Genomic DNA, 60,948 nt, shown 5'->3' with positions numbered 1-60,948 from the left:
GTTTATTTTTCTCTGTTACCATTTCCACTACTTTAGTTCATTTCAGACTTAACTTTTTTACTTTGACTTCAATTTTTACCAGTATGTGAGAGTGCGTTTGCCACATCTGTGTGAATGTTACTCCCCCCTACCCAAAACCGATTAGAATGTATTAGAAGGCATTATGTTCGTCTTTTTGTTTCCTTGGGGTTTAAATTGGGCTTTGGCACTTAACACACTTTGCGAGTTGAGCATGTGAGGGAGGGAGGGAGGGAGGGATATTTTCGCTGGCGCCCTCCCTCAGCTCGCGCTCAGTCCGCCAGCTCCTTTTCTCCCACATTCAAACATGGCGAAAGTCTTGCCGGCCACTCCGCCGCCTTCACCTCCATCCTGCTCACCTTCAGCTAAACAAGCGCCGTCACCACCGCCGCCGCCATCTTCACCGTCCTCCTCTTCATCTCCGGCACAGTGATGACCAGGGAGGATGGAGAAGTTGTCGGCGAGCCTGTCGGAGATCTCCTGGAGCCCGCTCGCGCTGCCGTTGGACGCAGTGGTCAGCAAGTTCCGTCTGCCCACTCTGGTCCGCCTGGCCCACGGTAAGAGACATTCCCGCCTCACGTCCACACAGGTGCTCCTTCGTTGGAAACAGCTGTTAGACAAACATGTCACTTTTGGGTTCCTCATAGCGTCTTTTGACGACCTTTGGCTAACTTCGACCCTTGCTCCTCGTTCAGTGAGAAGAAAGCAGAACAATTCCAAGTGTTGAAATTAGGAAAACCTAATACAATTCTTCTACTAAACCACTAAACTGTTTATATGTTGACTTTGAAAAACTACACAGGTTAAACGTAATGTTTTAAGTATCTGGGTTTTAATTGCATCAAGGTTGCGAAAGTGTTCCGAGTATTCCGGTAGAGACCTACAAAATAAAAGTAATATTTAATAACCGTTTTATATTAATTGGTTTTATTTGGTTTCTTGTTTTGCTGTAATATAATGTATATTTATTGTAACATCCTTATAAATATAGTATAAATTGGTGTCAACCAGACGCTCTAAAAGTAAATCCATTTCCGTCTCTAACGTCATTCACCTTTGCTATTTGACGTGTAGCCAAAGTAAGGATTATTGGCTTCTTCTAGTTAATCTTAAACGAGCGATTTGTACAGGATGCGTATGAAAGTCGCCACAATGTTCGTTGTAATGTGTCACTCGTTGCCAAAGCGAATGTGTCGCCTGCAGAGCGGGGGGCTTGACTTTGAGAACGAGCGGTGTGGGTGTTCAGTCCAAGTTGTTCTGGTCTCGAGCTGCCCGGAAAAGCCACAAAGTGTCTGTTGTGCTGCTAAAGTGCCGCTCAATTCTTTTCATATGCAAATGATGCAACGTGTCGGTGGATGCGCTGAATACTAAGGACAGCGAAGGGAAAGTCTTCAGTTTTGCGCCCTCATGGGTGTCACGCTCCATCGAAATTGACGTCTGCGCACCTTGCGTCGGCTGCGCGCATCCACGATCCTGGCTGCACTCCCTCAGATGTCTGCCACACAGCACAAATGCTAGTAAATTGTATACATATATTCGTATTTGCACAACATTTTACTAGCATTTTTTCACCACATGAGGTCTTAAGGTGATGGCTTTTGACAAATTACCATAAAACGCAGATCATCAATTATGCATTTGATAAAAAGAAGACTTGCAGGCAGACTTGCTAGCCACTGTTCCACTGTCTAAATGATCACATACTGTACACCACTCACAAAAAGTTCAGGTTATTTGGCTTTCGGGTGCAATTTCAGGATGAACCGAAAATGCGCTACAACGTTTGGCCTATACAGGTGAACATAAATTGACTCGCTCGAAACCATGTGTATCAAACTCAGGCTTTGTATACAGCTGATTAGTATATAGCAAATGCGCCACTATTATTACAAGTCCCAGAATGCTTTGCTCGTGTGTTGGCCCATCACTCTAGACCGGCGAGCGCCCTTCCCTTTCTGCTGCAGTCGTTAGCAACTATGCTACCCGTCTCTTCGAGCAACTTTACAATTTTCCCTTCCCCAAAATGGACAAACGAAAGATGGAAAACAGTTTCCCAAGACAGGTGGGAGGCACATTATCTGTTCACTAAAGTAAAAGACAGACCAGTTTGTCATGTGCGGCGCAACGTGGCTGTAACAAAGAATATAACATAATTGAATAGTTTGTTTTTGAATGCCCTTTGTCAACTCCTAGGCAGAGACTTAATAGTTTGAAGTTTGGACTTTTATTGAAGGACATTATTTTTTGGGGTTGTTTCGTTGTTGGCCTTTGAAAAAAAGATTTGAATCAAAAAGAAAAAGATAGTGGATAAATAGAAGAATTCATGTTATCTATATAAATACAAAACAAAAATAAATTCAAAACAACAAACAAATACCAGTCACTGATGGTGTAGTGGTACACTCGCCTGACTTTGGTGCAGGCAGCGTGGGTTCAGTTCCCACTCAGTGACGGTGTGAATGTGAGTGCGAATGGTTGTCCGTGTCTATATGTGCCCTGCGACTGACTGGCGACCAGTGCAGGGTGTAGTCCGCCTTTCGCCCGAAGTCAGCTGGGATAGGCTCCAGCACCCCGCGACCCTAACCAGGATAAGCGGTGTTGAAAATGAAAAAAAAACAAATACCACTGATGTCTTTTAATCACAAATTAGATTTCTCGTTTATAATATTAAAGTTAGTTTATTCCAGGTTCAGTGTTTAATCAAAATTTAAGTTTGTTGTCATATGATAAACTAACATTTCTGCACAGAAGGGAAACATGTACATCGCAGTGATTTTTCATTAAATATTGAGTTTGGCCCAAGACGTTGTCCCAATTTTTTATTTTAGCCCACCGTGAATTTGAGTTTGACACCCCTCTCTAAACTTTTAAATACATGTTAAAACATTCAACATACTGTTGAATGTTTCAGTACTTTTTTGCACAAGTTGCTTTTATCTAACAGCAAACATCACATCAGGTGTGGTTGAGCCATGAATCGACCAATTTTCATGGTTCCAATAGAAGTGCTATTTAAACAGTCCTTCTCAACAGGCTCTTCATATTTTCACATCATGACACCAAGACGAAATCTAACAATTGCGCAACAGCCGCTCACCATTTCAAGGCTTCAAAACAGAATAGCCTGAGAGGGAGGTGGCCACTAAGGTTAGAGTACCGTCGGCAGGCTGCAACAGAAATACAAAGAGATTGGAAGAGTCACAGAAAGGTAAAAAAGTGGACTTCCTGTCATGTATGGGGAGTAGCCGGATCCAAGAGCAGGCAGAGGCAGATGTAAAATGATGAACGGTTTATTGAGGAAAGGTAACGGCGGCAGTCCTAGGTGGGTTGGCAGGCGGTGGCGTGGGCAGGCGGCTGGCTTGGCGGCAGGAATGATGTGGATCAGTAACACGGGGGGGGAAACACTGAGAACAAGGAGACACGGGAGTCAAAAAAGGTGTGACTTACGTGAGGTCAATGGGCCGTGGTACCGCTGGAAGTAACTGCAATACGTTGGCGGGGATTTCCTGGAACAGGCAGGCTTATATACCGGTGGCGATGAGGCTGATTGGAGACAGGTGCAGGGGAGGGTGGGGGGGGGGGGGGGGGGGGGGGGGGGGAGCGCCCTCCCGGCTCCAATAATGGAACTGCGGGGCAGTATATGACACTTCCCTGGAAATTTGTGAATTTTGATGCTCATCTCCTTGTTAAAGAGCAACAAGTTGTGTGAACAGTGAATAGATGGACGTGCATTCAAAAGATTACAGACTGTCGAATTAAATTAATCTATAACGGTTATAGTGCATTTTATGTTCATCCTGCAATTTCACCCGAAAGCTTAATAACCCACCCTGGACATGCTGTACGTAGACATGTGTACCACTTTCCTCAGTTGCAATACATTTTTCTTTCTGGTTTTGCAGTCATCATCTCTTTCTTCCTCTTTGTCATCACTGCTACCCTTCTGTAGTGCACTCACACACACAAAAAAAACCAACACAAAAAGCAAAGCGAATGTATTTATATAGCGCACTTCATACGCAAGGTAACGCAATGTGATTTACATGATTAAAAAGTTTTTTTTAAAAAAACAGCTTATAAACATTTAAAACAGAGAAAAATAAAAATGCAAATAAACCAGCATACAGTGCAAGAAAGATCATTTAAAAGTGGAAACACTCTAAAAAGCTCACTCTTAACCTAGACTTAGAAACATTCACACTTGGCGCTGATGTCAAATCTGTTGGCAACTTCTTCCTTTTGTGTACAGCATAATAGCTAAATGCTGCTTCACTGTGTTTGCTTTGGACTCTGGGCTCCACTATTTGACCTGAGTCTGTAGATCTCAGAGCTCTACTAGGTTTATATTCCATTAGCATTTCTTTAATGCATTCAGGACCTAAACCATTTAGTGATTTATAGACCAGCAGCAGAACTTTAAAATCTATTCTAAAGCTGAACGGGAGCTAGTGTACAGACTTTAGAATTGGAGTTACATGCTCCGATCTCTTTGCTCTGGTCAGAACCTGAGCTACACTATTCTGAATGAGTTGTAGTTGTTTAATAAAACACACACACACAAACACACACAAAACCCAAAAAGAAAAATACACTTGTGGAAGAACTCCCTTATTAAAAAGTATTGCTATCTTTGCTTGGATATATTCTGTTTTATGAAAGTAAAAAAATAAAAATAAACACTGTAATCAGTGTCTCATTGTTTATACTGTATCTTTAGACCTGCACAATTTTGTGTGTGAGAATGCGTGAGTGTGACTGAATTGAACCACTGTTGTGCTTTTTTGCACAATGCAATCTTGTTGCGTTACATGATGGCTGTGTGTGAGTTTATGGACTGTTTAATAGTTGGTAGCCAGCTACGTTGCATGATTTAGCGGTTTTGAGCCGTCACTGGCGGTGGTAATTATCGCCAATCATTTCTGAATGTATGTGTTTTGTGTTGCAGAGTGTATTTTAGTGTTTTACATTTCTGGACTTCTTATTGTGACCTCAGAACTAATCCATTTATGTTTTCTGTTTTCTGTGTTTCTCAGGTGAATGCGTTGAGGGTCTGTCAGAGGACGATGTGGTTCTGCTCCACTCCTGTCGTCAGTGGACCACAGTGACGGCTCATAGCTTAGAAGAAGGCCATTATGTCATTGGGCCCAAGATTGACATCCCTCTACAATACCAAGGTGAGAGGATACTGCACCCACACGCATAGACACACGCATGCAAACACACACACTCACAGACACACCTACATGGTTAGCAGTCTTCCGTCTTCCGTTCGTGCCGTCCAGTGGCCATTTCTAAAGTGGACGATATGGGCAGCCGCCCGGGGCGGCACACTGCGAGGGGCGACACCTGAAAGTGCGTGGCCTTGTCCGAAAAGTTGCCGTCAACTCTTTTCAAGATGTAATTGAAAACCAAATGCTATGCAAATGGCTGAAATATCTTTCATAGATTAATGGCCAAAACATTACGTTCACATGCAAAAGCTCTTAACTTCATGAACCTCAGTGTGATGAGCGGCAATTTCTGCAATCGGCAGAGTGTGCTTTGGAAAGCACGCGACATTTGACAGGTGACCAGTCCAATGTGTACCCTGCATCTCACCCAAAGTCAGATGGTCAGTTTTCCTTGCCTCCGCTTATGGGGGGTTCCGTTGGGTTTCTGTAATGTGTGAGGAACATCTTTCTAATCCAGCTCTATTATGTAAATTATATCGAGATAATGTCTGTTCTAAATTGGCTTTATACGAGAAGAATTGACTAGACTTTGTGATTGGTGGATGTAATCAAACTGATTTTACACAGCTTCAGTGTTGGATCATTAGATTGTGCAGGTGTACCTAATAAATTGTCCTGTGAGAGAAAGCATTAAACGCCAATAGACATAAATCATCTTACAAAAAAGTGAGTACACCCCTCACATATTTGTAAATATTTTATTAGGGTTAAGGTTAGTGTGCCTTAGTGAACTTCCAGTGACCAGTATGAGAGAGTTTGAGAGTGATAATACAGCATCTTACACACCTGCTTGCCATTTACACCTAAGAGCTTGTAACACGAATGAGTCACATGACACCGAGGAGTGAAAATAACTAATTAGACACATTGTGGACATTTTCATTTAGGGGTGTACTCACTTTTGTTGCCAGCAGGTTCGACATAAATGGCTGTGTGTTGAGTTATTTTGAGGGGACAGTACATTTTCCCTGTTATACAAGCTGTATGCTGACTGCTTTATGATTGAAGCAAAGTGACATTTCTTAAGTGTTGTTGTTTAGACATAATGAAAAAATGTGGGCCATGTACTCACCTTTGTGAGATACTGCATTCCAGACAGTCTCACTCGTCACCTTCTGTCAGGACACAACAAACCGACACTGGTCGTTTCCCCTCACTCCAGTTCATTGACTGCATGCAATGCTGGACGTGTCTAGTCAGTATGACCTCACCGAAGCTCATCCCCGCAATCCCATTCTTCCGACTGGCGGACCAGTCATTTTATTCACCGTGTAACTGGAGCTTTATGCCTCCGCTTCATTGCTTCCTCTCACGATGGCGCGCTGATGTCACCTCACACTACTATCGCCTCCCTGGCTCCTTTTTGGAAGAATGAGAGAACGTTTGGGGTCGAGTGAAGGAAGACAATTGCACTCTGAGATAGGCACTTGACTGGCTTTATTGACAGATAAAAGGACCAAGCCAAGGATACAATACTGTTGTACAAAAGAGATTTCACTGTTTCAAAGTAGAGTACATTGACACATTTCTTTGGTAAAACTGAGGAGGCTACATTCAGTTGAATTGTGTCGCAACAAGAAATGCAGCAGAAGTCATTTTAGTTGAAATCTTTTTTTTTTTTTCTTCACATTTCACATCAAACGCCTTCACATTTCTCATCGTGCCAACATTCAGGTTAAGACTATGTCATGGGGCAAAAGTACATTTTTTGTTGATTATGATATAAATGAGGGAATGGGTGATGCTAATGGTGCATTGGTCATTAATCTTTACAAATTCAGAGCAACTGCTTCATCTTTTGGAAAGGCTCACAATTTTGTGGCCAGCTCATTAAGTTATGATGAGTTTGAGTTCCAGTTCATATGAGGCGTGAACTGTGGAACACTGAAATTGTGTTTTCTGAAAGAGCTTCCTTGTATTGTTTCAGAGTAGGTTTTGAAACGTACTGCAGTATGCATGTCTTTGTCTATATATGTATTATTTAAAGCAAAATGCACTTCAAACACCGTGCAATTTAAATGCATGATTAATTTTTGACTAACTTCCAAACATGGCAGGTAACTGCAGGCTGAATCACAAACCACTGGCAGTGATGAGCTAATGTCTGTGTGATGACTTCATCCAGGAAGTCCGAATACGCTTAGGAGGAGAGCAATATAGGTTTCCCCCTGGAGATGCACAACAGGATGCTCTCTCTCTCTCTCTCTCTCTCTCTCTCTCTCTCTCTCTCTCTCTCTCTCACTGTCTCTCTCTCTCTCTCTCTCCCTCTCTCTCTCCCTCCCTCTCTCTCTCTCTCTCTCTCTCTCTCTCTCTCTCTCCCTCCCCCTCTCCCCGCCTTCTCAAATGATGACCGAGCTTTAGAGGGCAGAAAAGCTGAATGATCCCTTGTCATGAATGGGTCTCTGAAAGTCAGTGGCGCCTGAGCCATTCCTGGCCCCAACGTTTTTTGCGATTCGGAAAAAAATGGATTAGTGGCACCTCATTCATTGTTACCGTTACAAAACAAAGGCAATATTATCAGAATCAGAATCCTCTTTATTTGCCAAGTATGTAAAAAATACAAGGAATGTGTCTCCAGGTAGTTGGACCTGCAATAGTACGACAATAGACAGCCATTTTGACAAAAAAAAAAAACTTTTGAGACACAAAACCTAAAAACACACTACAGAGAGTCACTGAGCAATAAAAGGTTAGCGGTAATATGGTAATGCTGGTAGAATTACAGTTGTGCAAATGGTGCAGAGTCCTCTAACAATGGATTCACTATAAGTGCATTGAAGCTTACTATGACGTCCCAATGTCATGATTTGTATGGCAATATCTATGTACCAGCGGTATACTATAGCAAAATATGATAGCAAAACATGATGAAATATATATACATAATCAAACAATGTGTTTGTTGCATTACATTGGGACAGCATGTGGAAGACCACCAACATGGTGACCTAATGACAAATGTGCACAATCCAGATAAGGGAATTTTCTATTTTAAGAAAGTCTATAATTTTAAAGCTAAAGAGTCAATGTTCTTTTATGTGTTCAAAAGTGTAACTATGAGTCCGAACCTTTCAAAAACTCAGACAAACTAATAGATTGCACCACAAGGTGGGGCTTCAAGGTCATATTTGGTAAAAATACAGTATGTCATGTTTGAGACTATGGCACAATGGCACATTATCAGAGAGAGCCAATCATGAGCGTCGGCGTTAGAAGGAGGAAGAGATATGGCAAAAAATAAATCCAAGCTTTTGCAGCCATTTTTCAAATACAACTAAATATAAATATAAAAATATATATTTGAAAAATATATAAAGATTTCCAAAAGCAACTGTAATTTTAATGACATATTTTCTCCCAGTATTGTAATGGATTACAATTACATACATTTTGTAATTAAATTACATCATCTTGTTACATGCAATTAGTTACTCCCTAACACTAGTAGCGGTACACTCTCCTGACTTCAGCGCATGGAGTGTGGGTTCAGTGACGGTGTAAATGTGAGTGTGAATGGTTGTCTGTCATGGTCTTATGTTTTATAATCCCTCGGCAATGTTATAAATCACATAGAGAGCACACGGCGTTGATGATTCACTGTATTCACAACTGAAATAAAATCCTAACTATGCAGTAGCGCAGCGGAATTTCTCTTGTATCTGTTCACGTCATACGACTGGTATTTGTAGCGGTCTTAATTGCATAGGTGTCTCATCTTTAAGCTCGTTGTCACATTTGCGCCCTCATTTCCAGCCAGTCCTCCTACTTCTAACGTGTTTTGTTCATGTGGAATTCCCTCTTGTCACTTCAAACCCATGTTCAGTCCTTCAATTTTCATCCGGCGAAGGGGGTGTTGGGAAGCACCACTTCGGTTATATTGTTCTGTCTTGTCTTATCCTGGGAGCTGCTTGGCTTGAAAGTTGGCTGGGGATTGTGGGGGGTGAACGCAGGGAAGAATGAAGGAGGGACTTGCTGGTGAAGAAGATCTTGGAGTTTGGTATTCTGCTCTGCCTCTCAGAGAAAAATGAATTCTCATCTCTCGATCACACAAGAAATAGAAGGACCTTTGGGGGTTCTCGGGATTCAATACATGCACACAGCATTCAAATTAAGCTGTACGTGAACCAGTAAGAAGGCAATAGCATCTTAAAATGTTCTTCACGGGTAACTTGCCGCCACTTGTATTAACTCAAAAGTAGTAGCAATCAAACAAAAACAAACAGCGTTACTCGTCTGCAACGCTGCCTGCTTCCCATCACTGAGTTGGGAAAGATTTACAGACGAAGGAGGGGATGAGGAAGTGAAAGAAAGGCAGAGGGTTGTGTGTGTGTGCGTGAGTGTGTAAGTGTCTCCATGGTGATGTGTCTCTGCTCTGCGTGAGAATGGGGGTCCTTTACAGGTCGCCATGACGACCACGTCGGCTGTTGATTGGCTCGAGAGCTGGTGCCAGGTCATAGGTCGCGGAGGTGTCTTTGTGCTCCTGTCATCCAAATCTTTGTGTGCAGCAGATGTGTTTTTGTAAGAAGAATGTTGGCAGTCAAAGGGGACACAAAACACTTCTTACGTTCTTTTCTAATCTTTTTTTTACCCTTTATCGCCTCAATATTGTATGTCAATAATACCTGCAAGGAAATGCCCGTAACCCTACTTTCCCTCTTAATGTTGCTCTTGTTCCCTCCACAGGAAAGTTCAAATTGTTGGATGAAGACAGAGACATCAGGGATCCCGTCCAGTGTTTCTCCAGTGTGGAGGAGGTTGCTGGAGTGTTCCCCGATCGAGTCTTTGTCATGGAAACAATCACTTTCAGCGTCAAGGTTCATTCCCCATTGCTCCTCTATAGGAATGAGCAGACCTTTAACTACAGTTTCGACATTATGTACACTCACTGGCCAAAACATTTGGCACGTATGCACCATCGCAGAGCTGAAAAATGTTTGTCTTAACTAGAATGGCTTTCAATAAAGCACAGACCTGTGCCAAAGCGAACAGTTCTTAACCTGATCAGCACCTCATTAGATTGTGCAGGTGTAGCTAATGAAGGAGCTGGTGACTGTATATACATAAGTAGTAAGTAAGAATGAAGTCCACTTGCGTTGTTAAAATGTCCTTCATTCACATATGTCATGCATGTGTGCAATTGCACAGGTGGTTTCAGGGGAGTTCAGCGAGGACAGTGAGCCCTACAGCTTCACTCTGCAGGCTGGAGATGAGCTGTCACTCATGGGGAAGGCCGAGCTTCTGTGTGCCACGCCTACGAAGGAAAAGACGGGACTGAGTGCACTGTTGAGGCGCCTGGGAAAGACTCCCCGAAGTAAGAAATGATCATATTAACACACCAGACACTTTTTTTTGGATGCAGTTTGCAGTGGCGTCGAACCAAATTGGAGATATTTGTAATATGTTGTCCTCTCATGTAGCTAAATAAGATACAGTAATCAAAATATTAGACTGATCTCAGTACTATGCAGTGAAGTTCGACATTCTCAAATTTACAAATGAGTGGCTGAAAATATGAGTAGGATGATTGTAAAATGAAATACAACCCCTTACGTGGTGCACACACATACCGATTTTCACCATCTTAACCGATTTTAAAATGATTTAAAAATTTTACTCGAGACGACACAGCACACCACACACATAACACAATATTTCCGTCAACACATGCAAGACTCCTTCCCCAAACCAGATTTCTGTTTAAGTACCATGACTGACCTGAGATCGGCCGCACTGTGTCCCACAGGGCATCTGTACTGCTGGAAAATACAAATAAGAAAAAGTAGTAGAAGAACAAAATAATCTTCCCTGTCGGGTAAAAATCCAAATTTAGTCACTTTTGTATTTTTTCTGTAAGTCCCCACGCGGGCATTTTACTTTTATATATATATATATATTGAACATATAGCTTAACTTTAACGATACTATATTTAATAACTAAAATTGCATTTTCTTTTTTTTTTTCTTTCTTTAAAAATAATGGTTTCAGAGATGCGAGGATTCTGCCGAACAATGAGGAAATCGAAAAATCGAACCTAATTTTTTTTTAGCAAATTCCAGTGTAACCTCTAAAGTCTAAAAACCCGCACATCTGGACTGGGGCACATCATTTTTATGTCGGGGAGGACCTAAGTTTAGCCTGGGTTGTTAAGGAGAGTCTTCGTCACGTGTGTGTATATATACACGAACTTAGGGGGCATTTTTTTTTTCTAAATCAAATCATCTGTAATCCATTTATTTTTAAGGGTAATTTAAGACGAGTTTGAAATGATGCTTAATATGTTTGGGATCATTTTTATGCGGTATATTTACATTTTAAACTATTAATATAGACAATCTTGAATGCTATTCACGGTCTGTATACAAACACTCAACACAACCAGTTGCTCCTCGATTTGTGTACGGCAACAGCACAAGCTTCAGGTTGCTTCCGGATTGGTGATTGTTCACGTCATTGGGTAATGATTGGTAGGCCTATAAGTGTACCCTGCTTAAATTTCAGATTGCATCTAATGACTTTTTGCTTTTCATTGTGCAAAGGTAAAATGCCCTGCCTAGTGTGTATGAACCATCGCACCAATCAGAGCGTCAGTTTGCCTTTTGCCTGCCGCGGACGCTTTTGCACTCGCTCCCCTTTGGAGCAAGGCATGCTGGGAGGGGAGCATACGGTACGCAGCATCATCGAGAGGGTCCGCCTCCCCGTCAACGTGTTCGTGCCGTCACGCCCACCGCGAAACCTCTATGACCGCCACGCGGTCCGAGAAGGCCACCGCTTCAAGCTGCTCAACATCGTCAGCAAGACGGTAGTACTTTGTATGGTACTTCGCCGACAGGAAGTGTCGCCCTCCCACTTCCTACTGCTCCGCAGCATGCCCCGGTTCAACGTGGCCGATGCCTCCGTGCACACGGCAGCCCTGGAGAGCCTGCTTTTGCGATACGCCTTCGACCCTGACGCCTACTCTCGAGCTGTGAGAGAAACTCGTCCCGAGTTGGAATGTATGACGGAGGAGTGTGTGAGCCCGCGACGCTCGCGCATGTGTGTGTCGGCGGAGGAGTCATTGGTGCCGGCCCTGCAACAGCTGTCAATGTGCAGCTACGGGGGCGGGGTCTCGGACAGCCTATCGCAGCGTTGCAGGGACTCTCTAGGGGTCCAGCTAGAGGAGGGACCAGGTGAGGAAAGGGAGTACATGACTCCTGAGTGGACCGAGACAGAAATGAGGACCACTGAGGAGATTCCTTATGAGGAACTTTGGACCAATCATAATGCAGACGGCTTGGGAAAGGAACCAAACCTCATTTCCTTCCATTCATCCTCATCACTGGAGGGGTCCCTGGGTACCGTGGTGACAACAGTGGCTGCTCCGCCGCCCGTACCTCCAAAATCTGATGCTGTGAGTTCCGCCCCCCCACACATCCAGTTGTTTAAGGCAGCACCCGCTTTTTAAGAGCGAGGATGCCGCTCATTAATTATTTGCGATTTTGAACCTCACTTACACAAACAAACGCTTCCTGGAAAGATTGCCGTACAGTCAAAGCACATAAATGTCCACAATATTTTAAATACTGACGCACAGTGATGTTTCTATATCCGCACCAACTACTTACTTCCATAGTAGGAAACTCCAGTGCAATGAATCCCTGGTTATCATGGGGGATATGTTCCAGACCCACCTAGGAAGAAAATATTTTTTAACCCCTCCTACACCCTTAAACACATTTAAACTTATTCAAACACACCTAAACTACAAAGCATGCTTGCTTCATGCTGTTCATTCGTCACTCCCAGTTGAAACACAAACAATAAACATTATATATGTAAACACCAAAATCTTCAACCCAATGGTGTACAGTAATTTCATGAAAGTCTGCTAGCTAAATGCTAATTTTACAGAATAATGCGAAACATCATAGACAGGCTAAAGGAAATTAGCATAGCTGTTTCGTGATTATTAACCCTCCAACAACTGCTACTTTAACAAACACAGAGCAGTAACACAAACAGAGCATACAATAATAATAACATATAATCTCTCTGCTCTGTGGGAATCACTATTACTAGAGTATAGTTGGGGACCTTCTCTGTCTCTTCTTCTTGCTGTTAATTATGCTACATCTTTGCCAGTAGACCTCAGTGCTGCACTGAAGGTGAGTAACTCTAAATTGACACTTGCCTGTGTTGTGTACGATAAAAACATCATGAAATGATTGCCTAAGTCTGCAATATAGCCAACGCTGAACTGCGATATAGCGGGGGTTCACTGTAGTCTCTCTTACTGTCTGATGTGCTTTTCGACTTCAATTACTTTTTCAACCCTAATGCTCTAAAGCACACAAACACCAACGGGTTGATGCAGTTCAATATAGAAATGACTACATTAACAAAACCGCTGACATTTTTCTTGTTTTACTGTTAACTTTACAAATATTAGGCTTGTTTTTTTCAATTTAAATTATACACTTTCAATTGGGCGGCACAGTGGACGACTGGTTAGAGCGTCAGCCTCACAGTTCTGAGGACCCGGGTTCAATCCCCGGCCCCGCCTGTGTGGAGTTTGCATGTTCTCCCCGTGCCTGCGTGGGTTTTCTCCGGGCACTCCGGTTTCCTCCCACATCCCAAAAACATGCATTAATTGGAGACTCTAAATTGCCCGTAGGTGTGACTGTGAGTGCAAATTGTCGTTTGTTTGTATGTGCTCTGCGATTGGCTGGCAACCAGTTCAGGGTGTACCCCGCCTCCTGCCCGATGACAGCTGGGATAGGCTCCAGCACGCCCGCGACCCTAGTGAGGAGAAGCGGCTCAGAAAATGGATGGACACTTTCAATTGTGGTCGGTAGATGTATGACAAGAGAATTGAAATTGCATGTGGGAGCTCATTTCGCCGTCTGATTTATAGCCTAACTCACAGTGTTCCTCATTCCCTGATATTTAGTCTTCCAAACCTTATGTGGATGCGTGTGAGTGCACGTGTGTGTGAATGCGAGCACGCATGTGTGTGGAAAGAGCATTGTTGTTAAGAATTTGGTTGAAAGTGTAAAGGTCACCCTAGTTTGACATTTGCCAACCAGAACATAGGGCAACATTACACACACAGACACAGAAACACACACTGCTGCTCCTGTGGTTCTCATTTTCCTCTGTGTGTGTGTGTGTGTGTGTGCGTGCGTGCATGTGTGAGTCTGTAGGTGAGAGAGGAGTGTCGCTATTTGATTGCACCTCCAGTTCCTCCTCGCGGCACGAAATTGGGCTACATCACCAGTCCGGCCCCCAGCCCTCCTGTCCCCCCTCGCTTCGCCAAGGCCTCCACCTCCCCCAGACCTAATCTTTCCTTCTACTCCTCAGGACTGCAGGACAGGTACAGTTAACTTTCCTTTGTAATTATTGTAGACCTTTTCAATAAATAGTAACAAATCATCACCATCATTTAAAAAAAAAAAAAAAAAAAAAAAAAAACCCTATAAGGTAGCTATGTGACATATATACTATTTGGCCCATTATATAAGCCCAAAGGTGTTTTAAATATTTATTATTTTTGTACGGGCATTTATGTGTTAATTCTCACTAAAATGTAATGGTGATATCATTGCAAAAATATTTAAGACTGAGTCATTGAAAACTGAAACCAGGCAGATATTTGATAATGGTATTGTAGATGGATTTCTGGCCCATTGTGCTGAGATTCACCGGCTAATCTTTATCTTCTACTCAAAAGCTGTGCTGATCTCAAATCCGAAGCGATATAAGGACGACATCTACAGGGATCTGTTAGTCATTACTGCGGTTTACACACCGGAATTTCACAGAGAAGCTGGCTGAGACCATCTTCCATACTGGGTACGGAAAGTATTCAGACCCCTTGAATTTTTCTCTTTATTTATATTGCAGCCATTTGCTAAAATCATTTAAGTTCATTTTTTTCCACAATAATGTACACACAGGATCCCATATTGACAGGGGGAAAAAGGAATTGTTGAAATGTTGTTGTTTTTTTGCAGATTTATTAAAAAAGAAAAACTGAAATATCACACAGCCATACGTATTCAGACCCTTTGCTCAGTATTTGGTTGAAGCACCCTTTTGAGCTAATACAGCCAGGAGTCTTTTTTGGGAATGACGCAACAAGTTTTTCACACCTGGATTTGGGGATTCCATTCCTCCTTGCAGATCCTCTCCAGTTCTGTCAGGTTGGATGGTGAACGTTGGTGGGCAGCCATTTTCAGGTCTTTCCAGAGGTGCTCAATTGGGTTTAAGTCAGGGCTCTGGCTGAGCCATTCAAAAACAGTCACGGAGTTGTTCTGAAGCCACTCCTTCGGTATTTTAGCTGTGTGCTTAGGGTACATTTTGAAGGGGAACCTTTGGCCCAGTCTGAGGTTCTGAGCACTCTAGAGAAGGTTTTCATCCAGGATATCCCTGTACTTGACCGCATTCATCTTTCCTTCGATTGCAACCAGACGTCCTGTCCCTGCAGCTGAAAAACACCCCCACTGCATGATGTTGCCACCACCATGCTTCACTGTTGGGACTGTATTGGACAGGTGATGAGCCGTGCCTGATTTTCTCCACAAATACCACTTTGAATTAAGGCCAAAAAGTTCTATCTTGGTCTCATAAGAACAGAAAATCTTATTTCTCACCAACTTGGAGTCCTTCAGGTGTTTTTTAGCAAACACCATGCGGGCTTTCATGTGTCTTGCACTGAGGAGAGGCTTCCGTCGGGCCACTCTGCCATAAAGCCCCGACTGATGGAGGGCTGCAGTGATGGTTGACTTTCTAGAACTTTCTCCCATCGCCCGACTGCATCTCTGGAACTCAGCCTCAGTGATCTTTGGGTTCTTCTTTACCTCTCTCACCAAGGCTCTTCTCCCCCAACTGCTCAGTTTGGCTGGACGGCCAGCTCTAGGAAGGGTTCTGGTTGTCCCAAACGTCTTCCATTTCAGGATTATGGAGGCTAACCTTGGCTAGATCTGTGCCTTGCCACAATTCTGTCTCTGAGCTCTTCAGGCAGTTCCTTTGACCTCATTATTCTCATTTGCTCTAACATGCACTGTGAGCTGTAAGGTCTGGTGTGTGGCTTTCCTAATTAAGTCCAATCAGTATAATCAAACACAGCTGCACTCCAATGAAAGTGGAGAACCATCCCAAGGATAATCAGAAGAAATGGACAGCACCCGATTTAAATATGAGTGTCACAGCAAAGGGTCTGAATACTTATGGCTGTGTGAGATTTCAGTTTTTCTTTTTTAATAAATCAGCAAAAATTTCAACTATTATGTATTTTTCTGTCAATATGGGGTGCTGTGTGTACATTAACGAGAGAAAAAAATAACTTAAATGATTTTAACAAATGGCTGCAATATAACCGATTGAAAAATTTAAGATGGTCTGAAAACTTTCCGTACCCACTTTACCGGTTGAAAAATGTGCTTGATGTCGACATAATGTACGTTGGTGGCAATAAACGAATGGATTCCAGTCGACAAATCTAAACATCCACGGCAGTGAATCAGTTAATTATGATACTGTACATATGCCTATGGCTGGATTGTCACCAAAATGTAATGGTAACGTCGTCGTATAAACATGAAGTAAATGTACAGTAGACAGTTAGATATATGACATGACATTAATTATTTTCTCATTAATTCTCATTATAAAAGAAAGGGGTTTGTCTTTTTTATCCAGTATTTATGATGTTGCATGGCGGCACGGTGGACGACTGGTTAGAGCGTCAGCCTCACAGTTCTGAGGACCCGGGTTCAATCCCCGGCCCCGCCTGTGTGGAGTTTGCATGTTCTCCCCGTGCCTGCGTGGGTTTTCTCCAGGCACTCCGGTTTCCTCCCACATCCCCAAAACATGCATTAATTGGTGACTCGAAATTGCCCGTAGGTGTGACTGTGAGTGCGAATGGTTGTTTGTTTGTATGTGCCCTGCGATTGGCTGGCGACCAGTTCAGGGTGTACCCCGCCTCCTGCCCGATGACAGCTGGGATAGGCTCCAGAACGCCCGCGACCCTAGTGAGGAGAAGCGGCTCAGAAAATGGATGGATGGATGATGTTGCATGATGTAACATATTTGTAAAAGGTAATAGGAACATCCTTGGAAAAAATAACTCCAAATTTAAATCTTTTAAGCAATTATTGTTTTGATTCATGCTGACTGATAGTGTTTGCTAATGTTGAATTCTTCTTCTGGGTTCTAGCTGCTCGCACTCTCCAGATGCTTCCCTCTACTGTTACCCGTGCTCCTGGGCCGACTGCCGCGCCCCCAAACCAACCAATCCTGAGCCAGTCCCGACCATCCCGGTCGACATTGCAGCCAACCCTCAGACGGCACAAACCACCTGGGCCGAGCCGTGGGTGGACTCCTTCACCGCCGGGCCTCGACTGAGACCGCCGCCCCCTCAGAGTCGCTTCGCACCCTTCGGTGCTTTGAACCCTTTCAACCGCCAGTCCCCTTGCCCGTCACCGGAGCTCGCGGACAGTCCCGAATCCTCTAGAGGGGCAGAGGGAGGCGGGATGACCACGGGGGCGATTGAAGACTCGGCCCCACCTGCCGACCCGACCTGGCGTCCTCCCGCTGACTTGTCTGCTCTGTCGCTGGAGGAGGTGTCGGCCTGTCTGCGCTTTATCGGCCTGTCGGAGGCTGCGGTCTCTGTATTCCAGAGGGAGCGAATCGATGGCAGCCTCTTGGTTCAGCTGACCGAGGACATCCTGTCACATGACTTTCACCTGAGCCGACTCCATGTCACCAAGATAACACAGTTCATACAAGGATGGAGGCCCAAAATCTAACACACACACACACACAATTTCCTCTCAACGAATCCATGCCACTATGACTGTTACTCCAGTGGAGGATTCCAACAAGTGGTACCTTATGGATCAGTTTGATACGCTTAATAACTTTTCACAATAAAAACATACAAATTGCATATCAACCTGAACCAAACTGTAGCAGTAACTGTAACTGAAGCAGGGTGAGAATGTGCCTTCTTAGCCATCCTAAATGTGCCTTCCACTGTAACCAAGTGTGTAACCAACTCTGCATCCGATACATCACTGGCTTTTACATCCAGACTCCTTTCCTATCTGCATCCCAGACTGGGACTGGATTACTAACAAATGCCATGACATACTAAAGATATTATGTTGTGTCTTTGGCACAGCTTCAGTTAGATACGCTCAACGCCACAAGATGGCCCGTGCTGAGGTGTTTGTAGCACAAAAAATGCTGGCCTTGCTTAAAGAATATTTAAAATCCTACGGGATATATTGGAGCCTTCCATGTACAATGCTGGTAACAAAGGAAATATCTTGACCACAGTAGAGGATTAGGATGCCATGTAAGTGGCCAAAAGTAATTTTGCAGCCTCCTTTTCAGCTAATTAGAAAACTCCCAAACAACTTAAAGAGGTTTTGTGGCCTTTAACTGTCTGCTGAAAGATAATTAGAAGCCATCTGCAATCCATAAATCAATACCTTTGCAACATTCTTGTTTCTGTTACAGGAGACAATGGCGCTTTTTTTTAACATTCCCTCTTTGGATAACACAAACTGTTGTTCTGTTTAATCATGTGTGAATTTTGGCTGCCTTAAAAAGTATAGTTTCTAAAATGTACCTCAGATCACTTTGAAATGCTTGATTTAGCATAAGTAATAAATTAAATCATGCTTGGTTATACTATACATTCACATTCTGGTTTCATTTCATCAGGAAACAATGTAATGAAGTATTGAACATGTTTTTGTCTTTGAATGTTGTTTTAAGATTGTTGTTAATAATGCAGTTACATCAGAATCAGCTTTATTGGCCAAGTATGTACATTTTGTGTTAGTTTCAAGTAAATTTTCTGCCCTTTTTGCTAATTAAAGTCACAATTCGGTCTCATTCGGAATAGAAGGAGTGTACAAACATGTACAAGGCAAAATAAAAAGTGCCCAAGTCTTCTAATACGGTACGTTTACTTGAACATAACTGCAATGTCAAAGGTAAACAAACTTCTAAACAATGACATATTACATATTATCATGAACTCTAAAAGCATGAATTAAAAATGCTTTCATGCTCTTCGACTTGGGCATTGTACTTCAAAATGAATAATTCAATCATTTCTAGTAAAGTACAAAGCAGCTCCGCCTCAAATATGCCCATACATAATTCAAAGTTATTTGAACTTTTATCTTTGATCAGGCCATTATTTCTATTTTTACACAGAGCCAACGCTGACTTGTCAAAATTCACAGTTCCTTAATTTTCTATAGGTGTTTTTGTCTACCGGTATATGTGCGTTGGAATTACCTCTCATCCAAAGTCAGCTGGGATGGGTTGGAGTTACCACCTGATGAGGACATGCGCTACAGAAAACGGATGCATGGATATCCAAAGGCTCGTTATCATGTTAGCTATCGGAACAAAAACGAAAAAAAACAGCAAAGTTCTCTTCAGTACAGTCTCATTCGGTTTCATGTTGACTGGTTGTGTTACTAAACTGTATCAGAATAATCATGGCCATATTAATGTATAGCTTGGAAAAAACAAAAAAGTTCCAGGCTTTAAATGACTGTATTGACTAACGTGCACAGAAGCTACTAGTTTACATTACTTGGACACTTAATTAGGTACACCTGCATAGTTTAATGCAATCCAATCCAGGTGTTTGCAGTATTTTGTTTACCTACATAAAATGGGCAAAATATCAAATTGTTCTCAGGAGGATGGAAAGAAGTTGTATTCCCATAAAACTACAACCACAGGAATAAATATACAGTACTTTTAAAATGAAAATAAAATTATTCTCATACACTTGACTGGATTTTCATTAGAAACCTAATGCACTAAATGCTGTGGCTACTGAGGGTATAAGCTGACCTCACTAGTGTCACATTTACTGTAGGCTCCATTTGACCTTAGAAGAACTCCTTCAGAAGCATTATTGTCCCAGTCTGACTCGGCAAAACGTTAATGACTAAAAATGCTCACAAAAAGCGAGAAAAAGCTAACTCAATGTGTTAAGCACAAAATACAATCTAGCAACAATGTATATATATCGTTCAAGAATTGTGAACTTCACAACAAAAGTGATGTTATTAAATAAGAAGATGGGGTAACATTTTGAGAAAACCCTTGCTTCTCAAGGTTAATTTCCATCTTATAAAAGATGTGGATTCAGTCCAAGAGACACTTATTGACCCAGCTGACCCACATTTATGGAGATGGATGGTTATTTGCATCAATTGTGGAACTTCTTGCTGGAGTCTTTAGCGTGGTCCAGTAAGAGCTGGCACGGTGTGAACTGATTTCCATACACTTCCTCAAAGCGCTTCATGGTGCTGACAAGACGCTCTGCGCTGAATGAGTCCACAAACCTGAATGGACCTTTATGAACACGAGAAAAAATGAGCCCTCAGAACTCATTTTCAGTGGTTCAAATATAAGAAAACTGGTCACTTGTAGACTATGAGCGTTGGATATGCTAACATATTATTCTAACTCATTTCTTTGGACAAATATGTGAATGTGTGTTTGTGAGACATACCGCCAAGGCAGGGAGGAAAGCCAAGTCCAAACACAGCCCCAATGTCTCCCTCTACTGGATTCGTCAGGATCCCCTCCTGGAGGCACAACACGGCCTCGTTGACAAAGCGAGACACAAGCCGGTACTGGATGTCAGAGTCCGATGAACTGCAACAAAAAAAGAAAACAAGGTGACTTTTAGAGAATGCTGAGAGACCTGCTAAATAAATATACATCACAGGATGTCCCCTTACACTGTGGGAGGGGCAGAGAGTTTGTATTTCTTGAGAATTGCTTCAGCATCGGAATTCACTGTCTTGGCTTTTTTCCCTTTTCCGTAGATGAAACAGCCTTTTCCCGATTTACGACCTACGGAAGAGAATAAATACATTCATTGTAAGCACACAAAACACTGCAAATAAGCATTGTCACATTGTCAAAATGATTTTTAAAGCTCTCTGTCAAATTGGTAGTTCATTCATGGCTTCAAGTAGGACAGAGAGCCATACTGAAAAGGGGGGGGAATTGTAATAGCAAAATCACATGAATAACTATTTGGAGGGCACATTTTTAATACTGTGAGAAAGTAAATGTCAAAATTTCCACACAAATAAACACAAGTCTAAACCAAGCAGTCGATGTTGTTTTCCAGAGACCCGCCATAGTCATCGGGAAATATTCAATATATTTGTTAAAAACCCTTCTAGTTAATGATGCAATAAGAAGCAATACGCAATACAATATGCTCAGCATGGAAAAAAATGCTTCTCACATACCTGGATTCTTGCTTTACAGATCATACAACATGTACAATAATGTTATTCATAATAATTCAAATTTGTATTCTCATTTTTTTTCCCTTATAAAACTTGTTGCAAATTTATTTTATAAACATTAGGACTGTTTTATTGTAATATCAAATACCTTTTTAAATTGTTTAACTATCAATGTGACCCTAAAAACTCCATCATGCAAATGGAAAGAAATGAAATGAAATGTGCTAAGTGGAAATGAGAATGCAAAAGCAACAATGTACCAAGTAAGAGGAAAAATGAGTTTATATCACAACTCAAGTTAGTGTCATGTGTGTTAACAGTTTCATACAAAAAAAAAAAAAGAACATTTAAAGTTATTGTGGCGACTCTACAGGCATGGTGTATATGAGGCAGCTTGGATCGACTGAAGCTCACCAGTGAGCTTATTGGGAAAAAGCGCTTTCGAAAATGGATAAATTAAAATGTTACCTTTAAAGCCTTTCTCGACCATGCTTTTAAGAAACTCCACATTTCCGCCTCCAAAGCGAGAACCAAAAGCTTTTCCCAGATCCTACAATCAAATACAAATATGTTAAACACTATTATCCATAACAATAAGTCTCTTCCAATTGCGAGTGAGTGTGGACTTTCACTAAATGTTAGGTTTAAATCACATGACTCTGGCATTAAATGCCTCATGAATGGACAGTACCTCGGCCACATGAGCTGCCACATCAATACCGACTTCATCAGCCAGTGTCGCCGCGCCGACGGGAAAGCCAAAGCTGGTTGTCAAGTTGTCAAGTTTCTTTGGACCCACACCCTCCTGTGTTAGATACACATAAAGGTCACTGTTGAGTAGATACTTCAGTATATGAGGAGGAAAAGTACTGATTGTGTCTAATGATATTGTGGTCACCAGATCTATTGAAAATCTTTTGTTACCTGAAGCACCCTGACAGCTTCTGCCAGCATGGGAGCCAAGCAGCGAGTGGTGTAAAAACCAGGACCATCCTGTATTTTAAGTGGGTAGCATTAGCAAGGAGAAAGATAAACACAAACATCTAACGCAAGAGTTTTACACATGCTTTTCACATTGTTGACACGACTATGACCATCCCACCCACACAGTGGAAAAACATGTATTTTACCGCTTGGATTGGAGAGGAGCTTCTCTTACCCCGACGACAATGACAATCTTGCCCTGTTTGAGGCCCACGCTCAAAGCTGAGGCCAACGTGTCCTTGGATGTTTCATCAGTGGTGATGATCTCCAGCAGCTGCATCTTGTCCACTGGAGAGAAGTAGTGCATGCCAATCACCTGTGCATCACAGAATCACATGAATGATAGCAGCAAAAATAATATATTTACACATTTAAGCACACCTCGCCCACACGTTCAAGGCACCCTGTGCCAAATCTAGCAAAGCAGCCCCAGAATATAATTACAGTGTTCTTTTCTTTCTTTTCTTTGGGCCCCTTTTGTGAAAGAGAGAAAACCCCACAATCGTCACAAGAACATTGTCCCAGAAACATTGTGGCTTGTCAACAGACATTTCAGCTTCAAGTTATTTCAGTGATATTTTTTTCCCGCTTTTTAACAGAAGGGTGCCAACAATTTTGCCTGTGCCATGTTTACCAAGAAAAGCCATTTTCAATAGTTTGTTTTTATAAGATGATCCTGTTGGACCACGCAAATAAAACAAGGCCTGATTTCCATTGGTTAACTTCCAGTACATTTTTCAAAATGCATTAATGTAGAATGTAAGAAAAAGGAAAATCAATTGTGGAAACTGTTGATAACCTTATAATTGGAACAGGTTTTGTCAAACAACACTAATGGCACATATAGCGTATCATACACAATTGGAGGATGCCCAGTGGGATACAATGTGGTACACATTTCTCAATGGATTGGTTGTCATTTGATATGCAAGTCCCGGTCGTCATGCCATTGTCAGTCTGTGTATATGTCGAGTATGTGATGACAGACAGCGTGTTCTCACTTTGTCAGGCCGTTTGCTTGCAGCTGCAATATCCTTAATGGGGAGTGCTGAAGTGTTGGAGGCAAACACGCAGTGAGGAGGGATCACCTGTACACAGACAGGAGGAAAAAAACAGACCGAAAGAACTAGTACAGTACAGAGAGAAGTACACAGACTGAAAAACTAGCAGGGGGAAATTCAATACTTTGGATTGGTGTGATCAGAAAGTACTCACGGCTTCCATCTCCTTGAGAACTTTGTGTTTAACGTCGATATCCTCAAACACGGCTTCGATCACCATGTCGGCAGACGAGAAGCCTGTGAAGTCGAGCTGGGCTGAGAGGTTGGACAGCGTTGTGTCACGCTCAAATGAGGACAGTGCTCTCTTCTTCACCTTCATGTTCAGACTGACGATAAAATCATACTGAGCTTAATCCCCCTCCTTTTATGATTTGTCCTTGCTGGGTGCAGATTCATAAGAACATATAAAATGTGTGCAAATATTACCCTTTGTAGACCTGTTCTTCTCCTCTGCTGATGCCCTCAACCGTGGTGTCCTTCAGTATGGTTTTGAGTCCTTTGTCTATGGATACCTGAGCAATACCTGCACCCATTAGCCCTGCACCCAGGATTGCAAGAGTCCTGGCAGACGGAGCATAGGCAAAACATTTGAGGCCAATCTGCGCTTAAAAGATTCAATAGATAGATACTGGAGATCCAAAGTGGAATCGAATATACTGTCTTGACAAAAATAACAATTGTCACACTGGACTGCAAAGACCACTTGACAGTGTCAATCAAAATGGAGCATTACTGTCTTTGTAAAGGCAAAATATTTGATACACCTCATTAGATGAATGAAGTGGGGAGTGTACTGTATGGCCCTCACTTGACTTCTTTCTCTGGGGTCCCAAATCGGTTCTTCTTACAAGCCACTTGGCCGTGGTAAAGCCCAATCAAGGCTTTGCACTCTGATGTCACAGCCAGTTTCCCAAAGTTCTGTGTAAGAGGCAAACGTAGACAAGAGTAGTTTATAATAGAATCTTAAAGAGGTTCTCAAGGTCTTTACGGTCTGCCTTCAGAAACTAGGCTCCTCTCCAATGGAAACATTTTGAATCTCTCTCCCCAGGGAGGCAGACACTCCCTTTATATTTAAGAGGACTTGCCTTTTTGATACATTTATATTTGGGACTGACTGTTATGGGCCTAGACTGCTAAGGGATGTCCCATAATGCAATAAGCTCCTCTCCTTCCATCCATCCCTTTGGATTTATTTCAACATCATAACTTTATCTTCTCCCTACTGTAGTATTTTACTTTTTCGTCTCCCCTCTCCAAAATATTGTGGCTATGTGTAGGATTATTAACATTCTTATCATACAAACTCCATTGGGCTTTCTGTTGTTGCCACACTCTATCGCTAACCTTATTACTTTGCCCAAAAATTTCATTCGTGAGATCATAAAGACAGCAAACATACCTCAGCTTCAGCCAGATAACCTGCTTCTCCTCCTTGCTCCACACCAGTCTTGATGGACTACTCGTTTTTAGGGTGACACACAAATGCGTGCGCGCGCGCACACACACACACACACACACTGGATAAGTCCTGTGCTTTCATACTACTGCTGATGGCCTCATTCTGCATTGACTACCTCAATGATTTTGACTGGCGCGGGGTAGAGTCCTTTAGTTTGTTTCTGAACCTTGTCCCTGACAGTCTTGTAGATCTTCTTCTTCACTGGACCGAGACCCATCACTGTGTCCTGTAGCTCTGCACACACATATAATCCAAGTACTACTTCTGTTCTTCCTCTGTACATTTTCAGTAGTTAGCTGAATCAGTCTGGCTGTATAGCGTTAAATTAAGCACGTTTACGTTTTCATGAGATTTGGGCTGGCAGTGTGTCACTTACTTTGCATGAGACTTTTCTCCTTTGAAGTGGAAACCGTCTTATTGGCGATACCCTTAGCCACGCCTACTGCCACTTCCTCCAAGTAGTCAATCGTTCTCTCCTCTGCTGGCTTCAAACCAGGACCTGGAGTAATTTGGACACAGTCAGGCAGAGTCATGACCATGTCATACTGTACCTTGATAAAGCAAGAATAACACCATAGCAAAAATGCCTGGAATAGTTCTAGAAACTAGGGAATTTTGGACACTTTCCATTACATTAATGAGAATTGATTATTGAATTACAATACTGTACATATAAATGTTTTGCCATAAAGTCTGGTTGTTTTAATCAATGTTACGGTGCAAGATGTATTCAACCATGAAGTTCCCTGATATACACTAATCTGCATTCTCCTTTTTCCACATTTTGCCTGTTAATTCCATAGCTTCTTTTTACGCACATAAATTCTTCAACTTTGAAAATCCCTGCAATTTTGAAACCCTAATCTTCAATGCAAAGAGCATTTACTGATCTTAAACAGAACAAGATCATTGTCTAAATAACCAAGAATCGGATGATGTTCTAAGATAAATGGACATTATTAAGTTGTAGAGGGAAAGAACAAATGATGCAGAAATGTGTGGTATTATGAATGGAATAGAAGCAACCTATAAATACGCTTAATGGAAATATAAACTTTTGATGGCATTTATTGCTGTTGATATACTGTAGATGTAGCCAGCGTGTCTGATCAAATGTAGCAGTGTAAAAATGTCATGCAGGGCACATACCCAGAGGGTCCACAAGCTGGTGCACTAGGCCCATCTTCTTAGCTTTATCAGCAGGGATATTCCTGCCTGTCAGCATCATGTCAAATGCTCCAGGCAGACCCACCTCCACACACACAAACACACACACATTTCACATCTTCTCAACTAATATGCCCCTTGAGTGGCTTGACCTTAAAATACTCTTGTGTAATTCAGTCACAACTCGCACAGCAATGTGGCAGAGTTTATGAGCCTTCAGTGACGACTGATTATAATGAGTGTATGTATGTGTACCATTTGGGGTAGTCTCTGGGTGCCACCCGCTCCAGGCAGCAGACCGAGCATGACCTCTGGTGTGCCCAGTATTGTCTTACGACTTTTGGTGGCGATTCGATACTGGCAGGATATGGCGAACTACGCAAAATTCACAAAAGGTGGATTTAGCAGGTTCACCTTAAGCAGATATTTCCAATTCATTCTGGCTATTTTAGACACACACATGCGTGTGCGCACGCACGCACACACACACACACACACACTCACATACCTCAAGGCCTCCACCCAAACATGAGCCGTTGATGGCAGCAACAATCGGGATAGGAGACTTCTCAATCTTCTCGAACATCTTCTGACCTTCCTGAGAGAGACGTGTGAGCTCCTCACTGCTCTTACAGGCTTGGATCATACTGAAAAGAAAGGAAACGAGACACAAAGTGGAATCTCTTAAGACAAATGCCTGTGAAATTGATTCTTTTTTTTTTTTTTTTTTTTTTTAACAGGTTTAGGTTAGGATAGAGCAATATGCTCTGCACCGCCACACAAAACTCCCATTAGCAAAAACATTGTATGTGCGATACATAAAATATGCATCTATGTCCGCACACGTCCACGGTATCTTATCATATTTAAGGTACATTGTTTCATGTTTTTTTGTTTTGTTTTATAGTATAGAGGACCCCATGAATAGTCGCAGTTCGGCACCACTGAGTCACCTATTTGCGGATTTGAATTACATTTTTTCATTTGTTTTTTTATTTTTTGTGGGTGGAACCAACCACCCCAAACACTTATTGGCAGTTTATCCCCGCTTATTCAAGAATTTTGGGGGTTTTAAAAGATTATTTTTTTTTCAATGGAATTATAATGACCGTCAATTGTCCCCGCATTTTTGCTATTCGCGGTCCGGCCGGGTCCCTATCCCCCGTGAATAGCAGGGGTCCACTGTTATATTTGTAGATTTCTTGCATAGCAGCAGCATCATTTGTTTTGAAAGTTAAGACTTACTGTTTTATTGTTTCTACGTCTTAAAGGAGATGGTATTTGTGTTTGGCATTGTCTGCTGCACAGACCACGCTACATCAATTGACAAGTGTAATTCAGCATCTTTTGCTGATGGAGTGTTTCCTCCACGAGTGACAATACAATCGATGCTTTGATGAGTGTTTGCTTTTTTCTCTACACTCGACAAGTTTGACCCAAAAACTAATTATTTCTATTTCCACTATGTCCTAAGGCAAAAAAAAAAATCTAATTCAAACAATGAGAGGTGGACCAGCATCCTGTAACCCACTGTGTTATTTACTTCGATTGAATCAATCTTTTCTGTCGTGAGACTATTCCTCACACGTACTATGGAAAGCTACAAGTGTGAAAGTGCAGCTTACTTGATATCTGCCCCAGCGATAAAGCAGCCAGGCTTGCTTGAGATAAGGACAGCACTTTTCACAGCTCCATTCGACCAGATTTCACTCATCACTTCTGTCAGCTCAGACTGCATCTGCAGAGACAGTGTGTTCACCTGCAAAAACACATGAATTATCACGTCATGTGTATGTCACTGACAGACGGAGTCGGGCAAAACAAGATCATCACAATCCCTGTGGCGTGTGTCTCATTCGTAAACACAGACTCACCTTGGATGCTGGATCGTTGAGTCTGATAACCGCAACATCGTCCTTGAGCTCGTAGCTGACGTGCGTTCGAGCTTGATGGCGAAAACAGCAAAATAGATTAGGGGATTGTTAGACATATGGCGACCCGTTTTAATTATTAGTGTCTCCAACTTTAACAACTGTCCCATGAGGATGGAGGCATCACAAATGTTCTCTAACAATGTCCTTTCAAAATAAAAAAGTGGGTAGCAGGAAGTGGGAGGGAGTTAAAAGAAACCCAAAGCAAAAAGTTCTGTCCATATTGGACCATCGATCTGATAGTTACCTGCCAGCGATGAAGACACAGAGATGCACCGTCGTGCGTGGCCTGAGAAACAAGAGACAGATTATAAACTTTGATCCATATTGCCCATATTGTGTGTCACTACTGAACGCTTTTCTTGTATTTTTTGACCAATGACCTAATTTGAGAGTACAAACTGGCTCCAGTATTATATTTTGTATTATATTATATATCAAACTTATGCATGTTTATACTTTTTTCTATTTTTAATTTTATTTTTACATTTTCCTATTTATTTATTCATTTTTAGTGATGTTCTATACCACTTTTGTCCGACCAATACCAGTGTGAGTATTCACTTTGAGTACTCACTGATACCGATACCACCAGTACTTTTGTTACATACAATTTCAATTTTCATAATGACAGATAATTGTCGACAAAGACCGTTCCTTCTTTCTGACGCACATGATGATTCGATGTAGCGCCAAATACTGGTGAGGAGAACTTACTCAGTCTTTTTATTTTTGTCTTGAGCTTTTATCTCTCATTTTTCTTTTGTACTTTTCACATGCTGCCGCTTTAGACTTTTATCTTGTATTTTTATGCCTCTACGGGTCCATAATATATATATGTCATATTTGTCAAAGACACAGCTTTTAGAGACTACAGCACCACCATGCGTAGCCTCTAATTATTGTTGCGCTGATCGAGGTGAAGGTTCACCTCGGGTCTATCAATGAAATTGTGACATTGAGCATATTATGAAATGCTCGGATGATCTGCATTTGAACTAGTAGAATATTATGTGTGTTTGTGTCACGTACCTGACAAAAGGAGGTATTTTCTGGGAACAAACCTTGAGAAAAAACTGACAGGAAGAGTAGCAGCCATGTCTAACCGAAACTGGAAACCGAGAAAAGACAGTCGGGCAGTAGAGGGCGCAATAGATTTTGGAGAGTCGAATAAGATAAGGACCATGAATCAGGAAAGTATCTCCTTAACATGAACATTACTTGATCAAAAGTATAAATAATTTTAGGGAACATTATAAACATATGCATATTTTATAATATGGTTTTCAGCCGAAAAAAATCCTGAAACAAAATAAATAAAATGTAAACTGTCGTTTCAAACGGTACATATGTTCTGGCATATTTTTGGTCAGCTAACATAGACTTGGGTCCTCGATACTGCAAGCGAGTTTTGTAGTCCAGCTGCGTTGCTGTGTACGGCCAAGCCTTTGACGGGGAAGCGGTGTTTGCAACAAATACTTGAAATACTGTACAGGTAAAAAAAAAAAACGGCCGCATTTTTTTGTTAAAGTGACTGAATATAGAAAGTATTTCGAGCATGCTGAGATTTCACAAACATATATTTGAATCATGAATTTGGCGATGAAACAGGGCAGGGCTGCCAGTAAGCTAACAGTCCCGTTCTCAGTACAGTGATACAGAATGAATTGTTACAAATTGTGTGTTTGGGATCCAATTGCGTTTTATTGAAATAGATGCACAGTTCAACCTTGAAATACTTTTGACCCCGTTTCGGACTTGACGTTCTCAAGCTAGCAAATGTAGGTGAAGGGTCATAGACGGAGTGAGGAGGGTTGGGCTAACTGGGTGACCGCCAGTGAAATGTCTTCACAAGGAGTATGTTATATTATATACGACGCCTGCATTTCAGTCAATCCATGTTTGTGTTACTCGGGCTCACCAGGTAGAATGGGCCGAGAAGTGACTCTCGATGTTGTCACATGAAAAAAAAAAAAAAAAATACACGTCAGATGGGTTAGCTACTCGGAAGCAGCAAAGATATGGAATTATAAAGTTGTACGTTTGCTAATTATACTTATTTAATCAAATTATCTTTATAAAACGGCAAACTAAAACAACATTGGTACAACTTAATAGTTGTGTCGTATGGTAGCAAAGGGGAGTACATACGTTATCAAGTTATTTTAAAATGTATGCCTGCAGCTAAACTTTTTTATAGTCGATATAATCTGGTGTTATTCAGGATGGTAATTTAAGAGTTTTATTTGTGATTTTCTCTTGTAAACTAAGTTCCAAGATTTTTTTTGTGAGTATTGGAATGATTTTAACAAACAATAAATCACATATTACTGTCTTCTGCTCTAAATAAACTAATAGACTCTAAATGGAGATAATGAAGTTAAAAGAAAAACACTCTCAGGCTCCAGACTAACCTGTTAGAATAGATTAATTTTCATTGTTTATTGTCACTACACGTCACAAGTACAAGGCAATAAAATTGAGATTGCAGCTAGCCAAAAGTGTATAAGCAGTAATTAAAGGGCATGTACAGGGTGTAAGGCATGAGCTCATGATATATATATATATATATATATATATATATATATATATATATATATATATATATATATATACACACACACACACACACACACACACACACACACACACACACACACACACATGAGTGCCTACTTTTACAGACATGTACAGGCTATAACAATCACACACACACACACCCAGAATTTATCATACGTCTTTGTGTCCATCAAGGGGAAATTCAGCTCCCGCTCCAATGTATACTTTGTGTTGCACACCGCACATAGAACCAGATCTCACACTTGCAGGCAGGCAAGGAGTGATTCAGAGAAAAAGGTGCACAAAGAGTGATGCATGCATGCTAGCATATGTTTTTAAAAAGGCAGCGGGAGCAAAACTGAGTTGAGTTGTACTTTATTGAAGTATTTAACAATGTGCTCACATAATTTTTTGGTTTTTTTTAATCAAACCTCATCCACAAATCCATCAAAGTCCTCATCTTCTTTATCCGAAATGAACAGTTGGGGAAGTTCTCCATCAAACATGCCGGGTTCCCTCTCGTACTTGTCAGAGTCAGTCTCGTTGCCGGGGGGCTGTTCAGCAATGATGCCGGCTTTCGCAAAAACTCGGACAACAGTCAAAGCAGATTCCTTAGCTCAGGCATCCACAATCCATCCATCCATTGGTGGCGTAACTCACCCGGCGCTTCGTCTTCTTGACTTGGCGAAGCTCGTTTTCCTGCTTCCTCCACTTGCGAACCATGGATTCGTTGATCTTGAATTCTCTCGCGGCTGCTCGATTCCTATGTTCCTCCGCGTAACTGATAGCTTGCAGTTTAAACTGTGCTTCGTAAGCGCCATTTTTGGGGGTCCTTAGCCAAACCGATGTTGTCTTGCACAATACACATACCGGCGCTATATACCTACGGGGGGGCGTGCCTTTAGCGTCCGCTTTCACGTGCACCATTCCCCCTTTAATGATGTGCTACCCATGCCTTTTACTGCACTGAAATATCACACATTCCTTCCTTTGCAGAACATGATGGCTTCTATGCTGCTGAAGTCATTGCAGAGCTCCCCTGTCAGCCCCTCGTGGGCTGTGCGTTTTGGTAGGCCATCACCATCTCATCTAAATACTTACGGTCCCAAATACATCACAGGGGTTTAGTCACAATTTCGAGAGATATCCTTATCAAATGTTATGGTGCATATTTTGTTTTGAAGTTTTTTTTAAAGATAACTAGTGATGATGATGAATATATTTGTTTCAGCCGCACGATCCCTTAGCACGACAACTCAGCTACAGACTCAAGGTACTGACTCACACTGTTTTCATGAACACAAGTATGAGGCTAATGAGTATGCTGATCTGTAGTTGTTTGTTTTCCAGCTCAGACAAAAATCAAGAAGACACTGGCCCGTCCTGGCGTGAAGAACATAGTACTGGTCGAAGGAGTACGAACCCCCTTCCTATTGTCTGGAACTACGTACGGCTCCTACTCTTAATTGTTTATATTCCTGTTTATTTTACAGCATTTGTTCATGGAAGCTAGTCCATTTTTTTTTAAATTACAGTTAAAATGTGGCAGATGTGGTTTAGTAGCGTGATTTTGATTTTCCTCTGTTTATAGCTATGCTGACCTGATGCCTCATGACTTGGCCAGAGCAGCTCTACAGTAAGTATCTGTCCTATGATAGCTACTATTCGTACATTATAAAAATATTTTTATAGACAGTAAATTTTATGGTGGCCTTTCAGGTAACCACAATGTGCTAACTAATTGAAAAACAATGTTGAAGATGATTGTAACTTAGCTCACTACTATTTCTGTTACTGTCATGTAATCATTGTATTCAGGGTAGTATTGTTGTTGTTGTTTTTTTTTTTTTTTGTAGAGGTCTTCTGCACAAAACAGGCCTACCTAAAGATGCTGTGGACTACATCATCTATGGAACAGTCATTCAGGAGGTTAAGACAAGCAATGTAGCAAGAGAGGTATTAAAACATGCGTTTAAACAAAAATGTAAAGGGCTGGGCCTGGATTGCTGATGAGCATCATGCTTCACTATGTTCTCAGGCAGCGCTGGGTGCAGGCTTCTCTGACAAGATCCCTGCTCACACAGTCACTATGGCCTGCATCTCCTCCAACCAGGCCATGACCTCAGGTATGTCTTAGCCCCTTTGACCGCTTCCTTTTACCTTGTGCCATTCCATGTTGCCATATTTTAATCGCTAACCCTACAATGTAATTTTTTAAGTCTGGCAAAGTGCTGCTATTACTACGATTTTTGTTTTCTTTTTTTCTTCTTCTTTCTTTCTTTCCACAAAAAGCAACGATGTGGCTGAAGTTTGCTTGTTAAATTGAGACAGAAGCATATGTTTTTTGCCTTGAGTACATAAAACTTTCTGCTTTATGAAAAACATTTAATTTTTTTTGTTTATATCACAAAACCCAAATCTAATATGTGGACCTGCCCTGTAACCTAAAATAACACAGTATAATGCATTGTCATATAATTATAAATGAATGATGAAGAAAACAGATATTAATTTCTTTCAATAATTTGCGAAAGACTGGTTAATAGCATATTACCTTCTCTTTTTAAGAATTGTGGATTAACCGGTCTTCCAAAAATCTTCAATTGGTCTTTAATATGACTTCAAAGAAGTGTATAAACCATGTAATAGGTTTGGACATTTACTATTAACATCCATCCATCAATGTCAAAGCTTAAATTGGTCTTTAATTTTACTTCAAATACGTGTATAAACCATGTAATAAGTGTGGGCATTTACTATTAACATCCATCCATCTATCAATGTCAGAACAAATTCAAGCAAAATTAACAAATTGCACTTGCTCACTTGTGTAATAGGCCTCAGCATATTTAAGTGTCTTAACTTCAAATCAAATAAATACACTCAGTTCTGTTGCATTTCTCTGTCTGACTTACGTTTCTCTTTTCCATCTTTATAGCCGTTGGCCTTATTGCTGCCGGCCAGTGTGATGCCGTCGTGGCAGGTGGGGTCGAGTTCATGTCTGACGTTCCTATCCGTCACAGCCGCAAGATGAGGAAGACTATGCTTTCACTCAACAAGGCAAAGACCCTCGGCCAGAGGCTCAGTTTGATTGGGAGCATCAGGTTGGCACACCTCTCACCAGAAGTACGTATTCACAGTATGAGTTGTAAACATATCAGATGTTTGCAGGGATGCCCGAAATAACACCCATTATAATGCTGCACCATTGCTGTATGTGTCTGAAGCTTCCAGCTGTAGCCGAGTTCTCCACAGCCGAAACAATGGGCCACAGTGCTGACCGCCTGGCTGCTGCATTTGGGGTTTCCAGAGTGGAGCAGGATGAGTTTGCTCTGCGATCGCACAGTTTTGCTAAAAAGGCCCAGGAAGCAGGTTTGCTGCAGGATGTCATCTCCTTTAAAGTGCCAGGTAATTATTTTATCACACACGTAATGTATTTAAATGTCACTAGTTATGAAAGAATGGTATACCGGGAACGCCCAACCTTTTGCGGTTTGCTGTTCACAAATTCACTTTGTTTTCTGTGGAACCTATCCTTAGCTAGTTGCGGAAAAACCCACCTATTCGCGAACTTTTGTGCATTGTCTGAGAACGCCTCGGGAGAGGGAAGTCTGGGCTTCCCTGCTGAGGCTGCTGCCCCCGCGACCTGACCTCAGATAAGCAGAGGAAAATGAATGAATGAATGTCTGTAACACGCTAAAATGCCACAAGAGGAACAAAGTATTGCTGGATTGATACAGCTCAACTTAGAGACAAAGATATTTGTATATTTAGGAGGAGCTAAGTTTAGCCTGGGTTGTTTGAGGAAGTTACAGAGTCTTTGACATGTGTATGTACAGTATAGTGGCTATCGAAGTCGATTAAAAAAAAAAAATGAAATCTTTTAGATAGGGGAAATAAAAATAAACAACTGAAAATATGGCAGGCTGCCAAGGGGTGGACAGCAACATTGAAGGATAGCTGCAGGAATTTCTGGCAAGTACCGGCTGTTTAGTCCTTGTGATAACTATCTGCCATCTACCTCACACAGGCTATGGGTTACTGGCGCAAAATGGAGGCCTTACATCGGAAAACCTCCAAGCATGGCTACATTTTGCAAAAACACACTTTAAATCTCCAAAACGCATGTGGGGAAAGTGTATCACGGTCCCCTGAAACCAAGGTTGAACTTTTTGGTCACAATTTCAAATGTTATATTTGGCGCAACGCAACACCACTCATCTTGAAAAAAACAATGCACTTACTCGAAAGAATGGTGGTGGCAGAATAATGCTTTGGGGCTGTTTTTCTTCAGCTTGAATTGGGGCTTGAGTCAAGATGAAGGGAGTGATAAACCGTTCCAAAATACCAGTCAGTGTTGGTACAAAACCTCCAGGCTTCTGCACGAAACATGAAGAGGTACTTCATCTTTGAGCATGATAATGACCCAAAGTACACATCCAAATCAACAGAAGAAATGTTTTACCAGAAGAAAGATTAAGGTTTTGGAAAATTAGAGTTCTGGCCTGAATGTGATCGAGCATCTGTGGGGTGATCTAATTCTGCTATCTGATAGATTTGGTACATTTTTACAAAGAATATGCAAATATTGCCACATCAAGATGTGCCACACTGATAGACTCCTACCAAAAAAGACTGAGTGCTGTAATAAAAGTCACAGATTGGAATTATATTCATCTGTTTTGGAGTCTTGGTTTATTGTATATTTACAATTTAAGATATTAGTAGAGGCAGTTGTAAATATTTTGGCCGGGGGACGTCAATTACTCACCTTGTGAATAGCGGGGTTTACTGTACTCTGGTAAACACACTTGTTTGGAAGGAGCATGTATTTATTTTTTTCATGATAAATTCATACACACTGGTCAAGAAGCTGATTATTTTGAGCACACATTTACTTGGAATAAGTTCAAATAACTAGAGCTTGAAGTCATTGTAACTGCACAAAAGAGACTAGGACCATAATGTAAGAGGAGCCATACACAACAAAAAAGTTTTAGTCTACTGTAAATATCGCTGATGTAATGATCTAAAGAAAAAGTTAGTAATTACTCAGTAATTCTGGATCTTATCTATTATCTATCTCGATGATTGTCCATTTTTATCTTGTTTTTTTTAGGCCGTGATATTGTTTCCAAGGACAACGGCATCCGTCCATCCTCCAAGGAGCAGATGGCCAAACTGAAACCAGCCTTTGTTAAACCTCACGGCACTGTCACTGCCGCCAACTCCTCCTTCTTGGTAAATAAGGCCCATGCACACATGCGGAGAGAGAGAGAGAGAGAGAGAGACACACACACACATACATGCAGAGCGAGGGAAGCGCAGCAGGGACTGTTAACCTTTGCAGCTCTCTCTGGTCCTGTGATGTTTTCTTACCAACTTGTGTTCCGCTTGTTTGTGCTTTTAGACTGACGGTGCCTCTGCTGTGCTCATCATGTCTGAAGAGAAAGCTCTGGCAATGGGCTACAAGCCTAAAGCCTACCTGAGGTAACTGTGCCTCCTGTTTGTTTAATGGCACAGGCTCTGTTTCACCCCCAATAACGTTTTATTTATGCTTCTTTATGTTCTTCATGGCAGAGACTTTGTCTACGTGTCCCAGGACCCCAAAGATCAGCTGCTTCTGGGGTGAGTCTCTCATGTTTTCATTACTGTACTTGCTGTTCCTTACACTGATGTTTGTTATATTATTGTTTATATACATAATCCTTTACAATAAGCTCGTTTACCTGATTTTAGGTGACAATTATTCTGCTTTGACCCTTTCAGGCCAACGTATGCTACACCCAAAGCCTTAGAACGTGCTGGCTTGACCATGAATGACATTGACGTGTTTGAGTTCCATGAGGCGTTTGCGGTAAGTTATCGGAAGCCATTTGGGGAAAGGTTTATTCAAGAGTTTTGTGGCTAGTGTAGTATTTATTGGGTGCTGTGAAATAAACCAGATAGAAAGGGATTTGTCTGAGTAATTGTGTAACCTACTATGCATCTAAATGTTTACAGAATTTCAGTGGTTGAAGTACACATTTGATGCAGCTATAATGTCACTCCAAGTGCTATGGTAGACCATAGACCTTACAGGGGGTCCTCAGTTTACAATGGAGCTCCTCCTAGACGGGGACGTAACTTCTGAATGCGCCATAGTCTATCACTAACCTATGCTAATGCCGTGGTAAAGTTATAATTACCTTATGTGTTTGTATGAAAAACATTCTAGTCCAAATATAAGGTAAATGCAGTAACTCGGCATGCCTTCTTGTGCTGCGTGATGTATTCTTATGCCATTGCGCAAACTAGTTCATTGTCCATCATTCTTAACCTAATATGTTAGGACAATCATAAAACAAGGACCCCTGTACCATGATTCCTAATCAAGTAAAATGGTATTACTGTAATTTCTCGTGGATAATGCGCACCCCCAAAGTTGACCTCAAAATTCTGGAAAACCCTTGTGCCTATGTACAATGCATGATTTTGCTTCTGCCCATATGATCAAAACATGAAGTATTTTTTCAAAAGAATTATTCTGAAGTTAAGCACTTTATTTGAACATGTAATTCTTTTTCATTTACTTGCTCTGATTTTGAAATTCACAGCCTTACTGTTATATAATAATGAGAAAACACACAGTTGTGCTCATATGTTTGATTACCCAGGCAGAATTTGTAAGATGGGTACAATTCTTTAAAGAAAACATGAAAGGCTAGGCAAAACACATTTATTTTTGTTTTATTGGGATTCAAGTTAAACTGTCAAGCATTTCACAAAAGAATAATCATTAAAAAAACATAACCATAAATACATTAATGATGGTTGTTGTTCAGTCATATTTAAAAATAAATAAATTATAATAATGTAAACTTATGAGCACAACTGTACATACAGTACATGCAGACATACATACTATATTGGAATGAAAGTGTAGGCTACACTTTTTTCATAACCGCTGGGTGCCGGCATATGAGAATGAAAGTGTACACCTTTCTCATAACCTCTAGGTGGCGGTGACGTTGGAATGAAAGTGTACAGCCTTTTCATAACCACTAGATGGCGGCATACATCTATAATAATGTTGAAGCTTGTTTAATTTTTCCCTATACCTATGTATAATGCGCACTATTGACCTTTGAAACATTTTTGGGGGGGGGGGGGGAATGCACGTTATACATGAGAAATTACGGTAAGTATTAATTATCACCTTGGTGACATGTTTTGTTAGAATAGAAATTTCTTTGAGAATTGTCATTTCTAGTTTGTTCTATTCTCCTTTCGCCCTCATTCTCACTTCCTGCTTCACTGAGCATTTTGTATCATTTGAAATCAATGTTTTGTATTTGGTATCTATGGTAATGCATTTGATGGCATATATCTTTTTGATTCCAGGGTCAGATTATGGCAAATCTGAAGGCTATGGACTCTGATTGGTTTGCCCAGACATACATGGGCAGAAAATCAAAAGTAAACCTACTTTGTTTTTGGTAGTCTTAATCTGTCACTATAAATTTTCTAACTCCAATCTATATAACCTTCCACATAGGTGGGTACTCCCCCCATGGAGAAGTTCAATAACTGGGGAGGCTCTCTGTCCTTGGGTCATCCATTCGGTGCCACTGGTTGCAGACTGGTCACCATGGTTGCACACAGACTGCAGAAAGAAGGAGGACAGTATGGACTTGTCGCAGCATGTGCTGCTGGAGGACAGGTGAGTCTTGGCTAATGACCATGTTCAGAAACTTCACATTTCTGTTGTATTAATATTTCTCCGGACACACTTCTGTTTTACAGGGTCACGCCATGGTGATTGAAGCCTACCCCAAGTAAAGCTTGTGATGAAACTGATGATGTTGGTTAGCGATGGAAATTTACAAGACCGACAAACACTCATACACGTACAGTACTTACAGCCCGATTGTATATATTTGCACCGCTTTGCCTTGATTAGACAGGAGTCAATCTAGAGTGCATGTCAGCCTTGTGAAAAATGGCTGTTAATCTATAGCAGTGAAATGTTGAGGAATGTCACCTGTTGGTTTTAGGGAATGGCAGGGGCATGGTGTCAGCACTTTCTCTGATGTATCATGACAAAGTTAAAGCCTTCAGATGAGCAAAGGTTATGGCATTCTTTATACTGTTAGAATGTTGTTTCTTACAAACTGTTGGAATTAAATGATGTGATGATACAGAATGGATGTTTTTTTTTGTTGTTGTTGTTTTTTAACTATTGCTGCCCACTTATGTTACAATCACTGACTTGTAGAAATGTCACGTTACTGTCTGTTAATACTGTACATTAGAAGACAGAATTGATGTAATTATAGAATTAGCCTAATGTTGCCGGCAAAGGGTGGAATCGCTGTACCTCCAAAACATCCCTTTTCAGGAAAAAGGGAAAAAAATATATATATTTTTTTTTTGAGCCATTAACAATGAATCGTCAAAGAGAGCAAGCCGTTTTCAACACTTTAGATTGGTCAATTTGTAAAAAATAACAGACCAAATTGGGTACTGACCAATAGTAAAGATTTTTGAAAAAATATGTACAATTCCTTTAGAAATCTGGGGGGGGACTTAAAAGCATTTTTTACACTTTTATTATAACAACCCTCCATATTTTGTTTCAACAAATGAAAAGAACGTAATGAAAGTAGAAGGCAGAAAAGTTGCATTTGAAATTAAGTCCATTGTGACACTAAACTAGCGTACTGATTCTTGTTGAGAAATTAGTATGTAAAATGAAAGAAGCTTGAAGGTGCTAACGTTACAGTATTGCAATATTTACAAAGGAGTTTATTTTCAAGAAATTATTTCCAAATGTCTTCAAAATTCTGCTTTCTTCGTTTGCTTTGGTTCGTTTCGAACAGTACGGCAGCTGGATGAGGTGGCTAACTAGTTGGTTAAGGAAATAATTACTTTTGCACAAGCTGTCCATTTTTTATTTTATTTTTTCCCCCCCTCATAAAGCTTGTCCTCATTGGGGTTACTGTTAACTGGAGCCTGTCCCAGCTGATTATGGATCACTCATATGGTGGTGTAAAGTTGTACAAGTCAAGCCCCTTCCATTGCTTTAAGCAGTCAAATACAGCCATGAGATCATTTTCTTGATCATGTGGAAAATGCACATAGGATCAAATAAATTCGGAATGATCAACAATAGATGGTGCCAATTTTACAAATTTTGGGGTATTTCCTACTACAATACAATACAATGCAAATATGCCTGCGTTTAATTTTATCTTTATGCAGCTAATGCTGCTGGTCATGTTTTATTCAACAGGAAGCTATCGCGAATGAAAAGGAGATCAAAATATGGAAGCAAACATAATTTTGGGGGTGTTTATTCAAAGTCAGATTTGAGAATGTGTATTGCCTTCTTTTGGGGGACATTTGCATGCAGGCCCCTGCACCAAGACCTGTCAGCTCCGACTGCAAAATTAATTGACAGTGAATATTGCTGTCTGCCTCTTGACTACATGACTGATGTTAATGAGGTGGGGAAAATGGATGCTCCTTTCTGGTGATGTTTAAACAACATGAATATGGAAACTCGGGGGCGCGAATGGCATGTGACTTAAAAAGTTGACTTTTTAGAGAAGATATTTGGGGTGGAAAGCTGAGTGAGCTGCAGCTGATGGCTGCGTTTACATCAACGTTTCCTCGCTGTTTACCTCACCCGCCAGGGAGTCTGCACAGCACAACACACCTCGGGTTGGAGGAGCCTTGTTAACATAACTTCAGACAGACACTCCCGTTTAAAATGTATTGAAAGATTTAATTCTTCCAGTTGAAGCCAGGCTATAGACTCGAGAGTCGATTATGCAGCTGCGCCTGTCACCGGCTGCAGGCGCGGGGAATAAAACCAATGTATTACCACCAAGGCAAAACGCCGCTCAAATGTAAATAGCGGGGAGAGAGACAGGTGAGGTTTTGTGTTTTTTTAAAGCTTGGAAAAAAGAAAAAAAAAAAACGCCTCAACCCTGCGAGACATCGGAGACACGCAGACACGCGTCGACATGGCGGGCCTCCTCACTGCCTCAGCGGGCCTTTGATCACGCACAACCTTTTATGCGGGATGACTGGCGGAGGCACCCGTTGCTGTCACTACAAATCTACACGTCTACTTGGGCGAGGAGGCGGGGCTGCTGCGGGACGTGCATGGAAGAGTGCGACGTGGAGCGGGGGGGGGTCTTCAGTCTGCGGGCGCTCTTTCATCGCGTCCTCTGTCACGCACGCGCACAACTGCTCAAGTGTGTTGGGGTGGCGCGTGCCACTTGCTTAGAGTCTCGTTTCTCACCACACGCACGCGCATACTTTGATAAGACGCTAACGCAGGATACAGTGTCAGTGTCGGGGGCGTAGCTAGTCATCTGGGGGCCAGGGCAAACCCAGCCATGGGTTTTCTCCACATCCACATATAGTCTAATGCCTTTTTTTCCCTTTTTTTCTTTCTTAAATACTGTATAGTTAAATTTTGACAAAAAGTGAGTATGTCATTTAGGCCACTTTGCCCTGCTTTGGAAATATGTTATGACAACTTAAGTTACTAGACAGCAAAAACTGAATTGTTAAAATTTCAGGGTTACATTTTTGGGAGATTTTTATTTTTTATTTTTTAATACCTCCCCGACTGTAATTCAAAACTTTTTGGAGTTTAAAGCTTTCCAGAGTAGGGCTTATTTCATAAAGTTAATTTAAGTTAAGTTAAGTTAAGATTAACTCTGCAGTAATGTAATTTATTAAGATCACCTATGTCTCCAGTTTGAGAGAGACGAGTCGGCACCATTTTCCTCCTGTATTTCCAAACGGTAAGTGAAATAAAGTTCAAACTTACTAAAATAATTATGAATCGATGCTGTGAACTTCAATATGTACAATGAGAGCTATATGTATCGTAAAAAGCCATGTTTGTTGCCAGTAAGCAATAACAAATGTGTCCATATGTGTAGCTAGCTGCTAGTAAGCTAGCAAGGTATGGTAAAATTAGACTTGCTAGCTAAGCGTTAGTTACCAAAGTAGTAGTAGTAGTAGTAGTAGTGGTGAGTAAAAACCTATTTTAAACTTAATATTTAAGTGCATACCTGTTTGCCTTGCAGGCTAACAGTTGAAAGCAGCTTCCATTCACTTCTGTTACTTGAGGCAATAACAAAAATGTAAGAAAAAATATGATGAGGCACTTTTTTAAGCGCAAAATTCTGTACAGTGTTAAAAAAAACATACATGCTATCAAGTTGTGTAAATGTCATCAAGCAACTATCTTTGTTCTTTTAAAAATGAAAGTGATCACAGATAAAAGTTGTGGGGGGGAAATGATAATATAATATGTATGTATGCATGTATATATATGATAATATATGGGAAAATAATGTAATATATTGCGGCGAACATTTTCAATATATTGCGGCGGACAAGTCCAACCAGCCGGAGCTTTTTCAGGAACATTTCTTTGACATTCAGAGCAACACAACACAGGCTTTCTCAGGCTTTCTCGAATGGAGGGTAAAGACAGTTGAATGGCACTCCAAAACTGCATCAAAATCCCAGAACAGAGGGGTGCTTAAAGAAGGGCTTACATCATCAAGAACATTTGGTTCCATATGGGACCAGCATTCAAGAGATGACTGGATGGAGACGTCTCCTCTTCACCACACTACTGACTGTGACTAGTCTACTAGAAGATGAGGAAACATTCATCTATTATCAAACTAACCTTTTATACATGATGAGTTTTTACTTCCGCCTGTTTTTATGGTTACTGAAGAAAGCTTGCTGTTTTTGAAAAAAATGCATTTTCCATCCATCCATTTTCTGGACCGCTTATCCTCACTAAGGTCACGGGCATGCTGGAGCCTATCCCAGCTACCTTCGGCCGAGAGGCGGATTAACCCCTGAACTGGTCACCACCCCATCACAGGGCACTTTTAAACAAACAACCAGTCTCACTCACGTTCACACCTACGGGCAATTTTGAGTCTTCAATTAACCTACCATGCATGTTTTTGGAATGTGGGAGGAAACCGGAGTGCCAGAAGAATTCCCATGCATGCACAGGGAGAACATGGCGGGGCCGAGATTTGAACCCTGGTCCTCAGAACTGTGAGGCAGACCCCCAGTCGGTCACCGTGCCGCCAAAATGCATTTTACTCCTAATATTAACATGTTAGAAAGCACATTTCAAACTGAAAGCAATGTCCGGCTTTGCTAAATCAAAGAAAGGCATTGAAGCAACCTATATGGCGTTTTGTGCTCATTTTTACTGAAAAAAACTTTTTCCCGTGGACTGAGGCTTCGTGCTGGCATCTAGGCCGTTTTCAAGCGCCTCATTGTCACAGTGTGGAAAAGCCCCACGACGACCTGGTGGGATATATTTAAGCCACTAGAGGCTTTGAGCGGATATATTTTCAGCTCAAACGTAGTTACATGTAGGCATAAGAAAGACGCTAGACGAAGTAGCATCCATTTTTGCAGGTCAGAGAAGTGGTATTTGACTGACAGTTGACAGTGGAGCGCAGCGGAGTTTGATTTCAACGCATTCAACGGACAGGCCCAGTGTTCGAGAGCAGACACGAGGGCTTGACTTTTCATGATTTTGAAGCCTAATTTTATAGACTTGGGGATTTTTTCAATCATTCAAATTTGGCAGGGTAGTCAACAACGCTCTTCTCTGTGGTGTGTCAAATTTAGAAGACATAATTTTTACCTTACAAGGACTTTAAAATCCTTCTTCAGGATTATTATCTGACACATTGATGCTCAAATGTTGTCACGCCGGGACCCGCATTTTCCAAATGTCGCTAACTTTATTAGATGTTGTTAAGATCAATGAAGAGAATGTGCTGCTCAAAAATAGCCTTCAAGAACAAGCAGTGGTCTGTAGGTTTTAAGAAACCAGTACACTGACTCAGTGGTTTTGTGTGGGTTGCTCGTGCCAAGTATGTGTGCTCTAATCCAGGAATATATAAATAATAAAACGTTGGGTTGAATTTTAGAGGGGGCTCACTTCCCTATTTCATGTTAGGCATACTTTAAATTGCATTGAGTACATTAATAAAATAAGAATTCTTCATACTGAAACTATAATTCCTTGAATGAATATTGGATTATGCTTCTTGCCACCAAATTACAGGCTTTTCACATGGGAAAACTCTAGTCGATCATATCAAAATCACCCTAATTAGCCAGAATGCTCTAGCGTCTATCGATGGGTAATCACATCCATCATTAAATTATCCCTCATAACGAGTTTGCCTTTTATAATTGCCAAATCTTTTTTTGTCCCTCAAAAGACACTTCGCAATGATACAGCAGCCGTGTCCAATGTGCGACATTGACAACTCTCACAACTCTGTACAGTACAGTACAGTAATGCTCCATTGCAGTCTTTTACAAGCAGGCACAGCAAAGCAGATCAACACAATTGCTTAGCTTATTTTTGCTGGTCACTTGTTGCTTTGTGAAGTTCAAAGGGCTAAATGAAAAAAGCATTTCAATATCTTTGGAAATCTTTTTAATATACAGTAGCTCTTGTATTGGATTCCATCCGCTTGTTGTATACAGTATAGACCACCAAATTGTTTGTTCTTTAAGTCCTTCTGCCTGTTCTTTACAGGTTGCCTCCAACATGATGAAGCCATTTCAGGCTTTTTTGTGTTTTGTTTTTAAATGTGATGCGTCCGAGTTGTTTGACTGTTTGTACCGTTTTACCACTTGGCCCCATTCCAAGCAGACTCAAATGATAAAAATTTGGGTGGGGGGGGGCGGGGGGGTGACTGGGGGATGACTGCATCTTTACCCCTTTAAATTAGCCAAATGTAAAGTAGTTTGGAATGTAGTTCAGCAAACAAATGTACAAACTACGGTATATTCTTTTGCCATCACATTGAAAATATACTGTCCACAATATCAATAATTCGAAACGTGACCAAGCAACATTTACACAAATTTCATGTTTCTTTTGTTGTTTTCTTGGTCTTAGAACACTTCAAGCAGATCCCTAATCCTAAACACGCTTTGAATTATACCACAGCACATCCTGCAATGTGCGCGCCAGCAAGTATGACTCCCGAAAGTCTGAACGTGTGAAACAGGCACTTGCCTTCCAAACAGGACAGCCAGTGCACAGAGCTGAGGTAAACTAGTAATGGGCCTGTGTCCTAAGACACTGAGGCTTTGTAGATTTTTCCAGGGAATTGTGTCATCCTGCGTATGAAACAAACAAATAACCACTCGAATTTGTTGGTACCACGTTGAGTGTACACAGGTGGATGCTGGCGCTTAGAGTGGAGCGAGTGGATTATGAGGAGCGATAATTGGCTGTCCAGAGAAGCTGTCAATATGTATCTGTGGGTGTGTGGGTGTGTGTGTGTGTTGGTAATGTCTGGAGTTCATCATGTTCTCCTAACGGGCAGTTATGCTTGTTGGCCGGGCCCGATCTCCTGTCGGGATTGTAAATGTTATTGATCCGTGTTGGATGGAGACACTGTTTGCGCACACACTCTTGAGTCATTAGGAGCCATACACACCTCCTCATTAACAGCCCCCGTCATACACTCACACTAACTGTCCACAGTAGTTTGCAGGTACTTAACACAGACTGACTCAATGTATGAGGGGTAGGGTTCATAAAGGGTGTGTGTGTAGCATGTTGTTTTGTATGTATACGCGCATGTGTGTCGTTGGAAATGGCCACGTACAGCGGCGTGTGTGCGTCAGGGAGCATGTTTGTGTGCACCGCGCGTGTTTGTGTTGCGCGCATGGCATGTGTCAGAGTCTGTCAGCCGCTGCGTCTCGTGTCAGGGCGAGAGGCGAGACATTAACAACTTCTGTCATTCTGCTGACAAAACGGTGGCAGAAGATTTCCCATGGTGCCCTGATGACTGCTGGCGTTTGTCAACAAGCCCTGTCACCGCCGTGGTGAGGGGCGGGTGGATTGGTGACGGTGGTGAGGGGAGAGGAAAGTGGGGGAGGTTGGTGACAGGCCCCGGACCTGTTCCCATGAGCACTGTGAAGAGAGGAGTATGTGTGTGTGTCAGTGCATGTTATAAGGGGGGAGAGAAAGGGAAAGGTAAGGGGTAAGGGACAGGTTGTCTCTCTGAGGCTTTCATACCAAGACCGCAAGGAAACCAAAATGAGCTGTCACTGCAATTCCCAGGATGCTTTGCTGTTTAGCGTAGAAGCAACAGCAGCTATGAAAACTTTGCGCATGTGCGTGTGTGTATGCGCGGGCCGCTAAGCCGAGAAGCTAGCGCCGTCTCACACACGCGCACGGTCTTTCACACACATTCACGCACACACTCGGATAATTAAGCAGAGCAGAAGCTCCCCCTGACGCGAGGCAGTCCTCATCTGCATTTTGGCCTCCGGCGCGCAGTTAGGAGCAATGCCTGATGGAGGGAGAGAGAGGGCAAACGAGGGAGGTGGGGAGAAAGTAAAAGAGAGAGAGAGAGAGAGAGAGAGAGAGAGAGAGAGAGAGAGAGAGAGAGAGAGGAAGAGTAAGAGAGAGGGGGTAAGGAGCCAATTAGCCAGCTGGATGGATGAGTGACTGACAACACTGTTGACACAGCGCACACTGACATGCTGCGACTACTACTATTCACACACACACACACACACACACACACACACACACACACACACACACACACACACACACACACACACACATATACAGGTAGTACTGTTCATGCTTTGGGGTTTCTTCTTCCCACCTGCAACCTTCTATAGTACTCCAATATCAAACACTCCCACGGTGTCAAAATGTCCAATGACCTCGTCCACTGAGGACACGCACTGTGCTTTGCGGCCCACCTTTGGGGAGCTGAACTCTAAAGGGGTCAAAGGTTACACATCTCAACATTTTGTGAGAAAAAGGGTGTTTATTTTTCATTTCATTTACTCCCTGCCCTGCACAAAAAGCTAATTTTACTTGACAATTACTGTAGGCGGCGGCACAGTAGACGACTGGTCAGAGCGTCAGCCTCACAGTTCTGAGGACCCGGGTTCAATCCCCGGCCCCGCCTGTGTGGAGTTTGCATGTTCTCCCCGTGCCTGCGTGGGTTTTCTCCGGGCACTCCGGTTTCCTCCCACATCCCAAAAACATGCATTAATTGGAGACTCGAAATTGCCCGTAGGCATGACTGTGTGTGCGAACGGTTGTTTGTTTCTATGTGCCCTGCGATTGGCTGGCAACCAGTTCAGGGTACCCCGCCTCCTGCCCGATGACAGCTGGGATAGGCTCCGGCACGCCCGCGACCCTAGTGAGGAGAAGCGGCTCAGAAAATGGATGGATGGAATTACTGTAGGCTACACCTGGCCTTATTGTTTAATTACCTTTTTCACAGCAGTAAGTATTAAAGATACATTTAGCAAGATTGTGCCAAAAACATAAATTGAATTTCCTCGAAACTTGGTGAACACGTGGGCCTAGGAACAGACCATTAACTTTCTTGTAAGCCTTTGGATAAAGGTGTGGAAATATAAAACTTTTTTTTATTGATGAAAGACAGCTCATCTTACATATATGCTTGCATTGATTTTCTGAAATTGAAAAAAAGCACAAAACAAGTGTACAGGTACATGAGATTTATTATTGTTGACAAACAAAACACCACTAACAAACCGTCAAATTCGGCAAGGTCAGAAATATATAAATACTGGTAATATGGAAGCAACTGGTTTGAGTAAATCCAACTTAGTTTAATTGTTTTACTTTAAAAAGAATGTATCAAATTATTGAATCCCTCAATACCATTTTAAAATCAATTTAAAACAAATCCCTAAAATTATTGACTCACTCAATGAAATTTAAAAGCGGCACCCACGAGCAGATACTCGAGCTCTCTTCTTCTCACAATGTTTTTGACAACTTTATAGAGGTTTGGGCTCATGTGAAATATCGACATCATACTGAGGAGGAAGGACCCCAGCGCCGTACGATGGGGTGATATGCACACGGCCATCTGCATCCTCTGTTGTAGTGAACGTGGGATGGCCCACACGTTCCCACAGGTTCTGTTTGATGCAGCGTCCCTTTTCCAGACTGTATGTTCTGGACCCTCTCTTCTTGAACCTGTGACAATAACAATTGCAACATTAAATAAACGCATTGTAATAGTGAACAATGTGTTGATGACATTTTTAAGCCAAACAAACCTCAATTTGTGATCCACAGTGTCATAATAGATGCGTTGATACTCCTCCACTGAAAAGTTGGAAATGGTGAGTGGTTCAAATGCAGAGGAGATTGGGAGCTGTGGAATGCGAGGCAAAACTGACGCCACTGGGAGGTCATCATGCGGGATGGCTGAGAGAGGAATGGGTGCCACTGCTTCTGGTTCATTTTTATAAGACCTCCTCCTGTTCGGGGGAGCTTTGGAGCTCTGGACAGGCTGCAAGTGGAGCAAATTTGAATTATTTTCCTGATTTGTTGTAATTTGTTATAGTATATATATATATATATATATATATATATATATATATATATATATATATGACTCCACTGTTGTACAAACCCCACTTGATTTATGACCTCCGGTGCAACCGGTGTGAAAAAAAGCTTGCTTGTGAGAAAATAATTCACACTTGTTAAACTTCTAATTGAAGTTAAATTGTTTTAATGCATCAAAATGCTGACCTGTCTGTCATTCTCTCACCTCTATGACAATGCTGTTCAACTCTTTATATACAGTATACCAGGCTTTGCTTTATCTTTCGGCTCATTCTGAGTGGGTGTAAGTCAAATGTTTTCACATCGTGTTTCGTTCTATAAAGGCCTGTGCGAGTTTAGGTGACAAAGATGCTGCTCCTTCCACGCACTGCGCTGCAGAAGGCCAATAGAATCAGCACAAGACACACACACACACACACACACACACACACACACACACACAAACAGTCTTACGGGCACTCTATACCAGTACTAAAATTACCCCAAAAAGATACATTATGTAAGATATTACGGTTCCCTTTGGCAAGATCTTTGTACCTTTGGATTATTTTGTCACTTTGTAACCTTTACAATGTCAGAATATGGATAAAACCGATGTTTTTCAGCCGATCTCGATCAGCTGTAAAACATGTGATCGATCCCGATTTTAGATCACGTGATCCGATAAAATGTATGGTAACATAATTATAGATAAAGAATAGAAAATAATTAAACTGGATTTTGATGAATTAATTGCTAGTTAGTTGAACTCCTGTTGGTATGCGCGATTTGGCCACCGGGGAGCAGCGTAACACAGTCATGAAGACGCAAAACGAAGAAGCCTTTCACGACTTTTATCAGTGACACAGGAAACTGCAGTAATATGTCGATTTTCGCAGAGGATAAATGAATGTGTGTCTGCTGTGAATATTGTTCTATCGTCAATCTACATGTGTTGATGCACCATTTGTGTTCAATTATCAGTTGCTTAAAGGCTTATAACACAGCGACTTTTGAATCTGGCGGTTTCGGGTCAGTAACCTAACCATCCTGGTGCTAACTTCCTGATCGGTCGGAGCCTATGAAGCAGCAGACCACTGTATTGCGGACGGGTCTGGAATGCATCCTCAATGATACGTATGGGTTTACAATAGAGTAGAAAATCCAAATATCTTACCCTGTACTCAGTACAACAGTGACACTTGATTACATGATACTTCTTTCTTTCGCCATCTTGTGCCAGAGCAAAACTACTGCTCCGACAGTGGTCATGGTCATGCTGGACTCCAGCCATGGAAAGCTGCAAAAACACACACGTTTTAGAGAACAGAAGCAATAGTCACTTTCAACAGTCACATGAGTACTTTCCATCCATCTGTCCACCATGCCATCCATTTTCTAAGGTTTATGAACTGTTTAGGGGCTGATTCAAAAAGGGTAACGTTTTTCGCACGTTCAACTTGTGGAGTTGAACAAATAATTATTTGATCATAGCTTTAGAACTCAGCGATTTATAGTAAATGATGCTTTATTTTCTTTATTTACACGACTCCCAAAAAGTTAGGGATTCTTTAAAAGTTCAGATAAGGTCAAATTAAGTTCCCCGGCAGGTTCTAGCTAGTGCATTAAGGTTCATCCTGAAATTTCACCTTTTTTGGGGGCATATACATAAAGCTAACGAGTTTGCACGGTTACTTTAACGTTAGAATAGCAAGTGCCAACGCTTAAAAAAGATTTACACTCACACTAACGTTCCTGTACTCTGTTAAGACACGTATATTGCATATTGGTAATGTAGCAATTGTGTTCGTCGATGAACACGTTAGCAAAGCATTACTTGAGGATAAATTAACTGTTAAATCGAAATAAAATAATTCAAGCGAATTGTTGAAAACTCACCGTTGACATCATGGCAAGATGCAGACTTGTTGAGCGTAGTGTGTATGAAGTCGGCATCTCGACCGCAGCGAAAAGTGAAAATCTTCTCTGGAAAAAAAGTTTGGTGTTTCGGCTCTTTAGATATATTTTTTTCAATTCAACTAATGCACCTTATGGCCGCTGACGTCACGCTTGCGTCATCCCAGTAAAGTTTGCTTGACCCACGTCGCGTGAGCAGCATTTTATCTTAATTTGCATTTCATGTAGCTGTTGGGAATAAATCAACTACATTAGTGACAAATATTATACCAACAATATTCAATATATAAATACAGCACGCTGTTTTTAAAAAAAGAAAGAAAACGACGAATTTTGGCCTCCGAGCACCCGGAAACACTTTCGATCTCACCCAATGAAAAAAATAAATAAATAATTAACGCGGTTTTCTAATTAACCTTTTTGATGAACATAAATGGTATGTGAAGTCGTTTTGATACGTTACAGTAATACAGCTAGATAAGTGTGTGTTATAACATTTTTGGGGCAGATTATTTTCAATGTGCAAATCGTTCGCTCAAGCAACTGTGGTCGCATATGCTCGGGGAGCGTAATCGCGATATCCGGCGTTTGCGCATGCGCATCGCATTGAGTGGCAGAAGTCCCCTTCACTTCCATGTAATATTGGCTAAGAAACCTCGTTTTCGTGGCTTTTAATTAATGCGTCCACCTGGCCTGATTGAGGGGATATAATTGATGGACAACTTTTATTTTCGGTTTACACCAAAGATTTAATGAAAGTCTACAAGTCTCTTGAGGCATAGACGTACGAGTAAGTGTTAATTTGTTGATTTGAAACGTATTTTAAGGCGCACCCATTCTTAATTTGTATACGATAGTAGGCCTACTATAAAAGGTAAAATAGCACCAAAAGTAACTCTTCTAAGAGTGAGATGCAAGTTATTAGCTTATGTAGAATTTATCTTGGGACGGCTCTTGGGACGTGGAATGTCACCTCCCTGACAGGGAAGGAGCCCGAGCTGGTGTGTGAGGTCGAGAAGTTCCAACTAGATATAGTCGGACTCGCCTCCACGCACGGCTTGGGCTCTGGTACCTGTACTCTCGAGAGGGGTTGGACTCTCTTACACTCTGGAGTTGCCCACGGTGAGAGGCGCCGAGCAGGTGTGGGTATACTTATTGCTCCCCGGCTCGGTGCCTGTACGTTGAGGTTCACCCCGGTGGACGAGAGGGTAGCCTCCCTCCGCCTTCGGGTGAGGGGACGGGTCCTGACTGTAGTTTGTGCCGATGCACCAAACAGCAGTTAAGAGTACCCACCCTTTTTGGAGTCCTTGGAGGGGGTGCTGGAGAGCGCTCCCGCTGGGGACTCCATCGTTCTGCTGGGGGACTTCAATGCTCACGTAGGCAATGACAGTGAGACCTGGAAGGGCGTGATTGGGAGGAACGGCCCCTCCAATCAGAACCCGAGCGGTGTTCTGTTATTAGACTTCTGTGCTCATCACGGATTGTCCATAACGAACACCATGTTCAAGCATAAGGGTGTCCACACGTGCACTTGGCACCAGGACACCCTAGGTCGCAGTTCGATGATCGACTTTGTAGTCGTGTCATCGGACTTGCGGCCGCATGTCTTAGACACTCGGGTGAAGAGAGGGGCGGAGCTGTCAACTGATCACCACCTGGTGGTGAGTTGGCTCCGATGGTGGGGGAAGATGCCGGTCCGACGTGGCAGGCCCAAATGTATTGTGAGGGTCTGCTGGGAACGTCTGGCGGAATCCCCTGTCAGAAGGAGTTTCAACTCCCATCTCCGACAGAACTTTGCTCACGTTCCGGGGGAGGCGGGTTACATCGAGTCCGAGTGGACCATGTTCCGCGCCTCCATTGCAGAGGCGGCCGACCGGAAATGTGGCCGTAAGGTGGTCGGTGCCTGTCGTGGAGGCAATCCCCGAACCCGTTGGTGGACACCAACGGTGAGGGATGCCGTCAAGCTGAAGAAGGTGTCCTATCGGGCCTTTTTGGCCTGTGGGACTCCTGAGGCAGCTGATGGGTACTGGCTGGCCAAGCGGAATGCAGCTTTGGTGGTCGCTGAAGCAAACTCGGGCATGCGAGGAGTTCGGTGAGGCCATGGAGAAAGACTTCCGGACGGCTTCGAGGAAATTATGGTCCACCATCCAGCGCCTCAGGAGGGGGGAGCAGTGCACCATCAACACAGTGTATAGTGGGGATGGGGCACTGCTGACCTCGACTCGGGACTTTGTGAGCCGGTGGGGAGAATACTTCGAAGACCTCCTCAATTCCACCGACACGCCTTCCCATGAGGGAGCAGAGTCTGGGTTCTCTGAGGCGGGCTCTCCTATCTCTGGGGTTGAGGTCACCGAGGTGGTTAAAAAGCTCCTCGGTGGCAAGGCCCCAGGGGTGGATGAGATTCGCCCGGAGTTCCTCAATGCTCTGGATGTTGTAGGGCTGTCCTGGTTGACACGCCTCTGCAACATCGCGTGGACATCGGGGACAGTGCCTCTGGATTGGCAGACTGGGGTGGTGGTCCCCCTTTTTAAGAAGGGGGACCGGAGGGTGTGTTCCAACTAACTTTTAATGACTGTTGACTACTGTTTTCTAAAACGTGTGTGTGAGTGTGTGTGTGTGTACCGTGTGTCTAGAGTCTTGCAGGATCGGGCCCACTATCACAGCAGTAGATCTGCACTTGCACCGGGCACTGTAAGGAAGCATGTTGCCTTCCTCAAGTGTCCTTGTTGCAGTGAGGACAAGGTAAGAGATCTGGACTTTCTATCTCTGGTTTTTACATTGATAAGGATGTTTTTTATTTTTTATTTTTATTTTTATCTTTGTCCAGTTGTGCAATAATTCTGATATAACAAGTAAGCAAAATGGTGCAGAGGGTCCTCAAGAAATGTAGTGTCTAGTAGTGTGGCAATACTGATCATCTACAGTTATGCAAATAACGCAGAGTGACGAAGCAACAATTAATTAGGTAATAATGCCATAACAGAGATGTGCAAAATTGGCCACAGCGGCAAAATGTCAATATGGAATTATTAGTCAATAACACAGGGTGGTCCTTATTTGTAGGGAGACTTTGAGAAATGAATATTTCAATGAGCGAAGGCTATGGTGTGAAACCATGAGAAAACACTTCCTGTGAAGTTTCAGATCGATTGGACATATTTAAGAGGTGCCCCAAAGCCAATTTGGCGCAGTAGTATAAAAAACTAACAAGCGTACCTTTGTTAGGAAATTTTTGAAAAAAGTGCACTTGAATGTTGGGTTCAAAAGACTCGTTAGGGTGTAAAATGTTGGGAAAAAACTTGTGACATTTTGTGTGGTCAATTGTATTTTAGTTACCATATTTTATTATTCACAAATTTTGTTCTCCCTCAGTTTCAGATGTTATTTGTGTTGTGGGAAGTATTCGAGTGACAAGCATGGCGACCGCGGAAGCAACGAGGAAGGCGACGGAGGTCTGGCTCATCGGCCAGCCGAACCCCCAGCCGATGATGGGGAAGCAGCTGCCCTCCTTGAAGGAAGTGTTGAGCCGGTTCTTCCACTTCCACAATCAAGAAAAGAAGACGGTTAAGGAGGTGGCGAACCTGGTGGTGGAGTAGGTGTTCTTGTTCTGGGAGAAAGCCAAGATCTCCACGAAGGAAAAACACCACGCAGCTAAAAAGGTGACAAATGAGTACGATCTGTGGCGTGCTCTGGGAAAACACAAGAGCCGCAAGTCCCCGACGGAGACAAAAAAGCGTGAAGAATTTGTGACCTTCCTCGACCTCCTCTTTGACGTCGCCATGCAGCGCGACAAGGACGGCCGCAAGGGGGTCATGTTTGCGGTGCTTGAAGGGCATCGTATGAAAACGATCCATGAAGCGCACCGCCGCCGCGGAAGAGTGCACTGTCGTAGTGGCGAGTTCTTCCTCAAGCAGTGCCACGGAAACAGCTGATGAAGACGACGGCAATGATGATGGCGCCAGGCCCTCTTTTGTTCCCTCCCCCGCAAAGCGCAGCAGAGCTCGACCCTCGGCGGTGACCCCGCAGATTGCAGCTGCGCTCGATCGAACAAGGACATCTGACCGGAGCGCTGTCCACATCCTCCACGCTGCTGCTGAGGCGTACAGCCCAATCCCCTCAAACCTTGCAGTCAACTGGCAATCGATTCGACGACACCTGAGGGGCATCAGGGAGGATGTGGCGAAGGAGATCCGGGAGGCGTTCGCTCCGGGCGTCCCCCTCGTTGTCCACTGGGACGGAAAGATCATCGCCGATATCACCGACACAACGGCAACCGAGCGCCTTCCCATCCTCGTTTCTGGTGATGGCGTTAACAAGCTCCTCGGCATCCCACGCTTGCCCAGCGGGAAGGGTGACGATGTTGCCACCGTGGTTATCAGCTGCCTGGAGGACTGGGGTGTCACTGAACGTGTTGTGGGGATGTCTTTCGACATACCGCCTCCAACACTGACGTGCGCGGTGGAGCCTGTACCTACGTCCAGCAGCGACTCGAGCGGAATCTCCTACACCTGGCCTGCCGGCACCACATTCTTGAGATCGTGGCCGACAAATCGTTCGGCGCCTGTTTCGCACCGTCGTCTGGGCCCGACATCCAACTCTTCAAACGCTTCAAGGCCGGATGGGAGTCCATCGACCAGACAGTGTTCGAGCCGATTGAGTCGATCCCACCCACCAGTGACAAAGTCATCATGTTCTGCAAGGAGAAGCTCCAAGCTACGCAGCCGCGCGATGACTATCGGGAACTCCTCAACTTGGTGATCGTCCCTCTGCGTGGCGTTCCCCCTCAAGGAATCAGTATGTTCAAGCCTGGAGCCTACCACTGCGCTCGCTGGATGGGCAAAGTGATATACGCATTGAAGATCATCTTATTCCGCGGACAGTTCAAGCTCACCAAAGCGGTGGGGAAGAACTTGGTCCGCTTCATCCTCTTCACTGTGACGCTGTACGTGCCGGCGTGGTACGAAGCCCCGCTGGCAACCCATGCTCCCGTCTTGGACCTGGCCTTCTACCGCTCACTCTTGTCCTACAAGGACAAGGAAATCGCAAGGGAGGCATCGAAGGCGTTTGGGTGGCATCTCAGGTACATCTCAGAGGAGCTGGTGTCGCTCGCTCTGTTCGACCTGAGGACCACGTTGGAGGAGAAGAGGCTGATGGTGGCTGCCTTTGACGGAAACGGCGCGGAAGATCCGCCCAAGCGGATTTCACTGGAGCCTGACCTGACTGTCCTGATGAGGAAGACGCTGCCGGACTTCGCTTCGTCAAGCTCCAAGTTTCTCCTGGGCGCCCTTGGCCCGTCGGACTTCCTTGAGGTGGGCCCGGCCGAGTGGCCAGCACGCCAGGACTACCAGCTCGCCCGCCGCCGAGCCGAGTCCCTCAAGGTTGTCAACGACTTTGCCGAACAGGGCGTGGCTCTGATACAGCGCTACAGCGCCATCCTCACAGAGGACGAGGAAGAAAGACAGGTCCTTCTCCAGTTCGTCGAGGATCATCGACGTCGCTTCCCCGACGTCCGCAAGTCGACGTGAACTTTGCAACAATGAGTGGGGTTTAGGCTCCCGCGAGGCCCCCCAGTGAGGGGCTAATAAACGCAGGTCAACGTGGGTGACCCAGGTGTGCCTTTTGTGCATAACTTTTACCAATTTTGGGGGTAATTTCTTTTCTCCACGTTTTACACCCCTAACGAGTCTTTTTAACCCAACATTTATGTGCATTTTTCAAAAAAAATCGAACAAAAGTAAACTTTTCGTCTTTTTTTAGACTACTGCGCCAAATTGGCTTTGGGGCACCTCTTAAATATGTCCGATCGATGTGAAACTTCACAGGAGGTGTTTTCTCATGGTTTCACACCATATCCAGGCCTTTGCTGATGAAAAATCAAAAGTTCAAAAATAAGGACCACCCTAATATATATATATATCAATGCATGTTTGTGTTGATTTTCTGAAATTGAAAAAAAAAACACAAAACAAGTGTACAGGTATGTGAGATTTATTATTGTTGACAAACAAAACACTAAAAAAGGGTCAAATTCTGCAAGGTCATAAATATATAAATACTGGTAATATGGAAGCAACTGGTTTGAGTTTTTTACTTTTAAAAAGAATGTATCAAATTATTGAATCCCTCAATAACATTTAAAAATCTGTTTAAAACAAATACCGAAAATTATTGAATCACTTTATGAAATTTAAAAGTGGCACCCACGAGCAGATACCTTTTGTGAACCAGTATTCTCTTGTACTGTATCTGCAGGATCTACTATATCCACAGTATTATGAAAAGATTACAATCTTACTTGACACACAAGTACATTTAAGATCCAAGCCAATTAAAACAAATTTTAAAAGGGCAACAACTATGGTTGTGATTGGACAACTGCTAGGAGTATGTACCAGTACTTTTCTATTGTATTGTATGGCATTGTCAAAAAATATCATTCATAAACTGTTATTTAACTATATACAAACATGCTTTAAAATGTTAAATTCAGCATATGCTGTAGAGCCTCAAGTATGCACGCAGATAAAGACATGGCTGATGTTTTTGTTGATGCAGCTAAGGAAAACCCCACTGCCATCTTGAGTGTGAGTCAGAAGACTGAAGACTCTAAATATCCCACAGGTTTCAATAAGAGTGTGAATGATTGTATTTGCCCTGCGATTGACTGGTGACCCATCCAAGGGTGTACCCCACGTCTTGAGTTTCCATGTGTCACACATGAAGCTGCTGTAGCAAACAGACTGTGTTTTGATGATCACATTAGCTCTCTTCTTCTCACAATGTTTTTGACAACTTTATAGAGGTTTGGGCTCATGTGAAATATCGACATCATACTGAGGAGGAAGGACCCCAGCGCCGTACGATGGGGTGATATGCACACGGCCATCTGCATCCTCTGTTGTAGTGAACGTGGGATGGCCCACACGTTCCCACAGGTTCTGTTTGATGCAGCGTCCCTTTTCCAGACTGTATGTTCTGGACCCTCTCTTCTTGATCCTGTGACAATAACAATTGCAACATTAAATAAACACATTGTAATAGTGAACAATGTGTTGATGACATTTTTAAGCCAAACAAACCTCAATTTGTGATCCACAGTCTCATAATAGATGCGTTGATACTCCTCCACTGAAAAGTTGGAAATGGTGAGTGGTTCAAATGCAGAGGAGATTGGGAGCTGTGGAATGCGAGGCAAAACTGACGCCACTGGGAGGTCATCATGCGGGATGGCTGAGAGAGGAATGGGTGCCACTGCTTCTGGTTCATTTTTATAAGACATCCTCCTGTTTGGGGGAGCTTTGGAGCTCTGGACAGGCTGCAAGTGGAGCAAATTTGAATTATTTTCCTGATTTGTTGTAATTTGTTATATATATATATATATATATATATATATATATTATATATATATATATGACTCCACTGTTGTACAAACCACACTTGATTTATGACCTCCGGTGCAACCGGTGTGAAAAAAAGCTTTCACAAAGACCTTTGGCAAGATCTTTGTACCTTTGGATTATTTTGTCACTTTGTAACCTTTACAATGTCAGAATATGGATAAAACCGATGTTTTTCAGCCGATCTCGATCAGCTGTAAAACGTGATCGATCCCGATTTTAGATCACGTGATCCGATAAAATGTATGGTAACATAATTATAGATAAAGAATAGAAAATAATTAAACTGCATTTTGATGAATTAATTGCTACTTAGTTGAACTCCTGTTGGTATGCGCGATTTGGCCACCGGGAAGCAGCGTAACACAGTCATGAAAACGAAGAAGCCTTTCACGACTTTTATAAGTGACACAGGAAACTGCAGTAATATGTCGATTTTCGCAGAGGATAAATGAATGTGTGCCTGCTGTGGATATTGTTTTATCGTCAATCTACATGTGTTGATGTACCATTTGTGTTCAATTATCAGTTGCTTAAAGGCTTATAACAGCGACTTTTGAATCTGGCGGTTTCGGGTCAGTAACCTAACCATCCTGGTGCTAACTTCCTGATCGGTCGGAGCCTATGAAGCAGCAGACCACTGTATTGCGGACGGGTCTGGAATGCATCCTCAATGATACTTATGGGTTTACAATAGAGTAGAAAATCCAAATATCTTACCCTGTACTCAGTACAACAGTGACACTTGATTACATGATACTTCTTTCTTTCGCCATCTTGTGCCAGAGCAAAACTACTGCTCCGACAGTGGTCATGGTCATGCTGGACTCCAGCCATGGAAAGCTGCAAAAACACACACGTTTTAGAGAACAGAAGCAATAGTCACTTTCAACAGTCACATGAGTACTTTCCATCCATCTGTCCACCATGCCATCCATTTTCTAAGGTTTATGAACTGTTTAGGGGCTGATTCAAAAAGGGTAACGTTTTTCGCACGTTCAACTTGTGGAGTTGAACAAATAATTATTTGATCATAGCTTTAGAACTCAGCGATTTATAGTAAATGATGCTTTATTTTCTTTATTTACACGACTCCCAAAAAGTTAGGGATTCTTTAAAAGTTCAGAGAAGGTCAAATTAAGTTCCCCGGCAGGTTCTAGCTAGTGCATTAAGGTTCATCCTGAAATTTCACCTTTTTTGGGGGCATATACATAAAGCTAACGAGTTTGCACGGTTACTTTAACGTTAGAATAGCAAGTGCCAACGCTTAAAAAAGATTTACACTCACTCTAACGTTCCTATACTCTGTTAAGACACGTATATTGCATATTGGTAATGTAGCAATAGTGTTCGTCGATGAACACGTTAGCAAAGCATTACTTGAGGAGAAATTAACGGTTAAATCGAAATAAAATAATTCAAGCGAATTGTTGAAAACTCACCGTTGACATCATGGCAAGATGCAGACTTGTTGAGCGTAGTGTGTATGAAGTCGGCATCTCGACCGCAGCGAAAAGTGAAAATCTTCTCTGGAAAAAAAAGTTTGGTGTTTCGGCTCTTCAGATGTATTTTTTTTCAATTCAACTAATGCACTTTATGGCCGCTGACGTCACCCTTGCGTCATCCCAGTAAAGTTTGCTTGACCCACGTCGCGTGAGCAGCATTTTATCTTAATTTGCGTTCCACGTAGCTGTTGGGAATAAATCAACTACATTAGTGACAAATACTATGCCAACAATATTTAATATATAAATACAGCACGCTGTTTAAAAAACATAAAATAACGACGAACTTTGGCCTCCGAGTGCCCGGAAACACTTTCGATCACACCCAATGAAAAAAATAATAAATAATGAACGTGGTTTTCTAATTAACCTTATTGATGAACATAAATGGTATGTAAAGTCGTCTTGATACGTTACAGGAGAGATAAGTATGCGTTAAAACATTTTGGGGGTAGATTATTTTCAATGTGCAAATCGTTCGCTAAAGCAACTGTGGTAGCATATGCTCGGGGAGCGTCATCGCGATATCCGGCGTTTGCGCATGCGCATCGCATTGTCGTAGTGTGCAAGTTTGGGTCAGTTGATGCCAAGCTAAGCTGATCTGTACAACAGCGGCACCCAGGATTTGCATTAAATACGAAGTTATTTGAGTCACGCAATGTGGCTACACGTTAGCTTTCAATTAGCTTCATGTGTCTGGTATGCCGTAAAATCTCTAAAAATCATTCGTTTATAATCTGTATGTACAGCCCATAACACAACCCTACCATTTATTAATTTATGGAAATAAGTGTGAAAACCCCAATAACTCGTGTTTGGCTATTGTATTGCAAGCCTTCTTAACATTTAATAGCCGGACTGGATAAGTGTTGACAATATCTGAAATTCAATTTCGCCAAGTCAAAACAAACATTAGCGATATCTGTAACTTCATGCCTCTTATCCACAATGAGCATTTCAGATACCATCTTTTCCTTTTGGGCCTGTTTGGGGTCACCACAGCGAGTCATCCTTTTCCATGTAAGCCTATTTCCTGCATCCTCCTCTCGAACACCAACTGCCCTCATGTCTTCCCTCACTCCATCGATCAACCTTCTCTTTGCTCTTCCTCGAGCTGTCTTGCCTGTCAGCTCCATCCTCATCACCCTTCTACCAATATACTCACTCTCTCTCCTCTGGATGTGTCCAAACCATCGAAGTCTGCTCTCTCTAACTTTGTCTCCAAAACATATAACCTTGGCTGTCCCTCTGATGAGCTCATTTCTTATCCTACCCAACCTGGTCACTCCTAGAGAGAACCTCAACATTTTCATTTCCGCCACCTCCAGCTCTGCTTCCTGTTATCTCTTCAGTGCCACTGTCTCTAATCCGTACGTCATGGCTGGCCTCACCACTGTTTTATAAACTTTGCCCTTCATCCTAGCAGAGGCTCTTCTGTCACATAACACACCTGACACCTTCCTCCACCCGTTCCAACCTGCTTGGACCTGTTTCTTCACTTCCTTACCACACTCACCATTGCTCTGGACTGTTGCCCACAAGTATTTTAAGTCCTCCACCCTCGCTATCTCTTCTCCCTGTAGCCTCACTCTTCCCCCTCCACCGCTGCCATTCATGCACATATATTCTTACTTAGGCTAATCTTCATTCCTCTTCTTTCCAGTGCATGCATCCACCTTTCTAAATGTTCCTCCACCTGCTCCCTGCTATCACTGCAGATGTAAATGTCATTCGCGAACATCATGGTCCACAGGCATTACAGTCTAACCTCATCTGTCAGCCTATCCATCACCACTGCAAACAGGAAGGGGCTCAGTGGTGATCCGTGATGCACTCCCACCTCCACTTTAAACTCCTCTGTCACACCTACAGCACAGCTCCCCGCTGTTCTGCTGCCCTCATACATGTCCTGTATTATTCTAACATACTTCTCTGCGACTCCAGACTTCCGCATGCAGTACCATAGTTCCTCTCTGGGTACTCTGCCATAGGCTTTTTCTCGATTTACAAAGACAC

The 60,948-nt window shown here is 42.4% G+C and overlaps 3 protein-coding genes across 3 annotated transcripts; 2 read left to right on the top strand and 1 right to left on the bottom strand.

Annotated features, from left to right (window-relative positions):
• Positions 1-463: 463 nt before the first annotated feature.
• gareml (GRB2 associated, regulator of MAPK1-like) lies at positions 464-18,266 on the top strand. Its single transcript, XM_061704633.1, has 7 exons — positions 464-575; positions 5,052-5,192; positions 9,933-10,063; positions 10,395-10,560; positions 11,787-12,637; positions 14,430-14,599; positions 17,444-18,266. The coding sequence occupies exons 1-7, from the start codon at positions 464-466 to the stop codon at positions 18,033-18,035; spliced, it is 2,163 nt and encodes a 720-aa protein (XP_061560617.1). The 3' UTR covers positions 18,036-18,266.
• Positions 18,267-19,050: 784 nt separating this feature from the next.
• On the bottom strand, positions 19,051-29,244 carry hadhaa (hydroxyacyl-CoA dehydrogenase trifunctional multienzyme complex subunit alpha a). Its single transcript, XM_061704190.1, has 21 exons — positions 29,168-29,244; positions 28,383-28,424; positions 28,079-28,149; positions 27,830-27,963; positions 26,713-26,851; positions 26,460-26,579; positions 26,187-26,289; positions 25,414-25,536; positions 25,153-25,271; positions 24,978-25,034; positions 24,387-24,496; positions 24,005-24,139; positions 23,733-23,904; positions 23,519-23,605; positions 22,693-22,833; positions 22,458-22,526; positions 22,225-22,338; positions 22,002-22,083; positions 21,012-21,126; positions 20,780-20,925; positions 19,051-20,619 (listed from the first exon to the last, which is right to left on the bottom strand). Exons 1-21 carry the CDS (start codon positions 29,232-29,234, stop codon positions 20,474-20,476), a joined length of 2,292 nt encoding a protein of 763 aa, XP_061560174.1. The 5' UTR covers positions 29,235-29,244; the 3' UTR covers positions 19,051-20,473.
• Positions 29,245-29,541: 297 nt separating this feature from the next.
• On the top strand, positions 29,542-38,875 carry hadhb (hydroxyacyl-CoA dehydrogenase trifunctional multienzyme complex subunit beta). The gene is made up of 16 exons (XM_061704187.1): positions 29,542-29,630; positions 31,691-31,763; positions 31,926-31,967; positions 32,045-32,141; positions 32,286-32,330; positions 32,551-32,650; positions 32,733-32,820; positions 33,633-33,820; positions 33,922-34,102; positions 35,814-35,935; positions 36,105-36,184; positions 36,275-36,322; positions 36,464-36,551; positions 38,078-38,152; positions 38,232-38,396; positions 38,480-38,875. The coding sequence occupies exons 2-16, from the start codon at positions 31,694-31,696 to the stop codon at positions 38,513-38,515; spliced, it is 1,425 nt and encodes a 474-aa protein (XP_061560171.1). The 5' UTR covers positions 29,542-29,630; positions 31,691-31,693; the 3' UTR covers positions 38,516-38,875.
• The last annotated feature ends 22,073 nt before the right edge of the window (positions 38,876-60,948 follow it).

This window comes from Phycodurus eques, chromosome 18 (assembly GCF_024500275.1).
Source record: "Phycodurus eques isolate BA_2022a chromosome 18, UOR_Pequ_1.1, whole genome shotgun sequence".
Classification (NCBI taxonomy): domain Eukaryota; kingdom Metazoa; phylum Chordata; class Actinopteri; order Syngnathiformes; family Syngnathidae; genus Phycodurus; species Phycodurus eques.
This window is presented reverse-complemented; position numbering and strand designations above follow the sequence as displayed.

Excerpts from the sequence above, each read along its gene's own strand:
- hadhaa (XM_061704190.1), bottom strand. The coding sequence starts at position 29,234 with ATGGCTGCTACTCTTCCTGTCAGTTTTTTCTCAAGGTTTGTTCCCAGA. Across the intron at positions 28,150-28,382 it reads TGTGTCTTCATCGCTGGCAG|CTCGAACGCACGTCAGCTAC; the intron begins GTAACTATCAGA and ends TTCGCCATCAAG. Across the intron at positions 21,127-22,001 it reads GGTCGAGAAAGGCTTTAAAG|GTCGTAAATCGGGAAAAGGC; the intron begins GTAACATTTTAA and ends TCTCTTCCGTAG.
- gareml (XM_061704633.1), top strand. The coding sequence starts at position 464 with ATGGAGAAGTTGTCGGCGAGCCTGTCGGAGATCTCCTGGAGCCCGCTC. Across the intron at positions 576-5,051 it reads TCTGGTCCGCCTGGCCCACG|GTGAATGCGTTGAGGGTCTG; the intron begins GTAAGAGACATT and ends TGTGTTTCTCAG. Across the intron at positions 10,561-11,786 it reads CCTGGGAAAGACTCCCCGAA|GTAAAATGCCCTGCCTAGTG; the intron begins GTAAGAAATGAT and ends CATTGTGCAAAG.
- hadhb (XM_061704187.1), top strand. The coding sequence starts at position 31,694 with ATGATGGCTTCTATGCTGCTGAAGTCATTGCAGAGCTCCCCTGTCAGC. Across the intron at positions 36,185-36,274 it reads AAGCCTAAAGCCTACCTGAG|AGACTTTGTCTACGTGTCCC; the intron begins GTAACTGTGCCT and ends TCTTCATGGCAG. Across the intron at positions 36,323-36,463 it reads AAAGATCAGCTGCTTCTGGG|GCCAACGTATGCTACACCCA; the intron begins GTGAGTCTCTCA and ends TGACCCTTTCAG.